The following is a 72,089-nucleotide window of genomic DNA, read 5'->3' as shown; positions in this document are numbered from 1 at the left end:
CTCCAGCTTACTAGAATGCATCACCGACACACATGCACTTTGTAATAGATAAGATTTCACTACATTCACTACTAGATTAAAAATTATCTGAAGTGCCATAAAGATGACTCACAGACCAGAAGTGTATGGTAATACCTGTTCTGAATGCAGCTGTCATGACTACAGTACTTAAACCGGTCAGCAGCTGGTAACTGAAAGGTGTTTGTAAAAAGCGGAATAAGGCTAAGTTGTATCCTCCTGTCATGACAATTTGAGCTTTTTCATTCAAAACCAGAACACACACACTATACAAGGTGCAGTCAAAGAAACTCTGACTAGTGTTATTGCTGCTTGTGCCCTTTGTGATCTCTCTGAGATCTGACTTCACCATGGAGGTCATGTCTTCTGCACAAGTGGGATTCAGAAAAGAACATTGCAGACCAGCTGGGCGAAAGCTCAGTGGAGTCAACTAACAATGAGTCACATGTCAGAGGACAGCATGTGTCCTCGGGAGAAAAAGGATACTCTCAGATGAAAATCAAGCATTCTGCTTTTTTTGGTCTATCAGAGAAGAACAATACTCACTTTTGTGCAGCACAGTACAGGTTAAAATCAGTTTGTGGAGGAGTGCGTGTGAACCTCCCCTTTAATGGAGCTGAATGTGTTTTATAAGTAGGTAGGAAAAATTTCTGGAAAATTCTGCTCTGATTTGATGTCTTTCTTCTCTTTCTTGGGGGAAAGAGGAAATGGGTAGGCAGGACTAACTGCTTTGAGTGAAGAATAAAGGGGGGTTGGGGTAGGCATTCTGGAGAAGCGAAACGTCGAGTGGAGAGGAGGGCTGGAGCATGGATGGGCTAGGACACCTAATGGCACAGGCACTAACTACTAGGGAAAAGAAGGGTGACCAAATCTAAATGTTTGATATTGTTTAAAGAAAGTGTATATTGTTTGCCTTTCTTTCTTTCTCTCTTTCTCTCTTTCTCTCTTTCTCTCTTTCTCTCTCTCTTTCTTTCACAGTAGCTGCATATATATTAAGCCAGACTTTCTAAAAGAATGATTCTTGTTTGATCACTCTGGCGTTGTTTGTGTCTCTGTCCATGGACACAAATGCGTCTGATATTTTTTGAAATTTTTGGTTAATTTCTGCTTAAGTTGAGAGAAGAGAAGAAGTCCCCAAAACAACACTTATGAATATATATGGGAGGTAATATTCAGGAGAGAGAGAAATCTTTGTAGTGTCCTGGAGAGCTCCTGGCTGACTTCACTCAGTGTTAGACTCCAGGAAAGCACTAGATGCAACTCAATGGAGCAATGCTTGAACCAATTCTTGTAATCAGCCTCATCCAGCTTATTCAGTTCTGCTGCTTTTCATATTATTTGTTTCCTAGTGGGATTGATTTCCCAACCTAATTTGTGTTATCAGGATTTGTTTTTCCTCCTATTACCTTCTCATTCTTTCCCTTCACACGGTAGGTCTCTTTTGTCTGAAGACAACTGATTCTAATTAATCATTTTGTGCTGCTTTTGAATTGTGCAGCTCTGATTAATTTGGGGGACTGAAATTCTGGCTGTAGAGTTGAGCTGGAGAGATAGCAAGCCGTGAACACAGCCTCTATTGTCTACAACAGCACAAAATGCTTAGCTTAGTGGTTTGAAAATGTAAGTATTTCTTTTGGCTGTAATATGCTATGCCTGCTTAAACCTTACAAAACAATGTTACTACTATGTGCAATGGGAGGTTACCCAAAAGTTAAGGTGATTACTTAGGCATTGTAGCACATTATAAGTCAGAGGCTATTCTATCAGTTACTTTTGTCTTGTTGAAGATTGGCATTATTATTGTTACTTATAAAAAGAAATTTAAGAATTGTATTTAGGGAGTGAGTATGATTTCATAGCTGTAATGCTGGGTCCTCTGACTTCCTGACTATGGGTATAAACTGGAGAGGGGCAGATTCAGACTGGACATTAGGAAGAATTTCTTCATAATGAGAGTGATGAGACATTGGAAGAGGTTGTCAAGGGAGGTTGTGGCTGCCCCATCCCTGGATGCGTTCAAGGCCAGGTTGGATGGGGCCTTGGGCAGCCTGATCTCGTGGGATGTCCCTGCCCATGACAGGGGGGTTGGAACTAGATGGTCTTTAAGGTCCCTTCCAACCCTAACTATTCTATGATTCTATGTTTCTATGTTTCTTTGATTCCTTGAAAGTTCCTGTTATTCTGGCCCAGAATTTTTTTTCCCCTTTATACAGACCTGCCAGGATAAGATGTTAATATAAGTTGTATGAGTCATCTAACTCACCTACTGCTAAAAGCAAAACAATCTCAAAATAATAGATCTGAGTACTAGTAGGAGTAAGAATGATCAACATGTATTTCACTCCTTGATTCAAGCATGATTGTCTAATTCTGCCTGTGTATCTAAGTGTGCATACACATATATACAACCACACGAATACACGTGGAGAAGTAACTAAAAATCTGTTTCTCTAAAGGGATATGGACCTGAATGTGGAAATGTACAGCTGCGTGACTGCTACCGTGGAAACTGTGAATGGATAAATCCTCTCTCCCAATGTTCCACTGCTCCAGCTGTACAGGTCAGGATAAATGGGAAGGTTTTCTGTGTTTAAATTCCACCTTTTCAGGCTCTGATTTCTGTGGGGATAGAACCTTCTTAAAGTTTTGCTTAGAAATGTCGGTTTGTGCAGTTTACTCTCATGCATGATTATAACTTCTAAGGATTAATGAAGTACAAATACTAATGAATAACGAACCATGAAAACCAAGCAAGATATCTTCAAAGATTCAAATAATCTCCCAAGTTCCCCTGAAGGAATCTTGTGCACCTATGGTAATATGGAACATCCCCTTTACTTTTCAGAACATATGTAGAGTTTAGATTCAGCTGCTGTTCTGAACATTAACTTTATATATTTTCAATTAAAACATAAAAGTCATCTATTGACATACTTTTCTCCTGATAAAATTTTGTTCACTCAGGTGAGCAACCGAGGTGAAGGCAAAGGCGCCAGGCTGACAAGAGAGCTAAATAGACTCTGGCATGGCTATGAGCCCGATATCAACATCAAAACTTATGGGATTTCACTATCTTGTCATTTTATGGTACTTTCCCGGCAGAAAGTCAGCAGGCTGGGAGTTTGTTTGGAGACCATGGGGCAGAACTTTTGAAAAGCAAAAGGCATAGCTGAAGTCTCATTGTCTTATACCATTTATGAAATTATACTTCAGTCTGCAAAGAAACCCAGATAGATCAACAGCAAGGGACCAGAAATACAAATCCTTATTTCTTCTTTAAAGTCATTAAGCACAAAATCATGGAATGGGAGACATTTTCTAAATATGATTTATTTGCTATAAATAACCTGCTGAACACTGTTAGTGTAAGCAGACTTGGCTACATTAGGAAATATCTGAAGTGATTTTGTTGTCTTTGAGTTTATTACTTTGGGGGCTTTTTATTTGAGGGCTTTACTGCTGGATCAAGAATAGGATGCTAAGGAATTTGCAGGGTGGCAATTGCAAAATGTTAACATAATATCATTGATCTCATAAATATATAAACAAATTAAGTACTATACAACAATGAAAGAGTAACAACAAAAAACAGTGGTGTACAGGGAATAACTGAATAACGCAGGTTAGAAGGAACCTCTGGAGGTCACCATATCCAACCCTTAACTCAAAATAAGATCAGTTTTGATCACATCAGAATTGAAACGTAAGTGAAACATGTTAGGAGTTGCAAAGCATGTCTGTAGGGATGAGACAGGAAAAGATGCGGTAGTGATGACGATGCCATTGCTGTGTGAGGCTGAGGAGAACCATTATACATTCTGAGGGCCTGAAAGGGTCAAAAGCAGAATGATGAAGCCAGAGGCCTTGAGAGCAGTGTTCTGTGGGGCCTGAAAGGGTCGATAACAGAAAACTGTGCTGAGATTAAAAGCCGCTCCTCCTGGAAGGGAGGATGCGGACACAGAGGTTCTTGGCAGTATAATGTGTTTCTCCCCATTCCAGGGCCCAAGCTAAATGTATACACTCCAGGAACACCTGCAGACTTAGTTAAGGATGTTATGTGAACCCTGGACAGACACGTAGACCCTTGTTTTGTAGAACTTGTAGAGCCTGCTTTCTCACGACAAGAATAATAATAAAGTATGTAAACAGTGCATACAAGTGTGATGTCATCTCAACCAGAAGAGTATAAAAACTCCGTTTGGAGAATAAAATGTTGCTACTTGCCACCAGAGCGGTAGTCCGTCTGTCGATTTAGGCATCCCTGTGAGCTGGTCTCCGTCATGAGGCATTGAGCTCCCTTTGTCCACGTGGTCTTCAAGACATCCTGCCTGACTGGCCTACAATATTCCAGGCAAATTGGACCCTTGTCAGATGTAAGAACCAAAACTGACTGGGTAATTTTCATTGAAACATTTTTGTTCTTTAAAATTCCATTTCCTAAGATGTTTCAGGACTAGGATAGAATGGAAGTCCACTTCAAGAGCACCAGGGTGTAGGAGGAACAAAGAACTTTATTAGTCCTTGCGTCGCTTAAGTGATTGAAAGGAGCAGATACAGCAGGTGTTCAAGAAACAACATCTGTTGAGTAATAATTTTCTGATCTCTTTTATGTCAAAGGAAATTTTACCATTGAATTCTCTTGGACTTTTCTTCTCCCTCCATTTTATTTTAATAACTACTGATATAATATTTAACAAGAGTGTAAATTAATTGATGAACTAGGCCAGAATGCATAAGGTGCAAAATATAGACTTATCTGTTCTGTATTGGTGTTATTTTATTGGCCAAGCAGCAGAGCTATTCTAAAACTGCATTTTTTCCATTTGTGAAGAGTTTATTAGGGATATCTAAAAATATACAAGGATTGCTCCTATTTGCTGCTTGAGTGGTGTTAGTTCAGCCCCAGTTTCACTGAATGTTTGATCAGGATTCATCTAAAGATAATTTTATTGGTGTCTTAAGTTTAATGTGCATTTAAGATGACAATTTCCAGGCTATGTCTAGGGTGGAATGAAGCAATATGACTTCTAGCATCAATCTATGCTATCCAACAGAGCAGACTGGGAACATGTTCAGGCTCTTCCTGGGTTCTCTGCAAAGCTGATAGTTCTGCATGGTGTCCCTGGGCTTCTTTTTTTCAGACAGAGAAAGAAACAGACATCTCAATTTAAAGCACTTGAGCTCTGAATTGGTCTTTGGAAATGTGTCCCTCTCTCCTTTTCTGGCACTATAGCAGTCATTTAGCACGGCTACGTTCCTAATTCAGGAACCTCACTTAGCTGTCTTAAGGAAAATGAACCTTTGAGATTATCCAGTGAATGACTCCAGAAGATAATGGTGATTTTTCTTTCCTTTACTGAGGTGACAAAAATGGTAAAGAAAATTCTCCTGAAGTGCATTTGTATATTCTCTACAATTAATGAAACTATGTCATGTTTTCATTCGGAAAGGTCAGAGAACTCAAATGTTGTTAAGGAGTCAGCATGCTGTTTGCTATAACACTGGACTGCAACAGCAAAAGCAGTATGTAGACTTTTCATAAACACTGTCAAATAACTTAAGAAAAACAACAAATAATAAAGATGAAGAATAAATCTGAAACAAACCAAAACCTAAACAAAAAGAAAAAATCCCACAGAGATTATTTTTAATACTGCCCTAAACTCTACTCAAACAAAATATAGCACCGAAGTTTTGCAAAAAGAAAACCTCAGAAAGATTGGCTCATGTGGAATAAACCATTTAATTATTGCAGATGAGGGCTTGGTCTTGCTGTTCCTCAATTTAATTTCCCAAGAAACCACGAACTTCTTTCCATGAAGAAAAGAAAACCAAACAGAAGAAAGATCTTCTATTGTGAGGCAGGGCCTAAGTACCTTTAAATAATGGATTCTCTTTGTGAGAACACGAGATCAGGCACTCAGAAGAGAAGGGAGAAGGGTGAAAGCAATAGGTAAGTTATTGATCAATTAGTTTTGTTTATGATAAACAGCAGAGCATGGAGTTTAAGGGCAGGAATACAAGCTCAGCAAGAGAGCTCAGAGAGACCAGATGATGCTCATAGGAGATGTATGGGCCAAGGAGAAAGAAGAGCTATATATGATCTCAATATAAGAAATGGTCAATTAAGATTTGATCCTTCTAAACCAGATCACAGAATCACGGAATCATAGAATCTTAGAATGGTTTAGGTTGGAAAGGACCTTTAAGATCATCTAGTTCCAGCTCTCCTATCGTGGGCAAGGGTACCTTCCACTAGATGAGCCCTCATCCAACAGTTCCAGGGAGGGGGCATCCACAACTTCCCTAGGCAACCTGTTCCAGTGCCTCACCACCCTCATCATGAAGAATTTCTTCCTAATGTCTCATCTAAATCTTCCCCTTCCAATTTGAAGCCATTCCCCTTCATGCTGTCACTACATGCCCTTCCCTCCCCAGCTTTCCTGTAGGCCTCCTTCAAGTACTGGAGGGCCACAACAAGATCTCAGACCCTTCTCTTCTCCAGGCTGAACAACCCCAGCTCTCAGCCTGTGCTCATAGCAGAGGTGCTCCAGCCCTCTCATGATCTTTGTATCCCTCCTCTGTACCTGTTCCAACAGTTCTATATGATTCTTATGTTCAATATTCCAGAACTGGACACAGGACTCCAGGTGGGGTCTCACGAGAGCAGAGCAGAGGGGGAGAATCACCTCCCTCGACCACGCTTCTTCTCATGCAGTCCAGGACACAGTTGGCCTTCAGGGCTGCAAGCAGACATTGCTGGCTCATGTCAAACTTCTCATCAATCAGCACCCCTAAGTCCTTCTCTGCAGAACTGCCCCAACCAAGGTGTACAACCTGGCACTTGGCCTTGTTGCACCTTTTGAGGTGCATGCAGGTCCACTTCTCCGGCTTGTCCAGGTCCCTCTGGATGACATCCTGTCCTTCCAGTGTGGTGACTGCACCAATCAGTTTGGTGTCATCTGCAAAATTGCTCAGCAGTCAGACCTGAGACGTCATGCAATTTTTGGGCCAATTCCAGTTTGTCTCATGCAGAAAGAAATTATTTTAAAACGTGTTCTTGCTTCATATTTAGATATTCAGAGTGATTTTACCATTCCCTGAGTTCTCCTGGGTTTCTGGTTTCTGTCTTACCTCTGACATATAAATGTTCCAAACAAGATAATCCAAACCTCAGCTTTGCCATTTGCAGTCAATCCTCAGGGAGAGTCCCTTTGGCTTTCGCAATTTAGCTTTGCTGAAGCACTACAAATTAACCAATGCTTTAGGCAGTAGCTCCTCAACTTTCATTGCAAAAGGAGGCATTTGAGTGTTCATTCTGGTCTGCTGCATCAATTGCCTGCAATTGATGTCTGCCTTTAACATTACCTGAAATAACAATAACTTAATGGATTCTAGTCTGTGATAGCAAATACTACATTAATTAAAGGGAAGTTTGCAATAAGAGTGATCTGTTTCACATTCAGTGCTGCTGATTTGTGTCAGTGTTGATGAAGGTAGTTGTCCCTTTTTTTCCTTGGGTCTCAGTCATGTATTTTCTCACTTGCTTTCCTAATATCAGCACACGTGTTTTGGTCAATCAGGCCAGGATGTTGGAAGTGTGACTGAAAATAAATCCATTTTTGTAAGTGTAGTTTTTAATTTGATGGCCTTTTGGGGAAGCTTTGGAAATGTATAGCTAAGAAGAATGTGAGGAAACATAGAATCATCCATTTTTCCAAGAGTTCATTCATAGGCTGTGTTAAACAGGTCATGAAATTCTATCCTAAAAGTGAAAAATCTATTATAAGGATTAGCTAGTGAGTTACCGAGAACTTTATATTTAAAGAAGTCAGATTCTTAAACCCTAATGAACTCCCACAGATTTTGATGAGAATTTAATCAAACACGCATCTTGAATCTCTTACTCAAATTTATTATACCATTTATCTTTCCTACAAGGCCTGTTCAGATAGATAGATTTTATTAAGGAAAATTAGCTTTAATATGTCAGTAAGACAGATTAAATAATGCAGTGATTAATTTATTTACAACTCATACAAATAAATCTAAACCAGGACATTTCTGACCTGTGGGGCACAGGGTGCACATTTAATGTTGGTGTAACAACACTGTTTCTCCTTGTAAACCTTCAACAACTGCTATAAAAATATCATATACTCAAAGGTAAACTGAAATTTTTCAGACTGTCCTCTGTAACAGCTGCAGTATAACAGAGCAGACAAACAAAAATAACCCAGCGTTCTGTATTAGTACTTTTGCTTTGGACTGGCATTTTCAAAGCCTTTAGCACAGAAATAACACACAACTAATAGTATTTCACTTCTTCTACTTTCATTCCTTAATGCTGGAATAACGTTGAGAAACCAAGACATAAATTAATCTATTCTTTCTTCGTCTTACCCATAAAAGAGACATTGAAAAGTGAAGCTGATAACACAGAATACAATTGGAAGAACTCTCTTTAGGCTTCATTATGGATTCAGGACACATATGTGACATAATGTGAAAATAATTGAAAATGAACAAATACTCCAAGTAGTTCACAGAAGTATGAATAAGAGGTGAGTGGAGAGCTATTCTTTGCTACTCTCCTCCAGGTTTGGCCTTGGGAAGAGACCTGCTGAGTACAATCAACAGGCGATATTCTTATATCGTGCTATAACAATTAGATATGGAATGTATGCATGATTTTAAGTTGAAAGCTGTTGGTAATGGACCACATTATTATGCAACGAAAGATTTTTTTCACTAGAAAAATACAAGGTATGCACAGTGGAAAGTGCTTTATTTAGAAGTGAATCATAGAACTTAATAGAATCATAAAATAGTTTGGGTTGGAAGGGACCTTAAAGATCATCTAGTTCCAAATCCCTTGCCATGGGCAGGGACATCCCACTAAATCAGGCTGCCCAATGCCCCATCCCACCTGGCCTTGAACACCTGCAGAATTGGGACAACCACAACTTCCCTTGGCAACCTGTGCCAGTGTCTCACCACTCTCATGGGGAAGAAATTCTTCCTTATATTAAGTCTAAATCTGCCCCTCTCCAGTTTACACCCATTGCCTCTTTTCCTATCACTACAAGCCTTTATGAATAGTCCCTCTTCAACTTTCCTTTAGCCCCTTCAGGTACTGGAAGGTCACTATAAGATCTCCTCAGAGCCTTCTCTTTTCCAGGCTGAACAAGCCCAACTCTCTCAGCCTGTCCTCGTAGGGAAGGTGCTCCAGCCCTCCCATCATCTTTGTAGCCCTCCTCTGGACCCTTTCCAACAGCTCCATATCCTTCTTACATTGAGGATTCCAGAACTGGACATAGTATTCCAGATGAGGTCTCACAGGAGAGAGAAAGAGGGGCAGAATCACTTCCCTCGCCCTGCTGGCCACGCTTCTTTTGATGCAGCCCAGGATAGGGTTTGGCCTTCTGGGCTGTGAGCGCACATTGCCGGCTCACCTCAAACTTCTCATTGACCAGCACCCCCGAGTCGTTCTCTGCAGGGCTGCTCCCAATCACATCATCTCACATTGTGTATTTGTTCTATAGTGGTTGGGGGGCAACAAAAGAATTCAAATACCCTTAGGATATCTGTTGCTCTTGAGACTGCTATAAATTCTTAAGGTAGTCAGGCCATGAAAAGGTATAATGGAACCATTGGATATATCAAATTAGATGCAAACTTTTAAGACCACCACATAAACTTTGAGAAGGCCTTATGTGGGTAGAACAGGTATCAAACAAAGACTAAAAAAGTTTGTTTGAATGACTCGGGTATTAGTAAACACACCTTAAGAGATTAACCAACAGAAACTGGTTTGTTTAGTCTGGTAAGAAGGAACTGAATTACTTCATATAAGTACATTTTGGAATGAGGAGAAAATATTTAACAGTAGCAGTAGAGTAGACATATTTATGTTAGAAGATAGTTCTGGCAGAAATTCATCTAGACAAACTCGTCATAGATTTATTTACATCAAAAATTAACTGACATCACAGGCATTGACATTGCTTCTTGAATAAGACAGATAAAATAAGAATATTGTGTTATTCCTTCATGAAGATTAATAAGTTTATGGGGGAAAAATGATGGGAGAGGGATGAAGCCAGAACGCAAAATTTAAGCCTATGAGAGGAAGTTAAACATTTTTGATCCACTAGTATGCCCCAAAATGGAGGCAGGAGGATATGAAAGTATTCATAATGGCCAACTCTTGTGATATCCTCATGCACGATAAATCCAAATTACTGTTTGCCTTCCAGAGCCCGAAATATCTTTTCTGTCTTCTGAATAACTTGACTGCCATTATCTTTTTCATTATTCCTTTAGAAGGAAGTAGTGGCAGAACTGACGAGAAGACACTGAGTGAAGAGTCTTACTGCTTCTGGTGCTAATGAGGAGTGTCTCATGACCCTGACCAGTGAGATTTGCTCACAGTAACCCAGTCACTCGGTGAAATTCCCCACAATCAGGGAAAAAACCTCTGTCTTGATTTTTTTTGCATTTATTCCAATGTGGCTCTTGGTTCACCTTAAAAATCCCCTGCTGTTGCAGGAGATTAAAATGTTGGAGGTAATTACATAAGTGGTAAGCCAAAAGCTCAATAATTTACCTCTTACAGCATTAACGGATGCTTAGTAAACAAGGCACAAGACGCTTCCATAGCTATGTTTAGGAATTTTCTGAGGAAGGATTTTTTTTCTGTAATAGCTCTAAGTGATTATATCCTTCATGCCTTTAAATTAGGAATGTCCTATGTTTCTCAGGCTATTTTCCAGTTTTGAAGTACAGGGCTTTTTTTGTATCATTTGATCATTTGTAAAAAGCTCTGGTGGTTTGAAGGTATGTGGAGTGAAAAGAACTTGGAGTAGATGTTTGAAAGGCCCATTGGGCTAAAGACTGCAAGCACGGGAGCTAATGTTGATGATCTACGAATCATATTAATCTTTTGCCTCTGCATCGTTTAAGTCAGTCAGTCTTCAGGCAACTCACTTCCCTTTGTTTAAAATGTGTTGTTTAGAAGTTGAACTAACTTCAAGGAGAACAGTTAAAGAAACACAGTGGCACAAATTATCCCCACATACATGTGGGTCAGGTGTAAAACTTGCACCTTAATGTTTTTCCCATCTGGCCTATGACATGCTGTATATGAGAGGTTTGATTATTAAACCATTAAGTCAGTAGCTGATGCTATGCATAATGAGAAGTGATGGAGTGTGACGGCAGCATATCTTGTACATTATCATAATAATTTCTAGACAAACTGGCTAGACAAATGTGTTGAGTTATAAAGCTGCCATCTGAGTGAAGAAAAGAGTTGTAAGAGTGTTTAAGGGTGATTGGGGCATTTGGAAATCACTGCTTTTGCATAGGTTGCACAATGTGCTCTTCAACAGCATGATAGATCTACTCCAGTATAAACAAGCTAGTGGCGCTCATAACTAGTAATTTTTCTTCTTTATTGCTGAACAGATATAAATGTGATTGAATACGTACTTAAAGATTAGTCTTTGCTTAAGATGTTGTACTGCAGTTTACACGTTAAAAATCTAGAGCATAACAAAAGAAAAAATTGATTATCTTAAAACCATGAACCTCAAAGTGCTGAGAAAAGAAATGTAATGCTATCCAACAATTCTCTATGAAAAAGTTTCATTGTTATTGTGTGTTGAATGCCTGTGACTGAAACAAGACTAGTGGAAGTGAAGCCTTGGCCACCTGTCATTCCGAACACAGACCAGGCGTGGAAGAACTAGCGAGCAGTGAGGATGGCATATTATCCAGCTCTGACCTTTGCTTATATCTATTTTTTAATTTCTCATGTAGTTTTAGATTTTGAAAGATGGCTGAAGTATACTGCTGTGTCAACATTAAAAACGAGCCAGTTTTGGGGCAGTGTTGCCCTGAGTTGTTTATTATAGCTCTGCAATGTGATACAATAAAGTCTTACCAAGAGTAAAGTAAACCAGTAAAGTTTTAACAAACATATTCTGATCTCATTTGTACCCAAGTGGGTCCACGGTGCCCATCAGTCCTTAGTTCATTTGAGTCAACTCTAGGAGGAACAACATATAGCTTTTACCTTGTTGAAGTCAGTGAATTTAGTTTGTGTTAACGCTCATGCCAATAAGATCAGAATTTGTTCTTAGTATTCCAGAAGTGAAAATCCCCAGACATCTCAAATATAATTTCTACACAAGTTTCAGGTACCTCAGAATGCTTCATCTCAATGAAACGTAGGATGAATTTCAAGAAATGCCAGTTTGTCACACATTATAAGTCTCTAAATAACCAGTTAAGGCCACAGCAGCGCTTGTCTCCTCAGTGGGAGTTTCTTTGGTAAAGTGAGGAGGTTATCATAAGTCTTGTTAACTGGTTTAAGAGCAGTACAAGGAACAGATAATACATCACAAAGCTCTAATTCTCTCTCTGATGTCTCTCTTTAGAAGGCTACTTGTGCTGCTGGACAGTACTGTAAGAGATCAGAGGAGTCTATTAATGGGTTCATATGAGTTGAAGATTTATCATGAAATATCTTCATTCAGAAGTACTATAAGAGGAAATATGTGCATGAATGAGACAGAAGACTGTAGACAGACTGGGCAGAAGTTCATAGGAAATTTTGTCTATGGCAGTGCTATAAGGTTAGTGTATAATACAGATCATATTTTAGATCACCTCATTCAACTAGATTTAAAGTCAAGCATCTCACTTAAACTAGTTATCTGGATTTCTTTAGCAGTAGTACCTCTGGTAACGAATTATCTTACCTAGAACAGGCATCTGAGATATAATAAATCATATGTGAGGGGTGTCTTTGTCCTCTGTGTACTGTCATTAAGGTTTCTCATCTTGCTTAGGTCACTACTAATTTTAAGATGGATGAGTCAAAGAAGGTGTATCCTGGTCGAGGTCTTTGTGTCTCTCGTTTCTTTGTGTTTAGTGTGAATCTGCTTTGTGTCCTTATCACGTGCGAGGTGATACCATCTAGAGGAGACAGTTACATGTTGCTGTCAATTACAACCATATAATATGTCTTCATGAAAATATATACCGTATGCCTGCACAGCATAGAGGAGAATATTACCATTAAAGACAGCAAAGTCAGACACAGAAAGGCTAAATGTTTCCTTTAGAGGAGTTATAAGCAATATAAAGAAACTGATGTCTTCCAAGCACTTCAGTCAGTTCCTCATCTTAATGTTCTCATTGCATCCCATCTTTCTACAACCTGGTTACGGCCCTGTTTGGCTGCTTTGGGGACTCATTTCTGCCTCAGTTTTTACTGAAATTTACAGGCACAAGTCCAGAAGTTGAGAGATATTGGATATTTCATACTAGGGCTGACAAACTAGAAATCGGAACACAAGTATTTCAGAAGACATATTTGAGAGACACAAAGGCTCCAGATTTGGACTGAAAATCAACTAATACTCTTAAGCATTCGTTTTGGGAAAAGAAGGCACAAGGTGTCATACTGGCCATACAAATTGCCTGTCTTCTTAAGCTGTGTTTCAGCCACATAATTCTATGAATCTGCAGGCAGGTCTGCACTGCTGTGTTGGATCTGTCCTGGAGTTCCTCTACCTGTGCTCTGAGATGACTGAAATTTAGCTCACTGCTGTCTGTAACCTATTTAACTGCATTATCATAACCATTCCATATAGAAAACTTAGTATCCGCCTGTGGCAGTAAGAATAAAATGATGGTTCCTGCAAAGGAAACCAAGGATACAGATCACTCTGACACAGGGGATTATTTCTCTGAATTTCCTCCTTCTACCTGTTTACATTTTCAGTGAATATTTTATGCCTTTCACTTTATGTCGTTGGGTTTTTTTCTGTTTTTCCTGGTAGTCTGAATTAAATACAGCCTGTACCAAAGATTTGTTGGGTTTCTGCCTGTTTTTTTTTCTTAACATATGTTGCCTGTGGCATCACCCGTTGCAGGCACAGTTGAAGGCTAATACATCATTATCAGCGTACTGAATGAAGAGGCTAACTTGTGGAATTGTCTAAGTGATATGCCTGCTTATTTGCATTGTAATAAGGACTGATGACAAAAAACCCTCCAGGTCACTTTGTCTGAGTCTTTGCAGACTGTTAATGTGGTTGTAATGAATTACAGCTTGCACATGGTACAAACGCACTTGGATGAAAAACATTCAATTACTTCAGCAACCTGTAGAAGCCAAACACCATTTGTGTCCTTGCAAAGGCTTTCAGTAGCTTCACTGAGCTTTGAATCAGATACATACAATCAAGTAACCCAGCACTGGATTTTTAGGATTATGTTCATTCAAATATTGGAATGAATATCAATAAAATTTCTCACGTTGGAAATATATGACACAGAAATGCAGCCCTGGGATAATCTGCTTTAATTATAAGTACATAGATATTCCACAGACACACCTGAAAAGGTTGTCTGGACTCTTTTCTTTGTCAACTAAAGGAGAGTCACTTTTCTCATCTTCTCTTGACAGCTAAAATAAGTCTAATGAATTAGACTTTAGAAGTATCTGTTTGTGTCTGTTGATTGTAAATTAGTCCAGAATACCAGCTCTGATTTAGACATATGCAAAAACATTTGGAGTGTGATGGGATGAATCCCACTTCAACAGCTTTTAAAAGCCATAATGATTCTGATAGCTAAACTTTTTGCCCTTCTACTCTATATTGCCCAGACCATTCACCCTCTGCAATGGATGTGATTAATTTCACCTAACTTTAGACAAGCTTTTTGTAGACATCTATCTGTAAGTGGATCAACCTAGGCTCCAATTATCATCTTTAGAAACAATTAGACACTTGCACTGCAGACCTTTTTAATGAATCAGATGAATTGCACCAAAGGAGTCTTTATTTACCTCTTATGTCTGTTGAGATTAGGCATCCTGGAGAACAGAAAGCTAAGAGACATGCTATTACAGTTTTCCACAACTTAAACAAGGTTCACAGAGAAGTTGGAGCTGTGAGCAAGGTGCATGATGAAAGGATCAAGTGGCAGTTGTCAAAAGTGGCAGGAAGTGGAATCCTAGTTATAAATAAGGAGAAAAATTCTTCACTTTCGACATCTATTCTAGTTTGCAAGGTTCACAGAAAATACTTCATCGCTGGTGGTTAGATATTGAAATAGATTGCCCAGATATGCTGAGAAACATGTGAAAGCCCTGCTTGGTCTAGGAAGTGAGACTACCAACCCAAACAATTCTGACTCTGAGGTGAAAAAAACACTATGAAATGGGAAGAAAGGGGGAAGATACTTCGATACCTGACACATCTCCCAGTGGAGCAAAACAGTTCTACCTTCTGGGTCTTGAAGAGAATTTCCACCTGTCACTGAGCTGAGGGCTCTGTCTTATCAACTGGGGTAAAAAGTTAAAAAGCCTCTGTCTGAAGTCAATGGATACAGTAATTACTTCTCCACATGGACTTTCTTTTCCTAGAGAAGACATCTAAAATAACTTAGATGAATGCGCTTTGGATGCACTCTCTCAATCTTTCTGAGATAAATAAAGTTGATCACGGAGTCTGAATTCTCCTTGGAAAAATGCAGAGGCTCCAAGAGTGGCAATTATGTTGTGCCTCAGTGAGTTACTTTGGTATCAATGTTTCTCTGTACTGCTGCGCTTTATCAGCCTATAGTTGATAGTATGAAAATGAGGTGCTCTAAAATGCATTTCTTTCCAGTTCACCTAGTACTTGTTAGATTTATTTCCTGTTACATTCTGTAGCTGACACAGTCTGCTGCTGGCTGCTGCCTTGGGCAGCCTGAGTATGGAGGGTTACACAAATGTGAGCTGGGGCATAAGATTGCCCTTTACTTTAAGGACTTCAAGAACCTCCAGCCACGGATGTTCAAAGCATCGTGAACTGCTGGCAAGGCAAGGAGACGGTTATGCGCAGCTGAAGGCTTTATTTTTACTACTTCCAGAGTCTGTCATTCATCAGTGGCCTAGCAGGTAGCAATCTCTCCTTTATCTTCTGTTCCTGGATGTTGCAGAGGAAGCAAACATGGGGATTAGATTTACATGAAGTAGAAAATCTGATTTGTTTACTACGAGATGTGAGAAACGGGGACTGCACTTTGAGCTCTTGATCTAAATGTGCTAGTGTGTGAAGGAGTCAACTATCAAATTTTTAGACTGCATTTTCAACCACCTCTTACTTAATATGTATGAACTTTTAAAATCAGATGGTTTCTTCTTAAGGGTCATATCTATAATCATCTGACAGAGTCTGATCTCTGTAAATCAGAAAGAATGAAAGTAGACCTGTTCTCGGGCAAATGCTGTTCAATGGGGCTATGTAGGAGAGTAAAAGCAGAAAGGATTGAGAGGCAGACTGATAAAACTCTGGGATTTCTTTTAAATTTCAAAATAGAATTTTACTCATGGAAGGTCAATGACATTTTGATGGTGAGTGATAGCCTGTTATCCTCCTAGAAACACTTCCTCATCCACCATTTACCCACCACAAGGGATAAGTCACAGCTTTTGCTTTCCTGACTGACCTGTCTGAAATCAGAGAGTCTGAGAGAGGACATGTTTCGCCCCTACTGCATGAAATCCTCTCAGGAAACAGTGAGCAACCTATTGTTTTTTACAGATGCTTCCCTCCTACATAAACCCCTCCATAATTATCCAGCAGCATCTTCAAAGAAGTAATGTGTGAGAAAAATAAGCAGGAAAGACAAAGTGATAATACCCATGTGTTTTGATGCAGAAGTACACGGTGAAAGTCATCCTTTATGATCTTGTCATATATATCATGTTCACTGCATCTTGCTGTTCCTACCATCACATTGCCCCTTCCCTACTGCCAGAATTCAGCTGAGGTTATAGGGAGAGGGGATGATCCTATTTTCATTTTTCTGGCACGCCAATGAGAGAACAAAGCAAGTTCTCTTGTTGCCTAGCCTGTCTTCCAGGTTCCTCACTGACATTAGGAATATACCAAAGGAAAGTGATGCTCAGAACACACTTTTCTTCCAAATCTTTTTGCAAGTACAATTTTTCAAAGTTATATGAAAGAAAAGAAAGTAATATCCAGGTATTTGTGCTTACTGCACAAAACTTGCTCTTCTGAAGCTGTATTTTATGTCATATAACTTTGTCAAAACGCTAATAAGAGGGTGGAATATGTACAGTTTCCCTCAGTGGAGAAGGGGGAGAAGACACATCAACTTGGTAAAGTAATGCTGCTTAAAATGAATATATTTTCTGTGCCTATTGCTTTTTACTTGTAGTTCTCTGAAGAGATCGTACCGGCATATCTAGGCCTATATAAACCATATTTATGAGCTGTATACATACTTAGGTTGATTTGACTAGCTTTTGATAGCTTCTAGTTCAGACAATGCAGAGGACATGGGACTCCCTGAGTTTTTAAGGGAATATTATCTCATTTTAACACATAACAATGTTCATGGGTTTTATTTTCCAAATTCAGCACATGTTTCTAAACTCCCTTGTCACTGAAAAACATTGAATATTTGTAGTCACAGGTCACTGAAATATCTTTCTATATCTTACTGAGTTTACACATTAGGTTATAGTTCTCCTCTCCAGTTCTCAGCTGAAGAGTTAGAAATAAAATCCATTCTGTACTCATTTATGGTAGGGGGCAGTGAGATCAACAATCTGTGGTAGCTTATTGGCAAAAATAAAGACACCTATTCACAAAATTATTGATTCCATTAACACCCGTTCCACTGCAAACTAACAATGGGTCAGCTCAGCCACATTTCTCCTTTATTTTATTGAAAACAAATTTAGAATAAATTACCAGGAGTAAGGACAGTTATCTCAAGACTTCCCAAGATCTTAAAAATCAAGATTTGTGCTCCCCAAAATCACAAGACTGCCTGAAAAAGACTGTGATATTTAGCATTTAGATGAAAGACATTTTGTGTGTGTGTGTGTGTGTGTGTGTGTGTGTCTGTGTGTCTGTGTGTCTGTGTGTCTGTGTCTGTGTGTCCACTCTTGTTTGAAAATTTTACATTCAATCAAATTAAGCCTTAAAACCACACATCAAATCTGGACTGGAATTTGCATGTGACTCTTCCTGCTCTTCAGGAAATTCAGTATTCCTCATTTTATCCACTGGCTCTTGGGAAGTGTTTTCTCCCAGATATATGTTCTTCTGTCTTTTCCTTTTGCTTGCACCCTCCCACTTTCAAAGACAAGGTAAAAAAATATTCTCATAAAGAAATGCAGTGTGTTGCCTTTTGCCATCATCTCTTGCCAGGTTTCATTATTGTTGTGCCTATTCTTTGCCTGGAGCAATATTATTTTAATGTTCTGTTAAAAAAAACTCCTGACATTGTCTAGGAAAATAAAGACTCTGAAAGACAACAAATTGCATACGTGCATGAGCATGTGGAGATTTCTTGGCAGATTCTTTGCCTATTGCTTTATCCCTTATCATATCAACATTATTTTCCATTCAAGTAAACAAAAGTCTTTGAGGTGACGTCTGCCTTGATATTATGAGCCATTGAAAAGCTGTCAAGAGCAGATAAAAGAGAAAAAAGGATGCATGCGATGTTTGAGTGAGCTGGGACAGTGATGTGCCACAACACTGGCTATCAACTGAAACTCACAGGAAGCATCACATGCACGTATGAGAAAGACATGGCTGTAATATTAGTGGGACACATTGCACTGCTATTGTCTGTATAAACAAATGCTTGTTTTATATGAGGAAAAAATGAATGGGCAACAATCAAATACCTAATGCATACGACTCATGGTTTCTGTCTGCTGTATGCAAAGATTACATTGACATGCAGAGAAAGCGTGGATGGAGACAAGATAAGCTGCTCCAGCCACTGGGCAGGGAAGCTGAGACAGATCAGACACAAGTAGCCTGGACAGCCTGCCTTGCTGCTTCTGGTCAAACTGATTTGAACTGCAATACAGATTGATAGAAATGATCATAAGGAGCAACCAGCCTACTGACCTTCACCTTTCCTGTGGCACTAGCAGTTGTAAATCTAGGTCTCCAGATGTTCGGATAGCTACTGGGGCCACGGTTACTTTACTACCCTCGATAGTCTGCTTTTCTTGGTAATTGCCTACATTCCTTATGCCTAGAGCCAGCCTGGACTTGAAGGTGATTTGGAAAGAATCATCTAAATCTCACAATAATGTCCTGTAGTAGAAAATAAGAATAAAATGTATCACTACCAACAAAGGTTCTGTAGGTTTCTTACCAGGGGGGAAGGTGAGGAGGGTGTGCTGTAAGAAGGACCTCCAGTTATGCTGGTGGTGCTGGCTTTTCCCTGGAAAAAAACGAAAGAGTGTGAGGACATCAGCCTTTGGATCCTGGTAGCTGACCATTGAACATGCTAACCAGTGTGGTTAAAAAGATTATGGTCCTCTCTGCCAAAGAGAACTATGCCTTGTTCCACAGTAACCAGTCTGTCATAGCAGCTTAAACAACTGATAAACATACATTTATGCTAACATGATTGTGCTGAAATATAAACACATCCTGTTCTGCAGTTCTACTTTAAGCACGGTAATGGTCAGTAAGAGATAATGTTAGTAAGGTCCTAAGCCCCTGCAGATATTTGCTTCAGAGTAGATGAGTCAAAACTCTCACTGTACACCTCTTATTGAGCAGTCATTACATGACTAGTTTTTACATCATGTTGTAGCCTGCCTGAAATTCATGTTTCTTTATGGAGGGTCTAATATATGCTGTTCTTATTACTCCAGTTTTCTTTTGTAGCATTGCAATAAACAATTTGATCCAGAAGTATTAACACATAAACATATCCATGCTGGATTTATTGCAGTCCCTTGTGCTATGTAGTCTCCTTAGTAAATAATTTTTGAGAAACAGTAGTGGAATGAAAGCTTTCTAACTACACTGCAAAAATCTTTCATTCTGACTGGAAAAGGTTAGATGTTGTATATCATAATCTGCAGTGTGTATAGAGGTGCACCTTAAAATATGTGAAAGGATAGGAATGAAGCTTCACAGCACTGATAATTCTGGGTGGGAGTGAAAGTTTGGCTACTCCATTTTTAACATCTGTCCCAGACTACTGGGAAAATATGTACCATGAACTAGCAGTAAAGCAACTGATTTCCAGGAAACAGCCAGAAGCTGTCAGACTGAACATACTGAACAACACAAAAGTGCTATTTTTTTCATTCTTTGTCTGGAGCTCAGATTAAAGAACTTTCAACACCCATGTCTGATTGATCTTGTCTCCCTCCCCATTTGACCTTAGTTTTGGTCTCCGAAAAGCATGCATCTGTGGATTTAACCCCTTCATACCAGACCTTCACAGATGTTTCAGCCTCTGTGGCCTAAAGGGCAGATGTTGGACCTGAAGTTGAAATTCACAGTCAGTGCTTTAATTCCTGTGAACAGAGAATTCAGCGCAGAACTCTGAGATATGTAAAAAGCCAGGCAGCAGACAATGGCAAAAGGGTGAGATAGGGAGAAATAATAGACTCATGATAGTCTCTTAAAACTTATCTGGTGGAGGAGCTGCTGTTTCTTGCCAATTTCATATATATGTCACAATTGGAAAGCCTGCTGAGATTTTGAGCCAGTGATGACATTAGAGGAAACCACAAACAGATAGAATTTGTCCCTTTATAATTTATCTTGAATAGAGATTACTGTGTTTTCACTACCTCATAAGAAATTTTAGGCAACTCTCCTTACCAGTGACTTCTGCTCCTCTCAGAAGAGGAGATTTGAAACCATCCAGCCACACCGTAGAAGACATCTTCTCGTGTTAAGCAGTGGGGCAGAGGTGTGACATACCCCTCCATTTTTTCTATAGCAGCTGAGCAATTGTTCAGATTACTGCAGTTGTTCACAGAAATGAACGACTTCCAGGGCAAAAAGGAGCGCAAGGAAGAGGGACCATGACTCTGCAGTCCCATGTGTTTTGTGACTGTATGAAAAATAAAAAACCAAAAAATGTGACATCAGATTTCATTTCTGATTATGTCCTAGCACCACCACTCCTTCTTTCCCTGGGAGGTAAATGGGCAGATGAGAGACTAATCCTGTCGTCTCCCAGGCACTAAGCAGCTTGGAAGTGTCACAGCTTTGAGGATCATTGTATACGTAGCAGCAGAAATGTAGACACGGGACACATTTCCGTGTAGTCACAGAGGTCCCTTTGGGTTTGGCACTGGTGATTTTGAGCTTCTAAAGTCTGTACTTTCACAGCCAAAGTGATAGGTAGGCATTGAAACCTCCTCCAAGGCATTTGTATCTGTGTACGACAGTTACTTGTCAGCAGCCCTTTCTTGATCTATTTACAGGAGATGAAAGGATCTTTGTGGCAGGGAAGGTCCAGATAATGCATGTGTCTTGCCTCTTCACACAGAGAAGTATGTAAATTCAGTTGGTAGGAAAAAAATAGTATAATTCTTTAATTAGTTCAATTTCAATTACTTATATATAGAAATTTGGTTTTCTCCTAAGAAGATAAATCCAATTAAAAAATCATGTCTACTCTCTTTTTTTTCCAAGAGACATCCATAAATGGACCTTTGCTGCTATCAGATGTGTGGAGCAACTTTACTGTATATTTTCACACCTAGCTGATTACTTAACCATCTGCTCTTTCCGACAACACAGGAAACAAGGTGGGAGGGGAGGAGGGGAAGAAAAATAAATTGAAACATTGCTGTGATTGTTTTCTAATCTATCTCTTAATTTTTCATTTCAACCATAAAACCCAGTGCAATTTTTATTACAGTGGCATGTGTGCTGAAACAAGGCCTATGTATAAAATAAACCTTCTACAGCTCTTTTCTTTTTTTTTCCTTCTCAAAATAATAGAATTATATCACAACATTCTTCGTATCCTCCCTGGGTGACTAAGAAATGGAGGTGAAGGGAGGAGATTTTTGTAGGTAGAACATTATGTGCATTGGATAAAAATCAGTTACTTAGTAGCTTATATTAAAAATATTCACACTTAGTTTAACTCTCATCATTGTCTGGGAGGATTGTGGGTGTGCTAATCCTTTGGGTTGATAAAAATCACTCATCTAGATGAGCAGGATGGAAATTAACTTCAAATTTTCTGTTGCCTTTCTTCTAATGTGTACTCTTGGCTTATTTATTTTTCAGACATAATTTAAAAATAGACGCCCAAATAGATTTAATTAAAACATATATGACACTTTTTAAAGTATAGATTTTGCAGTTACTAAAACACCAAAACCAATAACTTTGCAATATTTTTCCTCTGACATTTTAATTTAAACATAAAACCAGACCTCCTTCATTTTGATAGCTATGCCAAGATGGTATTTTACCATCCCCTACTGTTTTATTTATCCATTACAATTACTGACTCAGGTGACACAGAATTTTGGAATAAAAGCGTCAAGACAAGAACTCTAGCTAATGCACAAAGGACTGTAAAACAGAATCCCACTAACCACATTCAATACTCAGGTCATACAGTGTCCTTTGAAAAAAGCCTTGGCGTACATATATGGCCACTGCAAGCTTCATGGATAGCCATTGTTGACAGTCTAAAACAAAACCAGAAGTGTCTCTCTTTCTTGGCTAGCTGAGGTAAGAGGTAACAAATTTGTACACAAATGGGAATTGCAGAAGAAAATATAGAAATAACATGTTAGAGGCATTTTAGGGACCCTTCTCTGACAGGAACAAAACCTGTCCTACTTTAAAAGAGAGACAAAAATCTAGGGATTGCTAACATTAGGACATCCCTTAATTAATCCTTTTGTGGACTACAGTGGTCCTTACCTAGCTGATCAGATGCCTGATTCTTTCAGCATTGGCACAATAAATCACCGTTGGTCAAAGAAAGGGAGCAGTAAGTTGAGGTGATGCCCATGGTGTCACTCTCTGACTTGAATCACAGAATCACAGAATCACAGAATCACACAAGGTTGGAAAGGACCCATTGGATCATCGAGTCCAACCGTTCCTAACACTCCCTAAACCATGTCCCTAAGTACTTCATCCACCCGTTCCTTAAACACCTCCAGGGAAGGCGACTCGACCACCTCCCTGGGCAGCCTGTTCCAGTACCCAATGACTCTTACTGTGAAGAATTTTTTTCTGATATCCAACCTGAACCTCCCCTGACGGAGCTTCAGGCCATTCCCTCTAGTCCTGTCCCCTGTCACTTGGGAGAAGAGGCCAGCTCCCTCCTCTCCACAACCTCCTTTCAGGTAGTTGTAGAGAGTAATAAGGTCTCCCCTCAGCCTCCTCTTCTCAAGGCTAAACAACCCCAGCTCTCTCAGCCGCTCCTCATAAGACTTGTTCTCCAGCCCCCTCACCAGCTTTGTTGCTCTTCTCTGGACACGCTCCAGAGCCTCAACATCCTTCTTGTGGTGAGGGGCCCAGAACTGAACACAGTATTCGAGGTGCGGTCTCACCAGTGCCGAGTACAGAGGGAGAATAACCTCCCTGGACCTGCTGGTGACCCCATTTCTGATACAAGCCAAGATGCCATTGGCCTTCTTGGCCACCTGGGCACACTGCTGGCTCATGTTCAGTCGGCTGTCAACCAGCACCCCCAGGTCCTTCTCTTCTGTGCAGCTCTCCAGCCATTCTTCCCCCAGTCTGTAGCGCTGCATAGGGTTGTTGTGCCCCAAGTGCAGGACCCGGCATTTGGTCTTGTTAAACCTCATCCCATTGGTCTCGGCCCAGCAGTCCAGCCTGTTCAGATCCCTTTGCAGAGCCTCCCTACCCTCCAGCAGGTCGACACTTCCTCCCAGCTTAGTGTCATCTGCAAACTTGCTGAGGGTGCACTCAATGCCTTCATCCAGGTCATTGATAAAGACATTGAACAGAGCTGGACCCAGTACTGAGCCCTGAGGAACTCCACTTGTGACTGGCCTCCAGCTGGAGTTAACTCCATTGACCACCACTCTCTGGGCCCGGCCATCCAACCAGTTTTCAACCCAGGAGAGTGTGCGCCTGTCCAGGCCAGAGGCTGACAGTTTCTGAAGCAGAATGCTGTGAGAAACTGTGTCAAAGGCTTTACTGAAGTCCAAGAAGACTACATCCACAGCCTTTCCCCCATCCAGTAGTTGAGTGATTTTGTCATAGAAGGTGATCAGGTTAGTTTGGCAAGATCTGCCTTTTGTAAACCCATGTTGACTGGGCCTGATCACCCGGTTCTCTTGCGTGTGCTTCATGATAGCACTCAAGATTACCTGTTCCATGACTTTCCCTGGCACTGAGGTGAGACTGACAGGCCTGTAGTTCCCCGGATCCTCTCTGCAACCCTTCTTGTATATGGGCACAACATCAGCCAGCCTCCAGTCTAGTGGAACTTCCCCAGTCAGCCAGGACCTCTGGAAGATGATGGATAGGGGTTTGGAAAGGACATCCGCCAGTTCCTTCAATACTCTTGGGTGGATCCCATCCGGCCCCATAGACTTGTGGACGTCTAGCTGGGCAAGCAAGTCTCTAACCGCCTCCTCTTGGATCACGGGAGCCTCAATCTGCCCCTCTAACTCTTGGATTTGTAAACAGAAGGAACAACTTTCTTTGCTATTAAAGACTGAGGCGAAGAAGGCATTAAGTACCTCAGCCTTGTCCTTATCCCCTGTCACTGTTGTTCCTTCTGCATCCACTAGAGACTGGATATTCTCCCTCGTCCTCCTTTTCCTGTTAATGTACTTGTAGAAAGACTTTTTGTTGTCTTTCACAGACTTAGCGAGTTTTAATTCTAGTTGGGCCTTGGCCCTCCTGATTTTTTCCCTGCACGATCTCACTTCGTCCCTGTAGTCCACCCAAGATGCCTGTCCTTTCCTCCAGAGCACATAGAGCTTCTTTTTCTTATTGACGCATCTTGAGATCACCCTGCTCCACCAAGCTGGCTTTTCCCCCCGCCGGCTCCTTTTCCGGAACACAGGGATGGCCTGCTCTTGAGCTGATAGGATTTCATTTTTCAAGAGCGCCCAACCCTCATGGGCTCCCTTGCCCTGAAGGACTGTTTCCCACGGGACTTTGCTAATCAAGCTTCTGAACAGGCCAAAGTCTGCCCTCTGGAAGTTTAATGTGACTGCTTTGCTAACCCCCTTCTTAATCCCACCTAGAACTGAAAACCCTATCATCTCATGATCACTTAATCCCAGGCGTCCTCCAACCGTCAAATCCCCAACAAAACCTTCCCTATTCACAAACAGCAGGTCTAGGAAGGCACCCTCCCTTGTTGGTTCGCTAACCAGTTGTGCAAGGAAGTTGTCTTCGATGCACTTGAGAGACTGAGCATGCCGTAACAGAAGTGCCCTATGAGCTGTGGCTCTAAGATGCTCAAACTCAAAAATAACAAAGGTTAATGTAACAGGAAGTGCTTAATTAGTACTTTTTGTTCATCATTGTCTTCTGTCCATGTAAATAGATGAGAGTGCCTGAGACCTTTCTCTTTACCTGACAGGTACTGAACAAACGAAGGGAGGAAATTGAGGGAGACTTTGCTTGTGACTACAGGGACAAGATTGATGGGAATCGCAATAGGGAGCTGGGAAATACAAGATCTCCCTGGGAACAAATAACAATAATGGAGAGTTACTTGCAAGCAGAAAGTCATTGCATTAAGTGAAAACAATCACAAAGTCAAAGATACGTCTTGAAGGACACAGCTGGGTGGGACAGAGTTGTGCACGAACCCTGTTAGCTTCTTATTTTTCCCTTTTAGGCTGCTTAAAATGTGAAATATTCTAGTAAAACCTGTGAGTGGGGGCTGGTTTCTTTGAAGGCTCACTGCAGGAGAAGGTCTAGACAGAAACACGTTGAAGTTTTGGTAAACATGGGGTCTTTCTACAGACCTTTGGTGAAATGTGCAAAAAAGGCTGTCAGTGCATCTGAGTGGTCAAAAATCTACTGAGGGAGTGAAGCAGCTGTAACAGCAACACTGTGGGACAAAGTCTTTGTGTCGAGGAGTGTTTGATGGTGCTCTCTGTTCACTAGTCTGCAGAAAGGAGGAGGGTCATGTTGGAAATTAATATACTTTTCTGCATCTCGAAGTATTGATCTAAGTTTTCTACATCTTTTGAACTGAAAACTCAATCTTAATTGCAGCTTTTTGCCTTAGAAAAATGTGGGTAGTGAGCTTAGCTATCGCCCATGTCTGAAAGTCCTTGAGCTTGCTTTGCATTTCTTCACATATCATGTCTTCTTTAAAAATAACGCTTCCAAGAGCATTGGGTAGGTTACAGTTCCAGAAGAACCCTGCCACAAGTCTGTGGTTTCAAGTTACAAGTTAGATTTGCAGTCCATCATTTTTCAGATCGATACACTACAGAGAGCTGACACAGATCCTGCACAAAGACAGATTGTGCTTTCAAGGGAATTTCATGCTATATAAAAGTGGAATTAACCAAGATGGAAATGCTAAAAATACATGAAAGACAAAGTTTAAGTCACTAATGGAAAACCCTGTGTGTCATTCTGCTTATTAAAAGACAACAAACTGCCACAAAATAAATGCTCCTTGCTAATGAGCTAATATTTAATCAGCACAGGGTGCTGTTCTGGGGGAAGAAAAAATACTTCTGTTGATCACTTTTTGCTGGTGTTCCTTTAAAAGCGTAGATGCAAAAATCAAACACTCTATATTCAAATTACTGGATTTTCTTCTATGCAATAAAGTAGGAATGTGCAGCAGTGCTTGTCATCATCTTGTTTATGACCCCAAGCGCTCAATCTCAAAGCATAGGAGAGAAAATGGAGGTCACACTGATTCTTACACATGTTGTCATGCAGATACATGTTGTCATGCAGATATGTGCTCTTCTTACAGAAGCAGGCTTTCAAATGGGGTGTTTAGTTCTAAACATAAAGGTTACTTTTTTTAATAATGATTTCCACTTCTATTTTTTTTTTTTTACACTCCACAAATGAGACTGCTGCTGCTTGTCTGGCTGCATTAGCATTCACTCAGTATGGTAAGGATCCATCTGCTGAATCCCATGAGATATTAGCGATCTGGGGCGAGGCAGATTTTCCTCATTTGTACCTTATGGACCAGACTCCACCGGTAGCCTTCTGCAGGAGCTTGGCAGTGGAAGAGGGAGAACAAAACACAAATTGATGAGAAGAAAGAGGAAGATTTTTCCAGATCCAAAGATCTGGAAAAACAATAATAAAAAATGGGGTAGTGGGAGGCTAAATTTTGTAAATGACCTTCCTTTTTTACACCAAGTTTTTCCCACCTTCTAGGGTTTAAAATTAATATACAATTCCAATGAACATCTCAATACCTAGTTAAAATTTTCCTGACACCTTCCCTCTCCAATAGATTTTTTTCCATCAGGCCAAAAAGTTAATGTAGCTTTCCTGCCTCTCAATGGCTTTTGCATCTCCCATAGCATTTCATCAAGGATATAAGGGCTTTGACTTGTTATTTAACATTTTAATAACATGCTAGAGACTAAATTATTTCCCCACTGATTCCCAAAGAATTGCTGCAATTTACTGTATAGAGTCCGAGATATAGTGGTCTACAGAAAGACATGAGAGTGTTGGTCCACACCTAGCTGAACATGAGCCAGCAATGTGCCCAGGTGGACAAGAAGGTCAACTGCATCCTGATTTGTGTCAGTAATGTTATGGCCAGCAGGACAAGGGAAGTGTTCGTGCCCTTGTACCTGGCACTGGTGAGGCTGCATCTTAAGTACTGTGTTCAGTTTTGCGCCTCACAGTGCAAAGACATTGAGCTGCTGAAGCATGTCCAGAGAAGGACAAGGAAGCTGGTGAAAGATCTGGAGAACAAGGAGCAACTGACAGAACCACAGTTGTTTAGTCTAGAGAACAGAAGGCTGAGGGGAGACCTTATCACTCTCTACAACTACCTGAAAAGAGGTTGTAGTGAGGTGGGTGTTGAACTTTTCACAAGTAACAAGTCATAGGATGAGAGGAAACAGCCTCAGATTGCGCCAGGGGAGGTTTGAATTTACCGGTGTTAAAAGAGGCTGGTGGAGTCACCATCCTTGGAGGTGTTAAAAAAATGTGTCAATGTGATGTTTTGGGATATGGTTTAGTAGGCATGGTAGTGTTGGGCTCATGATTTGACTTCATATTCTTAGAGGCATTTTCCAACCTTAACGATTCTACTCTTCCATGATTCTATGATTCTTGCCTCAGTATAGCTGTCTCTGACAGTACAGGACATTTGCTTCTTGATGCTTTTGTATCTCCTCCTTAGTCCTGAATAGACTTCTCTCCTCTGATTACCACTTTTTTTTTTTGAGTTTATATTTCTTCAAACTAGAACCTGGTTTATTTTGGGATTGGTGTTTTTCTACTTGTTTGTGAACTACTGGAGGACGTGGCGTTTTCGGCTCTAGCAAGCTTCCTTTGAAAACCAATTATTTGATCCAGAACACAGTTGTTAAACTTTATGATTTTCCATTGTATCCAGTCATGGAGAGAGATTACCTGTTGTCTTGTCTGAAAATGCTGAATTCAACGTGTTCAGAAAAGAATCTGGTGATACTGTAGTTTTCATAATAGTGTTTCTTACTCGCATTTAGATTTCTTTGGTTTTGCCTAGACAAATTTCTGTAGGGTATACCATTCAGAGATAAAAAGAGATTATAGGGGCAAAAGGCACAGCACAACATATTTTTCATTGGTGGAATCTCCGTTCACATCCCTTCCCTTTTTCTAGGCTAATATCTGCACTTTTTAGTAAGCCTGACAGTCACTAGGTCTGGCCATGTTGAGGTGATGACAAGTAACTAGTGAAGATCAAAGGTGTAAAGGATACTGTTCCTTTCAGTCTTGGTTTCAGTGTTTTCCGCTAGAGATTGAAGATCCTTTAAGGAGTAACTGGGCCAAGTGGAACCTCCTGTACAGGGAAGATCAGCCTTGGTTTTGGGGAGATATTGAGATTGTTATGAGAGAGTAGGCATGAGGACTGAAAGCAGTCGTAGCGGTTTGAGGTGCCCTAGGAGAGCTTGTGTGGCCTCCAACTACTGTTCTAGAGGGCCATGGATCTCCTGGAGGTTTATTATATCTGCTCTAACTGAATGTCTTGCATACTTCCATGCCTATGAAACAGATGGATGCTCCTGCTTGCATAACTGAAGCCTGTCTATCTGTATCTCCTTTCATGATCTGAAATGTTCCCTAGGCCCCAATTAGATTGCATTAACTAGATCTCTATCAACCATAACGGAGCTTAGATACTTAGCTCATATACTGATAGCTACAAATAGACCCTTAAATTGTATGTCTAATCTTATGCCAAATTCAACCCCAAGTGATCACTGGGAGTGAAAGCAAGAAGCCAGCTATGGCCAGGGGAGAGCTGTGGAAAACCAACATCTTTTCCTGTTTGATCTAACTGTTGCACTTTAAAAAAAAAGAAATTGCTGAGTTAATTATCCTAGTTTTTATTCTACCAGAGTTTGGCTTTTTTAAAATTTAAAAACCTTTTCATCTTTTTTGAGGAGGTCCCTGTAGAAGACTATCTAGACCGCCGACCTCAATAGCTTAGAAGAGTCCTTTCAAAAGACATGACATTCAAAGTACTGTATATGTGCAATAGACCAGTAATTCTTGTGTTCTCAGCTTCCCAGGAGTCTGATTTCCACAGGTACGTAGGGGTGGATACTCTTTCAAAGGCTGAGATTAAGGTACTTAATGCACACAGACCATGTCTTTAGAATAGTAGGGGTTTTTTTGGCCCTTCTTCCTGATGCAGTCTTTGGCTTTTGGATCTTCTCTGTCTTATCCCACTAGCCAGCTAGTTAGTTACAGCTGCTTAGACTGATTCCAGTTCCTTGTACCTGTGTTAACCACTGCAGGAGTGTGGCTGAGTAAGAGTACAGATTTTCTGGAAACAAGCCTTCATACTGGTCTCTTGATGTTATCTAGATAAAAATATTCTTCTAGCTTTTAGACTTTCATAAAGACATGGTTGTTACAACTTTTTTTTTTTTTCACCCTCTCTTCTGAGCGAGATTTGTTGTGTACTCTTGACTGGTATTTTTCTAGTTTATTATCTAAGTCCACTTCTTTTTTAAATCATAAGAGGTTGCATAGTCACAAGCTCTCTACCCCTTTGACAGATGATGATAATCTTCAGTAGTCATGGTGATTCATAAGCTGTGTTGCCCCTTAAGTGAATAAGTCAATTCAGCAAGATTCCTTGCTAAGCAGAGTACCACTCTGTGCAAATAGCAAGGTTAGAATGGGACTCCTCAAATGTAATTACTACAGAGATAAAAAAAAAAAAAAAGGGTGTCAGGTAAGATTAAACACCACCTGGATCAAAACCAGTTAATCTTCCTAAATGGAATGCAGCCACTTTAGCTCCTGAAAAGGCATAGTTGAATTTCCCTTACTCAGATGCTGTTATTGTCCATGCCTCATTACCCTATGCGATGATGACAAGCAAAGAAAGCAGATACAGGTTGTTATAGTAAACAAATCACCTAGAGACTCACTTAAGAGTAAGGATGTACTGAAAATCACCCTATACAAGTAAGGAAGAGTCAACACAAGCAGATAGGAATCCTCCCAGGCTGCAGTGACCCATAACGGTACTCATAGCCGTAGGCATGTTCAAGTCAGACTTCAAAGGATTAATCTCAGCACTTAAGTTGGTGTCAGAGATCAATAACTCTTGGACATTTATTTGAGATCTCTTTACTGAAAAGCTCTGTGGCTCAGCCTGTGTTGTTCTGATTTCTGCTCTATTGTCCCTGTAAGCTTCAATTTAGAAGCACAGATAGATAATATGCTCTAGAGAGGCTATGTGCCTTGAGAGCTCAGGATATGCACTGATTCTGAGCACAAGCATCCTATTGTTTCTTTCCTTTAAAATGTGCTTGTTGCATTAGATCCATGAAGAACTGATCTACATCACTGGTAAAATATAACAGAAAAATGTGTGGGAAAATGTTACATGTGTATGCAATATTTTGCAGCCAAATAAATTGCCTGACAGCTGAAGAGGTAACAAGCATGCTTTAGGACCAATAGTAATTGCTACAGTGGAAGGAAAAATAAACTTCTTCAGACAGTGCTGCTGCTGCACCTTTTGTGTTACAGAAATTCTTTATTCAGGCACAGTGGTAAGTAAAACAGATTACTTTTTATAATTACAATAATCATTCAAAGGGACTGCACTACCTGATTGCTAACAGGCTAGACGCCGTACTTTTGGATTTTACACACACACATGCTAATTAATGTCTGTACTGTTTGTATAACATTCTTGCCATGTTTAGATGTATTCTGACTTACAAATGACTTTTTGAACTAGATGTTATGGAGTTTCTAAGTTGAAGATGGGGCAGATATCTTTTAAGGCCCTTTTTCTTCTTAATTTGATAGTTGTTTTGTTATACAGACTTATCTAATGTTACTCATTTGAAGACAAATCTCCTGGAGTAACTAATGGTTTTCTGTGATTTATTACACTTAGTTTTTATGTTTGCATATTTTTGTGCTGTGCCCTCTATGCTGAAGAAAGAAGGCAAGTAATAGTTGCTGAATATGGAATGTACCCTAAAGTCATCTAGAAAAAAATGATTAGATACTATCCAAATGTATTTGGCGTAACAGAGGAAGTTGCTGACAGAGACTGTAGCAATCTTATTCGACACTTATATAGGATTTGTACTTTGCAGAAGCTGCATGATAAGCTCTTGACTCTGCAAAGTGCTGTATATGAACATCTTCCTGGGCTCAAGGGATACTCTGTTATCACTGATGATTTTCAGCTACTTTAATTAAGCTATCTGCAAAGGAATGCTAAAAAACCCTCATATTGATGAACAGAATGGCTACTTCCAACATGCTTATCAAAGGGTGTGTGCATAGTTCTTTTAAATGTCAGTGCAAAGTACATCTCACCTCTGTGAACCTAGATCATTTAGTCATTTATCCAAAAGCAAAGACAAAATCCAGACTGGGTAAAACAAGAACTGACTTTCCATTGACTACAATGGAGCATGCTTTTCATCTCAGGTGACCGTCCAGGTACAAGCTTTAGATAAGTAATTGTTGAGTATTATTGCAATACCCACTGGATGACCAGTTGGTTGCTCTGGTAACTAGTTACTTAATGTTTGAATGTGATATGAATAGGAATACTGCACATTAGTTCTCACGCAGTAGCATGATAGGTAAGAAATGTCACCCACTTTGGATGTGAGACTTCTACAAAGTGCAATGCTTTTAGATTTTTGTGTGTCTGTGTGACAAAGGGCTCAAAATCTCACTTTTTTATAATATAATCCTGTTCTGCAGTATGAATAGAAATCTGATTCCATGCAGGGAACACTTTGAAGTGTTCTGAACATTCAGAACATACATATCAGAGGTATGATGTGTACAAGGCCATGAGAAATTAAAAATAATAACAATAATAATAAAAAAAGATAATGCGGTCTACTTCTCTGAAGTGATTGAAGCTGTTCTTTTAGAAGTCATACAAACTGTTCTCCAAGGAAAACTGGCTTTCCAGGAAAACAATGAGTCTAAAAGTTTCATTTAAAACTAAACAGCAAATAATAAAATAGAGAAATAGTGCAACTGACAACCTGAATTTAGTTTGGTGCAGAACTGGGTACAAAAGCAAGGAAGAGAAAGGGCAACTATACTCATAAAAAAACGTACTTACCTCATGAGACGAGTACATACGATGGTAAGTGGTTTCACTATGACATCTACAGAATTTTTTGTTTTCCTCAGTAAATCTGTCCTTTCAAATTGAATCATCAAACCCTGAACTAACTTCTCCAACTTCTCTGAGTTAGTGGCGAGGGCCACAAATAACCTGCTCTGACCACATGCGTGGAGAATTGGAGTTATCAGCATCACAAAACCTGTAGTCAGTTAAAATTAAGACATTAGGAAAAAGTATGCAAAGGTAAAAGAGAACTGGCTAGACAAAAATACCCTAAACACATCCTTTGAGTAAATGGTTTAAAAATAATATTGCCACTTACTGAGGAGTTAGCACAGTTAGTGGGTATCCACTCTGCACAGTCCATGCATTCAATAGTGCTGAAATGTAGTAAAAGATGACAGATAACTGAAGATATAAGTATTTCACAGTTCATTTCTTTTGAGACAACTGCTCATTGTTGACTCAGATGATTGTTGTGTCTAAGGTAGCTTTTCCTGACTCAGGTATTGCAAACAACCCGAAGTCAAATGATGGGCAATTGATCTTGAAAATACACACATTATCAAGTGTGCTTTGTCAGGTATGCTGAGTTTTTTGGTGCCATAATTTGACTTACACTGTTCTCCCAATCAGTTAATTTTAAATTGCATTGGGTTAGCTACACAAGATATGGTCATGAAATAAGGGCAGTATAACCTTTTCTGCAATGATAGATTTCAAGTAATTTCAGTGATCAAAACAACTCGTGACTCTGTTATTATTTTTCCAGTTGAGTTGCATTGGTAGATTCGATGTGTCCAGCTTTTCTTTGTCTGCTTCAAGGGAAAAGAAATAGCTGAAAGGTAAATATGCTTAAGTTCACTCTTCTCATGTGTTTTGTGAGGGTGAAAAGTAATCAGAAATTTAGACATATCAGCTTATTCCTTCAGTTGCAAGGTTGAAGGAAGTTATTCTTCTCCTCTGCTCTGCCCTAGAGAGGCTTCATCATTCTCCCTGCTCAAAAAAGACAAGGTGATCCCTATATCCACAGTCCAGTGGAGGCCCACAAAGACAATTGGGAAACTGCGTCATCTCTCTTATGAGGAAAGACTGAGTGAGCTCAGTCTTTTTAATCTGGAGAAGAGAGGGCTGAGAGAGGATCCTACCAATGCTTATAAACATCTGAAGAGTGGGAGTCAAGAAGATAGATTCTTCTCAGTGGTGCACAGCAACAGGACATGGGGTAAAGGGCACAGACTGAAGCACAGGAAGTTTCAACTTGATATGAGGAAAAACTTTACTTTGAGGGTGACAGAGCACTGGAACATGCTGCTCAGGGAGGTTGTGAAGTCTCCTTTTCTGGACATATTCAAAACCCACTGGGCATGTTCCTGTGGAACCTGCTGAAGGTGACTGCTTTAGCAGGGAGGTTGGATTGGATGATCTGCAGAGGTAATTTCTAACTGAACATTCTGTAATTCTGTGATTCTGTAAATTTTCAGTTTTACAAACCTACTTCTTCCTACTGTATTTTATGCCTGAAAATGTTTTCTTAGTTGCAGTGTTTTCTGCTGACTTTTTGTATGCAGCAAGTTTTTCCTATGAGTTCTGTCGTGCCAGTGTAGTGTGAAGGAAAGACAGCACAAGGGTAATTCATTCTATTTCATAAGAGCTGCTTTATTTCCTCTTTTAGCTAGCGTTAACCTAGTAAATCACCATCATGTTTCCAGCTATCAGGAAGCAAAAGCAAAAGTTTTAGCCAATTACAGTTCTACATTTGCTTTCCCTCCCTCAAATACAGGGAAAACAAAAGGAGGAAAACATAGAAAATGCAATGAGAAGAGTGGGCTGCTAACTTCCAAGCTGTATTCGGAAAAAGGAAGCAGGAGAGACAGCAAAATAAGAAGATAGAGGCAGTAAGCTGAGCATAATCAAAAAAAAAAACAACCCACCGAGCCCCGTGCAGAATCTGCCTCTCTGAGCAACACAACATTCTGTTATTCAGTCAGCTTGTGACAGATTCACATTTGTATGAAAAAACATTACATTGCTTTAAAAAGAGGCTACATATAAATAATTTCTAGATCCGGTAGGTATTTCTTGACAAACTTCAATAGTACTGCTCTTACTATCTACATTCATCCCTGAGAAGATGGATTGTGCTGCTGTTTGAATTCACAGTTTGACACATGAATGTTTTTTTTCTGAAATATACGCAGAGTTTGCTTGTTGCAGCAATTCTCTTCGCTTTACTCATTTCACATGGCAACTTGTATATCCATTAAACGGTAAGATGTTCCATAGGAAAATGTTGTAATTGCACATAGTGAAAGGGTACATAATTTACCTTTATTACAACTCTTGGTGCAGCTGTGGTCGCAAAAATTATCCCAGTGTGTACACCCATGCCTGTGCATTTAGGAGAAACTGGTTCTTTGTCTTTATAATCCTTCTCTGGATGAGAAATAGGAACACCGATAGAGCAGAGAAAGCATTGTGCTGTATTATACCCCCACAAGACATCCTGGCCCCATGATAGTTCATAGAGAAGTAAATCAGACTTAGAGAACAGTTTGGAAAGGGAAACCTAGTTGAGTGTTTATGGTAAATATAAGAACTGATGTGTGGGCGTTGCAGTCACAAATCGTGTTATATGTTAATGCGGTTTATCTGCATAATTCCCAAACACCATTATCAGAGTTAACCCCTGTATACCTGTTGTATTTAAAATTAAAATGAAGGTATGCTATTTGCATTTTCAAAGCACTGGATTTGTGTTACACATAAACATTCAATATTTTGATTTGTTTTCACTGACTGAATACAATACTGTACCAAACCACTTCTTTCATATAAACAATGATTGGCATTGTTCTTGAACTAGATACATTATGAATTCAAATTAACTACCTTAATCATAATTTCATTTAAAAACATGAGTTTTAATGCAAGTATTCCTCAGTCAGGGAGTGAACAATGCCTTAGTAGTCACAATGTGTTTTATTAAACCAATCTTTAGCAACAGCTTACAACACTTGCTTCACTCTGGAGTGAATTCTTAGTGAGTAGATCTTGAGACAACTGAGGTAACTAAGCAAATGAACATCTTCCATTCTAGACCTCTCTTCAGGATCATGATGTTAATTACTGTGTCTATTCTGACTTCATATGATGTCATGACTTGAGGTGTTGATGGGCATGTTTCAAGGAGTGTTAGGAATGGTTGGACTCAATGACCCAGTGGGTCCCTTCCAACCTAGTGAATCTATGATTCTATACTCCGTTTGAGGAGAAATGATATTTTTCCTGGACCTCTTGTTGCAGAACTGCTTGCACCCATACTGCTTATGGTTACAAACATAGAATAGAGTCATAGAATAGTTAGGGTTGGAAGGGACCTTAAAGATCATCCAGTTCCAACCCCCCTGCCATGGGCAGGGACATCCCACCAGACCAGGCTGCCCAGGGCCCCATCCAACCTGGCCTTGAACACCTCCAGGGATGGGGCAGCCACAACTTCCCTGGGCAACCTCTTCCAGCGTCTCACTACATGAATACAATTAATTGTTTAATGAATTAGATTTACCCTTTCTAGATAACTCTTGGAGCAGTTCTTGACTTGATTGCTTCCTCACAGGCCTTTCTTTACACAATGCATTATGTATATCCAGCCAAATGTGTGTGTGATCTGGTTTTGTTAAGGAAAAACCTAGCTGATCTGCTACAGAGAAGAATCCTGACTGATAAATTGATCATCTAACCAATTTCTTGTTCACCAAACAGTCCACCCATCACATCTCTTTAATTTAGAGAGAAGGATGTTGTGGGGGACCATGTCAGAGACTCTACAGAAGTCCAGATAAATCACATCCATTTGTTTTCCCATGTCCACTGCTGTGGTTACCCTATCATAGAAAGCCACTAGATTGTCATATTACAATCATCTACTACAGCTGCTACTTTACTTTGGTTGAAAGTGAAAACATTTTTTCTAAAACGGTTTATTGAGCAGATTGTGCAAAGTGCTGCATGCACAGTAGCCTATTATATTGGTTTCACCAGGAAATCTAGAGGGTTTGTTGGTCTTATCTTGAGAAGGGTAGCTGCAGAGTGCATAATGTTTTCAGCAATATTCAATTGTCTTCTCCAGCTGTGGTGTTACTAACAGAATTAAATGATGAAAGCCTTTGAAAGTTACATATATAAAATAAAATAGAAAGCCATTTAATTGGCAAATAAACATATTCCTTGCCCCCAAGGATTTCTGAGGATTGTGCAAGTAATGAGGTGGGAAAGAGTAACATCAAACACAATTCCAAAAATAGTACAATACAAAAGTGCAAGATAGTAAGCGGTCAAGCTCAAAGAAGAAGAAATGTAACATTCAACCTTGACTCAGCTGGCTGGGAGATGTAACAGTTTAAATCTTTACCTCTGGCTACTGTATGGCATAAAGTCTGAAGTTTTGGAAGTGAGACTGCTCCCATTTACCCAATAAATTTAAAAATAGTTGAAAACATATACCTTTTCATAGGCAATAATAACCTCCTAAGGCCACTAGTACAAAATCTTAACATTCTACTCAGTAAGAAGATTCTAATACAGAATAGATCTCCTTAGAAAAAGTAACAGATATTTTACAGAGAATGTAAGTTATAATGCTGTAAGCTCTCTACTTCAGAGCATAACCAAACTGTGGACACAGAAATTTAAGAACAAGCTCCTCACTATGAGCTTATAATTTTTTAACTATCCACCATGGGATCATTATGGTAATTAATGAATGCTTGGAAAGTTAATTTATGTGTTTTCTTGCATTATCATGGTAATTTGAAGCACAGAAAACTGCAAGAATCAGCGGCTAATATTTTGAAGATCTATGCATTAGATATTTGCCTTTCAAGGCTGGAATTAAAATGAAAGCTGTATTAGACTATAATAATATGAGATGTGTGAAGATCTTCAAACAGTAATACAATGCCAAAATCATATAAACACATAGAGTTTATAACTTTTGTGCATCTTGAGAGATATCAGACATCACTTTCCTTTCAGAGAAGTTGGGCTAACCTTCTTCACTTTCATCAGATTACATCCTCTGGCTTATCCTGTTGATTGTTCCTCTGGTGAAAGAGAAAATGAATTGAAATTTCTCTCTTTCAGTCAATTCCATGCAATAATAGAAACTGAGAGGAGGATGAATATGTCTTTACTTTCCCAAAGAAGAAGAAATGACAAACTGAGGAAGAGCACAGAAGAAATGGAAAGTAACTACTGGATGGCCCAGGGCTTCCAGAAGCCACGACTTTGGTCGGGTTAAACTGCAAATGCATTTCAGGGCGTAAAACACAGTATGAGCCTTTCAAGGGGAGTTTAAAAGTAAAGTGCTGTGTATTGGGGTTTTTTTCCTAGTACAAACAGAGAAGAGATCAAATAAAATGGAGAGATCCTTCACAAGGTAGAGCTACCATTCTCCAAATTGTTCTGCAGTACCACCTCCTAAAAAATAGAAGGTCCCAGTGAGCAGGTACTATATTAACAGTTTCTAAAGTATTTCATAGAAACCACGCGAGTCTGGTGAGCTTCAGATGAAACAGAGACCAAAGGAGTTCAGCCCACAGGCTGTGGATGAATGCAGCTCAATTGTGGGTGCTGTCTCTCACAAGTATAGTCTGTCTTCAGAGTTCAGAGAAACAGAAATTTCAGGTCCAGAGCTCAGGGACCTCAGTGCAGGCAGTTGTGCTAACAGCCTCAGCCTTGACTTTTCAGAGGTGCAGGGATTTTTGTCAAGAACTTTGCAAAATATACGGGTCACCTGAGTGGGATTGAGCTTCCAGCCTCAAGGAGGTAGTGTGGACACCCACAGGGCTACCATGGAAGTTGTCCAACCAAGCTCAGCTTCCGAGATGTGAGACACCTACTTGGAGCTCTATTAGTCTTGCAGGCTGACCCAGGTGCCATGACTGAGCTGGAAATTTCTGAGTTTGACTTCCCATGCTTGAATTAAGTTCTTTACAATTCTTTACCAAACTTATTGAAGTTTTTCCTCCTTTTTTTTTCCTGTAAATATTTTAAATGACCTTTTCCTTCTTGTTTTGTTTCTCTCTTCCCCCCCTCCCAGAAATAGAATTTTCTTATTTAGAATTCCTTGTATGCACTACACTACACTTGAATGCATCTACATTTGACATATTTAATTACATCACTTCCGAGTTTACCTTTGCTGTCCTTAGTTTTGTTTTGTGGACTTTTTGCTGGTTTGTTATTTTTTTTTTCTTTCTTTCTTAGTAATATGAATATCTGAGACAAAGGCAGCCATCACAGTCTGTTGGTTTCTTGTCACTTTTATTTTCCTGCATGTCAATAAAGGTAAGTGTTTTTATGGGACAAAAGAGCACTATGCAGTTTTCAACCCATTTGCTTATGTATTACAGACATTCTGAAGTATCTGGGGGAATCTACCCTCTGCAGCAACAAATGGAGGCCAGATAATTTATTGTAATTTGTCTAAAATAGAGCTGGGTATTTAGGTCTAGGCAACTGAATCCTGAACCAGATCATTTTGCTGCAAGATCAGAGATTCCTCTGACATGAGCAGATGCCATAATCTCAGTTCAACACCCTACATGAAAAGGTGGCTCAGTCATCACACCTGAGCCCTCTGGTGTTTTATTGGTGAATGCTGGTATATTTCAATGTCTATATTTGTGTGCCTAAAAAAAGCTAGTTTTGGCTTTTGTGACTTTCAGTTCACAGCAGTGATTAAAACAGCATACTGTAAATTCTTTGGATCCTCTTCTCCTACAGGCAATAAGAGATTTGCCACTAAATTCAGCAGAACCATTTTTGGGTGCCACATTTAATTAACACATAATTCAGAGTGTCTAATAGGATTGATGTGTATCTGAATTAAAACTGTAAATGAAATGGTTCTTATGGATAGAAGCAGAGAATGGACTTTAAATCTCATTTCAGGACTTGAGCGCAAATGGCAGAAAATACCATGGGCTTCGCAGACCGGGAAGAACTTGGCATGAGATAAAAGGCTTAAGAGAGGATTCATCCAAATTTCACTCTTGCTCAAAGGATGAAAGCGTCTGAGATTTGTATATTTAGTGCCTGACTTGTCTATTATGTATGTTGTGAGCCCATATATAAGGATTTGGGTGCCTCTAGAGATTGGTTTCTAGAGGACATAAGAACAACCAACACTACAAAATTGTTGAGTTAGCAGTCTCCAGAAGGTTTCTGGCTAGTTCACCAGGCTTCTGAGCAGTCAGAAGGGAAAAAGAGTCTGAATATATCTTATTTAGAATATTTTGGGAACGAGGGTGGTGATTTTCCAGATTCATATAATCTCATTTGTAGTTTGCCCTCTGTGATGCAATGTGAGGCAGAGTTTCAAGCCAGATTCTCTGGGACCAATCTTCCTACCAATAGTGACATGTTTTAAAAAAACACTGAAAAAATGACAAGTCAATGAACATTGCTGCCTTCCCTGTCTGTCTGCTCAAGTTGGATGTACCCTTTCTCTGCAACAGGGCTAGGAGGAAAAAAAAGCAAAGCAAAACAAAACAAACACCCTAAACCAGAAATTCTACATTTTAATTACTAATATTCTATGGTTAAATTAGGTAAACAAGATCAACAGAAACATTTGCTATTTGTGACCCCCTAAGAAATTCTGTTTTTCATGGTAGCACTGTAACTTACTCTCTGGACCAAAGCAGGTGATTGTTGTACCCTTTCACTAAGTATTCATTCCGTTTTCCCTTGTGTCCTAATGCCAAGGTGTGGCAGTATGCCACAGTCACATTTTTGGTAAGTCAAACATGGACATAATAAGCTGCCCTTCTCCTGTTCCTTATGTTTTGGAGAGAAATGCCTCCATTCAACCTGTCCATTGCCCTGCAGAGGTGTTGTGTACAGTGTCACAACCAGTCAGGAGCTTTCTTTGGAGCTGGGTATAGCTGGGAGCCACATTGCCTCTTGCAGACATAAAACCCTGTTGCTGGAAGAAAGGAGCTCTGCCACAGTGTGGGAGAAACAGAAGAAACAACCTGTCATAAGACCATGGTCTCAGTGGGCAGGACTCCTCAGGTGGAACCCAGAGGAGTAAAAATCTGCGACTGGCTTAGTTCTGGTATTCCTACAAAGCTCAAACTTTCCACTTCCCCCTCCTCCTCCCTTCACTCTGGTCTCTGTTCATGTCTTTTTTATTGACGTTGGTATGGGACCACCACTTTCTCTTTAGCAAGTGTTATTTGTCATCTGGAAAACTGCAACGTTTCCAGTCCTGGGGAATGAAAATTTCAATACATTCACAGAACAAGCAGTAAGGTCTCCTTCGTGTGCGTCATAGGGCAGTGTTGTGTTGAGAGTTTGAATTTCTGGTATTGTCTCCCTGTTTTCTTGATTACTCAGCAGGGGATAGCTGTGCGGTCAGTAAATGATAAGCAGAGAGGTATTAATATCTGATAGTTAGACTGAACAAGAGCAAGAACCATTATGTGTATTAAGAAGAAGTTAGTAACTACCAGCAATCTTGCTGGCACTCAGCTTTGATTCATGCTGCCACATATAGATTTGTGTTCATAAAATTGTTCAGTGAAAATGAACTGTCTTTATTCTCCATGCTGAAATGCTATATTAATGAGTGTTCCTCCCATCTTTCTTCCCCTCTTCTTTCTTCCCTCCCCCTTCTTTCTCCTTTCTCTTCTCTCCTTTTCTCACTTAGTCTTTCACTCCCTCCTCTCACTTTCTCACTTTCTCCCTCCCTCTCTCTCTCCCTCTCTCTTTGTCATTTTTGTTTTTTTCTTCTCTGTTAAAACTAAAGAAATTAAAGCCTTTCCCAAATTTTACCTCAAATGTCTTGTTCCTTGTAGAAAATATCCTAGGACCATAGATTTTAGTCAACATGCCATCAGTGCTAGTACTGGACAAGACACTAATTTTCCAGGTACAATATGCAATCTGCCATTTTGAGGTGGGGTGGTTGTAACAGGTTGCATCCATCTATCCTTACTTAGCAATTTTATCTAACAATAGGTGTGAAAGAGCAGAAAGGATTAGTTAAAGAGGCAAACTAAAGTCCAGCAGTAATAACATCTGAAGTAATTTTATCTGTTGTATGTGAGGCACAAATCCCTGAGAAGATTTTTCTATTCTTCATCACAAAAAGCAAATAAGCATCATAGAAGTAAAACGGGTCAGTGGAGAAGAACCAGGGCTTACTGGTGGTGGTCAGTGGTATGTCCAATCAAGTAGAGAGAAAAAATTAAATGAAGACAATCTTTAAACAGGCCTCCAGTGTCTCATATATGGAGTTAATACAGGTGGGAAGCCTATGCAACAAGTAACATTAATTTGACACATCCCAACTCATTCTGAAGGAATTCCTCATAGCTACCAGTGGCATGGACTGCTGTTGCTATCTTCTTTGATAAAATACATTTAAATATTCAAAAACATTTCAGGGAAAAAGCATAACATTAACTTTCCAAAGTACTGAGCACATATACTTAAATCGCTAATGGGTTTACACGTCTGTGTACGGCTGGACATGATATTAATATAGTCAGAACTTGATTACTGCATTCATTTTCCATTAACATCACTCAAAATATGAAGATGCTAAAGATAAGTCTCCTTAGGATGATGTTAAAGAGTTATGAAAGTTTTTCAGTCAGAAAATCCAGGTTCTTGCACCTGGGAACTTGTTTAGCCAAGAAGCTCTGCATACCATTCATGCTCCATTTTCAATAACCACTGAAAAGAAAGGAAGTTAAATATATTGTAGGGATGTTAATGTTATACCACTGCTTTGAAGAGAAAAATCAATAGTTTTTTTTCTCAGTCTCTGTCTTATACTGGCCTCAGGACTTGAATAGCAAGGATTTAAAGGAGTGAAATAAAATTAATACCAAGTAGTATAGAAAACAGATGTTGTTAAACTGACTTTCATTTGTCAACAGAGCAGTGTTGATGAAGTAGATTTCTGGTTTTTGGCTTAGCACTGCAAAATATTTTACTTGAGAAAACAGGATGACAAAACTTTAATATGGTACATTTCAAGCACATTAAACATAGGACGAGGGACAGTGCTTTCAATAAATATATAAATGGCAAATAAACACTGAACAGTTATTTTTCTGTGGGGCTGCATAAACGTGAGCTGTTGGATCTGTATTATTTATCGTATTTGTCAATGTTTAGAACTAAATGCAGTCTCGTAGATGATAAATTTGTCTTTGACATCAAGGTCAGGAAACCAGGAAGAAGTAGGATGATGGGTGACAGATACAGAGTAATCTAGATCGCTTGGTAAGGAGAATTCAGCTAAATAAGGATTAATCTACCCTGCTGTGGCCTTCTGGGATTTAGACATGCAAACCTCAGCCCCAGGCTCACTCTCTGCTCAGTGGAGGGTAGAGCATATCTCTAAAGAGTGGTGTGTCTCATCCTCAGAGGAAAATGATGACAGCTATTCCCATTGATCAGGAAAGGAACACAGGTGATTGCTTGAAAGTACAGCAGTTGCCAGTATTAAACTGGTTAAAGCTCTGAGAGGTACTAAAGGAGAGGACTACATGCAGTTAGAGTTCAATCCACTTGCTAAGGAGAAGGTTGAGGAATGATTTTGTCATATGCATGAAGAGAATTGATGGCTGATGGTTAAATACATATGTTTTCAAATTTGAAGCAAGGCACTCATTATTAACAGCAAAACTCCTTTATTTCCTTTATACTTGTTCTAGATCTTGCATAAAGTTTCTGTTTATCTTAAACAAGATTGATCTTCATTAAAACTATGATTGTGCATAAAGGAATAAATTCATTAAAACTCATGATCTGTGATTTGTAAGTCCAGCCAGATATTCACAACTTATATTGTTTGCTCTGCTAGCAACTAACTGTACACATTCAGTTTTCTCTTTCAGCATTAACAGTGTGATGAGAGGCATACAAGGATGGGGAAGGGAGCGGTACCAAGCATGATCACTGCAGCAAGACACACTTGTATCTTTTGTTAGGATTTTACTTCACGTCATGAAAAAAAAGCTGTAGTTTTTGACCACCTAGGTAAAACTGGGTTTTAAAAACCAATTATTTATGTATGTGGATATTTACTGCTTGTGTTTCTTGAATGCCAAAGATCCTTGCCTATGAACTAAAATTTTCTATTCTAACTAACTATGTAACCAGAAGCCATGCTGTTAGCCAGTAATTAATATAGCAATCCTACATTTCATTTGGTCAGAATAATTAATGAATTATGTAAAATTAATCCAATACCAGTCCCTGGGAAACTCCAGCCCTACCACTCTGTCACCCCTTTCTTTCATTCTGTTGACCCTTCCCTTTTAGTGAGGATGCAAATCTCACTCTTAAATTTACTTTATGAAGTCATTGTTTCCCATGGGGTACAAATACTGTCAAAATGATCCAAAATAGCTATTTGTGCACATCATATAAAGTTTCGAGTCCCAGCAAATGCATCCCCAGAACAGACTAGACAGCAATACAAGCAGGCAGGGAAGCCTGCGGCTCTCCCCTGCCTCTCACCAGTTTTCAGTGGGTTCAATCTTGGTTTTGCTGCAGTGCTATGATAGCTACTAGAGCCAAATACGAGCACTTTTTCTCATTTTCAAGAAAACTTGGAGTTGTAGCATGGGATTGATTTTCTCAGGGAGAATCTACTTGAGCAAACTCTAGCTCCTTGCCTGTGAGCTAGAGTACTGTTCCGGCAGAGATGAATTTCCTTTGATAAGCAAGTGATTTGCTTCAAAGGCAGAAGTAAATTACTTCAGCACCTACTAATAACCTCTTTTTGTAAGAACTTACAAATTAAAATATTTTATTTATTATATTCAGCTGTTTGTGAGCCAGAAGTAAAATAACGCCAAAAAAATGAGTATTTTCTACTCTTCAGTTTAGGTGTGGAATAATTTTTACGTGCTGCTGTCTACTTTACATTGGTGAATGCAAAGGGTATTAAAAAAAAGAAATCACTGCATGTAAAAGAATATAGAACATCCATTTCGAAGTCTCTTTATAAGGCTGCATTAGGAAAAAATGTTGCTAGGATAAATTATGCCTGTAAATGAACCAGATGACATTTTCAGAATTGCTTTGGGTCAGATTTTTCAGATGTTTTAATTATTCCTCTGTTGGGTTCTGCCCAAATTATACCACAGTTGGGCAGAGCTCCAGAAGACACTGGTTGTAATCTTATCTCTGCCAATGTCTGGCCTGACCCCTTTGTATGTATTGCTCAACCTCTCTGAGATGTCTCTGAGCTTTTCTGTCTGTAAAATGGAATCACAATGCTGATCTTCATAATATATTAAAAATGTGCTGATAAAATCCCTATTTCTAAGCTAGAATTGATCCGTGAGGTTAGCATTTGTCTTTCCCAACATCCTTGCTACCTCTGTAGCAACTCTCATTGGTTGGGTTTCATCTGGCCACATAAAGAATCTGCATCTGAAGTAGTCACTCAAAGTCTATTTAAAATCAGTGGTGAGAAATAACCAAACCTAAATCACATTTGATCTGATTTGGATTAGATGTCTACCTTCAGATAAGCTTAACAGAGATTCCTATAATATAGATGTCTAAACCTAAAAGATGCTAACACCACCCAAAGTGACTTAGTAGACTTAGAGCCTATGGGTCCCAGAGATTTAAATTCTTTTATCTGTTTTATATTGAAGAATTTTATCTGGATAATTTTGCTTCAATCTATACAGTCAGAAAGCAATAATAAAAAACTAGGACCTTGAAGTATCCTCTTGTCATGTCACTTAAACAATTCAAAAGTTGATTTTCTCCCTTTGGCTAAGAAAAAGCTAAGGAACAAAGCTTTCATGAATTCACATTTGCAAATTATAATTGCTTCAAGAATAGGAACAGTAAACATGCATTTCTGAGATAAATATTAAAAAAAAAAAGGAAAAAAGAGCCAGCTAAAGAAAAAAACACTACCCACTCCCAGAACCCAGTAAAAAGACTCAGACCTCATAGTAGCAAATAGAAAGGTTCTACAGGCTGATTATTTTAGACTCCAGCTTAATGCCCAACTAAAGTAGTCCAAAAAGTGACATTAAAAATACATAATGAATCATAATGCAATGAAATGCATGTATATTATATAATCTGCAACAAGATTTACTAGCTGTAATTGCCATGCACTTTTTATGCCTCCAAGAACTACATGAAGCGTAAGGATTTATTAACTGTGCTGAATTTAAACTATCTATCAGAACTAGGGCTGTACTAAACATGGCAGCGTGTCCTCACAGGGACACATCTAACAGATTCCTTCTGCTTGGCGTCAAATCAGAGCCTTCCTTTGTGTTCCAATTTTCTCATAAACCCAAAACTCAAGGGAAAAACTCAAGGTCACAGACAGGGTCACATCTTGGTCCAACTAAAAGCCTACATTTTACCCATCGAATTCAGAACTAAAGTGTAAGAATTGCATATTGAGCATGTGGAAAGGGTATATGGAAAGGGCCAGGGGAATCGCCTCGTTTCACTCGACTAATTTGAAAGTTGTGTGTTTAATTTAACCAAATTATTTAAGCTCTTTTGTACTCAAAGGAGAGAGAGGTATTTCTAAAAAGGCAACTCATCCCATGGTAATGGGACTTCTGCACCTATGTTTCTAAGATAAAGAGGACAAACCATGCTTTGGAGACGACTGTCAATTGATTAAAATGGAAGCCTACACAATTAGTTTAGGCTTATCAGCTTTAAAAGGCTCTAGTTAGGTGACACAAAGGAAATCCTAAGTCTGAAATCTAATGTAGTGTGCACTCCAAAATAGTACTTAGAGCAGGTGTTTAACTTTTAACTTATAGGACAAGAGAAACTTCAGCTTTTACCTGAATTGCACAGAAAACTGGTGTGACATAAACAAAGAGCTAAGATTTACTTTTGTAAGTACTGTTATCACACTTAGCACAACAAATATTTGTAATGAGGTTTTGTTTTTCCTGTGTAAAAAATTCATCAAATTTCTACTGATATAATCCATGAGGAAGAGACTTTTAAGATAAAATATTTTCATATATTAGTACTCTCAATATCATATGAAAAGGAGAAATTTTAATTTGCTGTTGACTTGAGAATAAATTCTTGTGTTTAGATCTGGGCTCAGTATAGGTTTTTGCCTAATTGTGGATAGAAATGTAAAAGTCGTTTAAAGCCAGTAAGAACTTGCACCAGTTATAGCACCGAAGACTTAAAGCTACAGCTTATCAAAAACAAAGTTGTAGACAAAGCAGCATAGAATGTTTTATCCACTTCAAGTTAATGGGGTCAATGTTTACAAATACACACAAGACTCCCATGTTAACTTTGCCTGCAGGGTTGAATTTTTCAGCACAGAGAGTAAAGGAAATATATTCAAATTGGCAACTTAGTAGAAATTGTTTGTAGAGTGGTCAGGGACATATCAACCTACATGTAGGGTAGGTTTGCAGTGAAATCAGATAGCATTTACTTGTGATTCCCGAGGCAACATGAAGCATTGAGGATTTTGGTTTTATGCTACCTACTAAAACTCCTGAAAATACATGTTCTTTTAATATGACAGAAACAGTAGAAAGAAAGAAGAAATAAAGTCAATACTGAAACTTTTTATGCAGAAACTCAGATGATAATAACTTCTATTGACTTGACATTGAACCATTTCAGTATCAGTTATATGCCATTTTGACAGAAATGTCATGTCTGTCTCAGTTAAAGATATCATTCTGAATCTTATTATTGTACAATTGTAAAAAGGGCATGTGAAAAATATCTGATGCAAATAAACTGATAAAAATACATATCATAGAACTGCAGGAAAAAAATCTTTCTTCTCCTTCATTTAATTTCCTGTGAATTTAATGAGTTAGTTTTCCATGACATAAGCTTGAAAATTTTTGTTCATTTGCTTTTTGATTATTTTCTTCCTTTTTCTCTCTTATTTTTTCCCCTCCTGTCTACTGGCACAATATCCATACCCCTTGAAAACAAGTTTTTTTCTTATTTTTGTTGACAAACAATTGCATGAAATGAACATTTTCTTCTGAATATACATTGAGAAAAGGAGATTGATAGAATAGTTTTAATTATCTTGAATAAATAATGACTTCTTTTTGTTTTATTTTATTTTGATTCTACATGTGAAAAAAAAATTGGCAAAAACATCCCTATCTTAGTGTAGATCTTTTCCCACATGGTCATATTACAGACAGGAAAGCATGTGGCGATGTTTTTAATACTATAATCAGAAACCAGAACTGTTTAGTCATAGGCATTTTGAATTACTACACTTCCTCCTTCATATCTTTGGATTCAATTCAAAGCTTGTTGAAGTCAATGGATGTTTCATCATAAAGTCTGGAGCTTTTATTCATCAACTTAATTCAGAATCTTGCTTATAATCATTCATGGCATAGCAATACTTTTGGGTAAAAGTGAAATAATTGTTGCTTAACAAAATGGCATTTGATTAAAGAGTTTTTCTTTAAATAACTTTAATTATCCAGTTAATAGATATTCAAAATCAAAACAAATGGAATTGAAGAAAAGCTCAGAAAATGAATAATACCTTGAATGCATACTTTAATCACTTTAATAACAAAAGCTCACAGCATTTACATAAGTTTAGCAAGAAAATTTCTTGGTTATTGTTCCTACTTCAATTAATAAAGTTTTTGCTATTATGTGTATTTCCAGATCACTGTGACATTACGTCTCAAAAATAAAAAAATATGTGAAGTGGAAAAATAAAGACAATAAAGGAAAAAAGATATAATTGGTTTTAAGGATTTAGTTATGGTTTCTGTGTAACTATTGTATACAGGTCAAGAATTTAGAACCAAGATACGCATCAGGCCTTCAAAAAATAAGAAACTGTTTTGCTGAAGTCGATAAAACACTGCACACATTTTGTGTAGATTCTTCTTCACTGAATCATCCTGAAGCAAGATTCTGTCCATCTCTGGATATACCAACTGTGTAAGCCCACATAAACATTACTTTTGTACCTGATGATGTCTTAGGCATTTTTTGGTGCATCCTTGAATCCCCCTGATTTCAGTGGGAATTGAAAATTCTCAGCACCTTGTAGAACAGGATTCCTGCCCTGGAAGGCCAAGCAGAGAAGAAACTGAGATGTTCACAGCACATTCTCTTCACAGACCATATACCAGTGATGAGGATTCTTCACAGTATACATTCTAGACGTTTAGCTTCCAATTCACACAGCGGTGCAGCTGGTCAGCATAGGGGATATAGTTTCAATTTCCTCTTAACACAGGAGCTCTCAAAACAATGCTCTCTATGGATTTCACAGAATCGTGGAATATGGTAGGTTGAAAGAGACCCATAAGGATCATCAAGTCCAAATCTCTGCTCTTCGCAGCATTAACTAAAAGTAAATCACATGTCTAAGAGCATTGTCCAGACACTTCTTGAACTCGGACAGGCTTGGTGTTGTGACAACTCCCTTGGATAGCCTGTTCCCATGACAGATCACCTCTCAGTCAAGAATCCTCTCCTAATGTCTAATCTGAACTCTCCTCAACACAGCTTCATTTCATTTCCTTGTACCATCGCTGGACACCAGAGGGAGATTAACACCTTCCCGTCCGCTGCCCCTCTTCAGGAAGGTGTAGTCATCTATGAGATCACCCCTCAACCTTTTCTCCTCTAAGCTGAACAAACCAAGTATCCTCAGACTCTCCTCATAAGTCTTGCCCTTGAGGCCTTTGACCACTTTGGTCACCCTTCTCTGGACACACTCTAATAGTTTGATGTCCTTCTTACTTTGAGGCACCCCAAACTGCACACAGCACCCAAATCAGGACCACACCAGTGTACAGTGCAGTGTGCACTGGGACAATCGCCTCCCTCAGCTGATTAGCTATGCTGTGCTTGATGCACCCCAGGACCTTTTGGCTGCCAGAACACATTGTTGACTCATATTCAACTTGCCGTCTACCCAAACCCCTGACTCTTTCTGCGGAACTACTCTCCAGCCTCTCAGCCCATAATTTGCGTATCTAATCAGGATTATCTCATACCAGTGGGGAATTCAGCAATTGTTCTTGTTAAATTTGATATGTTTGGTGATTGGTCAGCTCTCTAGCCTATCCAGATCTTTCTGCAAGACCTCTCTACCAATGAGGGAGTCCACAGTTCCACCTAGTTTAGTATCATTGGCAAACTTACTTAAATTCAAATCCCGTGTTCATATCATTTATACAAACATTAAAGAGCACTGGCCCTTCTTTTATTTCTTTTTTTTCTAATAACTTCATTTATTAGAACTCCTTAAGTCCATCCTGCCTTGATTATCCAGTGTATTATGGCTTTTTCTAGACATTTTGTCGAGAAAGATACTGTGAGACACAGTACCAAAAGCTTTGCTAAAATTAAAAACCCCGTACATCTACTGGTTTCCCCTGATAGACTAGATGGATGATCTTGTCATGAAAGGAAATTAAGTTGGTTAAATATGTCTTTCCCACCATGAATCTGTGCTGACTGTAATCAATGACTGCATTGTTTCTCAAGCGCTTTTTAGTAAATCCCAGAATAACCTTCTCCATATTTTTACCAGGCACAGAAGTGAGACTGACAGGCCCGGAATTACCAGAGTGCTCCTTCTTATCCTTCCTGAGAAATGGGACAACATTTGCCAGCTTCCAATGCACTGGGAATTCTCTAGTCTCCCAAGACCATTGAAAAATAAAGAAGAGGTCCTGCGACAACATCCCGTTGTGTCTCTAATCTCCCTAGGCTGAGAATACTTGACCAGCTTTTTATCGATCCAGAAGCTCTCCCTTTGGGTGCACTCTAGGTATTCACTGAACTACCTGTCCCAGGCCGCTTACCTGACTGCATGAGGGAGAAGGTCTGCTAATCCAGTTGGCGTCAGGCAAGGAAGGAGAACTTGGAACAGGATGTCTTTCAGTGTAAATACACATTGTTCTTATACTTCGTAGAGTAAATGTCTGCAAGGTGAGATACTCAATAAGAATATTTCAAACAGTAAAATTATGCCTAGCTGAGGAGGGCACACTTTCATTAGAGCTCTAATGAAATCATTTTGATGTTTCTTTTATTTTCTCTTTCCCCACCCCCTCATATTCTGCTACAGCCCTTCCTAAAAAATTAATGACCCAGACAGTCTCCTCCTGAGCTACAGTAAATGAAAGGGAACAAATAAACAGAAAATCTCTGCATCTCCCTTAGAGCCAGTGGATCCTCCAGATAACTCCCAGTGGCTATCATTAGCCCTAATGGAATGCAGCTGAGCGCCAGCATAGCTACGTTGGTCTTCACTGAGCAGGTACTTGTGCGTGAAAGAGGATGCATTTGCAAATATTCCTTCTGTGTTACAAGTGCTTAGCTTTGGTGCCATAGGGATAAGCTAAACCCAAACTTCACAACTGAAGGTGAACTTGTCACTGCTTGAGGAATTTCTCATTTCCCCTTAGAAACACATGTATTACCTGTGTGACTCTGACGGACAGAGTTATTTAATCTGGAATCTAATATGAGCTATTTATCTAGGATGAGTTTATACATAAGGAAGATACAAAGATAGCTCTAGGATAAAATATACACCATCCTTACATAGCATCGGTAGGAAAATTCATTATCTAAAATCTTACCTCTCTCTCCCATGGTAAGGAAATGAGGGTTGGCTAAACTAAAAATACATGCTTGTCCAGGGATGAGTATAAAAGAAAAGAAAGGTGATGTTCTCAAATATTCACTTTTAGTTAATGCATCCCACGCTATTTGTTTAACATCTGTAAGAGTGAATTTATGCAAAAATCAATCCATTTGAGATCACTGTGCACCAACAATGCATTACATTCCAATGGGTATGATGTCACCTTGTTTCTGAATTATTTTGGGTCTTTGCATGCATTGTACTCGCCTGTTATTCTTTACTGGTGTTTTGAGTTACAATCCCCATACAAATAATAATAGAAGTACTACAATGTCGAAAAGTCAAAATGGTGCAGATCTGAAGACTTCTTGCTATTGTTACCGTAAGAAAATAAGCATAGTCACATTGCATCACACCAACAGTCCATCCTCTCTTTCAAATAATGACCAAGAGAAGGTAGATCCCAGAAGAGCATAAGAACTGGGGAAACAACATTGTCACGGGTTACATTCCCCAAGGACAAATAGTGTTAGCCTAGCTACTTTAACATCTGGGTTTTATTTCCGAATGGATTTCAAACCTTGTTGGAGGTCAAGATTTAACTTTGAGCTGGATCTCCATTAAAAGCCAATTCTGTCTGACCAAGATGTAAATAGGTATGTGCTTGCTTTTTGTGAGTGATAGAAAATGTCTGTATATGAAGGTCACCTTATGGCTCCCTGTGTGACAGAAGGAAGCCTATGACAGGGAAACGGGAAAGTATTAACTGGGTAAACCTGATGGGTTGGTTATCTGAATTTGATCAGGTACAGCATGCTGGAGGATCAAACAGACCTAAACTTTGTGCAATATTTTATCTCCAGCACATAGTGCTTTAAAGCTCAGAAAGTCATTAAACTCCAAGCTAACACATGGAATGCCTAGTGGGATTAACCTTCAAAAACTAATTACCAAAGAGATCAACAAAAGGCAGCCTGCATCAGTACTGTTTTGACAGCATACCAGAGGAGCGAATGGTGTCAGAAAATGTTGATTAAAAAAATCCAATTCACTAGATATCCTTTTCCTACATAGGCAGAGGTTTCTGAATATTTACCAAAGACAAATCAATGAAAGATAGGATTCTAGTTATACCTAGGGGACAGGGTACAACTGTTATGATGATTATTATCCTTCTGTCATCTTTCCATTAGTTTCTAGAAAAGATTTTGAATGAGTTATTGCACTAGCATCTAGGAAGGACAGGCTACTGTCTTAAAGAAAAGGGGTGGCATTACCTCACCTTTTTTTTTAGAATGCTACAGCTGAGCAAATTACCCTGAAGTTCCTTTCATGTTTGGTTTGTTTGGTTTTTTTGTTTTCCTTTTTTTCTCTTGAATATAAAGGAAGCCTGTGATGACTGCCTTGAATATACTGGATGAGTTTTAAATGTAGTGAGACAGATTCTATCTATATGACAAAGATGAAACAAAAATGAACACTGAGCTTATGAAGGGGTCAATACTTCATCAGCTATGAACCTCAAGCCACTTTAGATTGTTACATGTGAAATCTGTTAATTAGTCCTCAGATTTCATGGTCCCTGGATGAATCTGATTTCAAGCAATGTGGCAAAGTGCCAGGCAGTAGATTATGTTACGTACACATGTAAATACACACATGTATATGGATATGTAGGTTGTGTGTATGTACATGTACTCATGTATAAGACAGTATATTATAATAAATATTTAATGTTGGTATATTATACACTATCATATATTTATATATGTATATTTATATATATACGCTTTTTGTGTATATATCTGTGTATGTTCTATATTGCAGCAAACCTGCTCCAGTTTCTACCGACACAACATTTAGACTGATTTTAGTTTGGCCAGTAAAATAAAATCCTATTTCTGTAAAGAAAGAAAGAAAGCTGTTTTTCCCAAATTTCTACAATTGCTATATGGCTAACAGTCCTTCTTAAATACCAAAGGTACTAAAATGTATCCTGAACAAAGACTGGAAAGCAGAAATCCCAGATTTCCCACCAGCAAAAGTAAAGAATCCTACCAGCTTGAGACCCTGCACAGTCCCACAGGCTGAACATGTTTCCAAAAGCCACCTCCTAGTTGATGCTATTATCAGAATTCTGGGAACACGTTTGTTATATAAATATTAAACTAATCTGATGATAACACTGGTACAGACCAGGCCTTGACTTTAAGAGATCATCAGGGAGAGCTCAAAAGAAATTAGTGCATTTAATTACCTTTCTGAAGTTCTCAAATAAAATAAATGTCTATTGAATTTCCCCCCTCAGTTTAAGGCTCTTCACAAATGCTATTACATTTTAATTAAAGTGAACTTGTTTTTCCATTTAGTGGTTATTCTAGCTTGCTTTTTATTTTTTTTTCTTTTCATTATTCTTACAATTGAATAAAGATGCTAATTGGGGATTAGTTTGTAATAACAGCTGACAGGCCCTGAGGATCCATTCTGCAAACTAACAGCCTATGGATGCAGAACAATCCATAAGCCAGCACAGGGGAAACAGTCTGTTACCAGAAGTTATCGTATTCATTTACAACTATAGACTGCACAAATGAGCTTTGTTCTGGTGAGATTTTATTCTTACTTAGATCCTGTGCACTACTGTGTTTCAGATGTAGCTTGTTTTCTTCGCCCCATGGAGAATAGGGACAGTTTGCCATTTACATGGTATATTAACCGGGCAGACATGGATAGCTCATATTCTGAGCTTTGTAGAGATGAACCAGGTCCGGTACAGGAACACGGATTCTGACTGAACATTGACAGCTTTGAAAATGTTAATAAAGACATGGTCATATGCTAAAAAATTTGCACAATAACTGGATAAGAGCAAAGGAATTTGTCTCTTTGAGGCTTTTCACTTAGGCATTTATTATATAAGCAAGATGATATCTCAGTCTAAAATATATCATTTGCAAAAAATCATTCAATAATTCAATACTGAGTAAAGACTCTGAAAATTAATCTTATGTCAGAATGTGAAGTTACTAAAACTTAAACTACTGAAGATCATGCAATTCAGAATGGAGATGACCAAATAACTCTCTTCTGACCCCCAAACAGAAAAAACTTCTGAGTGTTAATTCACAAGTTTAGTTGATACTGTACTAAAGGGGTGTAAATTGATCTCGAAGTCTGCATAAAAAATGTCTACTGATGCCCTAGGAAATGCCCTCCTTCCTAGCTGGAGGTAAGAGTATGATTTTAGAAAATATTTGACTTAGATTATATTTATGCTACATACTTTCCTGAAGTGATGGATTTGTACTTTATCTCCAGGAAATCAAACAAAATATATGAATTTCAGTTACATGTAAGAAATAAAAATCTTCAAACAGAAAGATATTTATAGCCTGAACTAACTGATATTCTAATGCAGTGTAAGCTTATCTACAAATCTAGAATATAAACGCTCTGTTTGCAATCTGCCTGTTTATGGGGGGCATCTTTGCTCTTATGAAAATTTGTAGCCTAAATGTTACAGAGGTCTTTGAAGTTAAAATGAGCGTAGATGTTTTCCTTAGGCTTTAATTGAATCAGTGGCAACCAAACTCTTTCTACAGTGTGACTCATATTTTTTAAGAGATTTCTTCAGGTAGTGTAGAACTGGTCCCTAAACTTGTTCTTTCTTCCAAAATCTACCCCTAGAAGGTTCAAAGATTTCACAAATTACAAGGAATTATCTGGATAAGACATAAACATTCTGTCTCTATATTAGATAACATATTGTGATAATAGATAGAGAGGGAGAAAGTGAGAAATACAGACAAAGAAATCTTTGAGTCTTTAATCTCTTACTTATACTGTGCTTTTGAACAAGATTTCTTTCAGTGAAAATGGAACTGTAATAACTTGTGTTTTATTAAGTTAGTAAGGTGAAATTTGTTATGCTGACTTGTAAGGAAGATTCAGTGTCAACAGTACAATTTAATAAGCTAATGGAATTCTTTATCTCGGGAAATTTGAAAACAGTATATTTGGAAGATTTTTTTTTGGAAATTAATAAGATTTGCAGAAACCTTGGTTGATGACCTAATCAGAAAATACCAAGGAAAGGTAACAAACTAGCTTAAATACCTTTATATACAAGCCAGGCAGCCCTTTATTCTCAAATTGTCCCATTGATTTCAGCTCCACTGGAACAACATTTGCAACACAGTACAGAACCTGTCTGACACAGCTTAAGGAAGGTAAATATGCTGAAGAAATTTTTAAACTGATTCTGTGGAAAGGGGTTCAATTGGCATAATTTGGCTGTGTATTATAGCTCCTTACTGTGGAAGGGATTTTCCAAGATGATTTAAAAGAACCTTTTCTCTGGCTTTGGACAATGGCATTTCAGCAGGCAATAACTATGTGAGACAAAACAAGGTAGAATGTGCTTTCAGTAAATAAGATCCTCACGGGGTTTGGAAACTCATGTGAGTGGCTAGGTTTGAACATTAACCTGCTGGAAAGACCTGCTGGAACGGACCTCCTAAGTATACCAGCACAGCACCTGCCTTCTGGTACCAGCTGCACCAAAAACATTAATAACATGTACGTTTCTAATTTGGATTTACAAATCTCTAAGGATGGAGATAAGACAACTTCTCAGACAGTCTATTCCAATGCTTAACTGTCTGTTCTTGACCCAGCTGAGCAAAGCTTGCTGAGACCAGAAACATATGACTGTATAACTCAGAAGTGCATGACTGCCTGTGTATTTCTGAGACTCTTACACTTCCACTTGCAGTGAGGACCCAGACTAGAGAAAATGTTCACACTATCTGTTGTTGGTCCTGAGCTCAGCTTCGATGACTGCTGTGGTATGGGTGGTGGAAAGGCTGGTGAGTCATCCAGACCGCCTACAATCCAGCGGAGCTGTGATATCTATTTCTGCACACAGTCAACGGATGGAAGAGCTCAAAAAAGCTAACTTTGGTACTCATTAGTGGAAGTCTCATTATGGCCCTCAGTCAATTAAGCAAGTCAGTCTTATGAATAAGAATGACTTAGGACCATTACCTTATGAGAGTCAGAGTCAGCATTTTAACCCCAGAGGCACAACAATTCTATATAGATTTCAAAACTGGTTTGTTTGAAGTAAGTAATCAGAAAAGAAAGAAGTGATTTAGTAAGGGCATTAAAATAGAATGGGTTTGCTGTCAACTATAGTTTAACTCTCCAGAGCACATGTGCCCACATTGTACCTAAGATAAGCTGTGCATAATAGAAGAGAGTTCACTTCCAGATGATTATAGTTATAGACTCCCCAAAGGGAAAAGCAAGAAACAAGCAAAGAGAACAGGCTTTTCATCATCATTTATAAAGACTTCAGAGGCATGTTTAAAACGGTGAAATGCTGCTTATGTCCATTGTATAACACTTTGAGATACAGAGCTTTGTCGAATGTACCATTTAGCTGTTAGGGATTATTACTGGTTATAGTTAGGTAGTGACTTGCCTCATTTCAATAGCCTTCATATTTTCCCATTACCATACTAACTGTAATATTATTTTTTTTTTATTTCTGACTTCTCCTAATTAATGTGGCAAAAAGCCATGAAAGCAAACATATTTAAAATCAAAGACCACTTTACAAATAAATTTGAAAAGTACAACATTCGTTCCTCTATTTAAACAGTAAATTTAAAATGAATATTTATGCAGACTAAATTAATTAATAAATTCATGGAAGAAAAGCTAAGTAAGTGGACTTGTTAAAGAAGAATGAGAACTAAATACAGCAATCCCTGATCCTGGAGAGTAAATCTTGACTTCTATGATTAGCTGTTTTGTTGTACTTGGAGAAATTATTTGTGGTTTTAAACCCAGAAACTGCTGCTTGATCCTGGAACTCAGACTGAATATACTTCTGCAGCTCTATGAAACATGTAGAAATGTATATATGGGTAGCTGTAGAGCCAGACAGGATTAAAAATTAAAGTTATACATGCTATTCTGTGTTTAAAAGAAAATCTGTTGTTATTAGGATATGATATTACTTGTCTATGGCATGAACACATTTAATTTCAACATGGAAAATCTATTCTTTTGCATTGTCTATTGCTTTCTCATTCTATTTTTTTTTTTCTGATATACCAGCTGTACCAAAGACAGTTGCTGAATGCACTCTTCGAATTGGGTACTGTTCTTTGAGAAACCATTACCTGTTACAAGGAGTTGAGAAACATGTATCACTTTCTGGTTTAAGTCACTGACTTTATGGTAATCTGTGCATGATTGTACTGTGTAAACCTATCTGCATTTTGCACAGTATTGTCAGCTAACTTAGGGTCAAGGAATATGAAGGAATCATGCAAGATTTTATCTCTAGCCCCTTCTCCTAATGTCACGAGGAATTCATACTGAGGAGTGGATGCTGCTGGTGTTACAATGGCTCCAAAGCTCTTGAGCTTCAAGTATTTTTCCATTTAGACTTTATCCTAAACTAATCCTTTACAAACCCTCAACAGTCAATGGAAAGAAAAAGCACCTTTAAGTGACGATTAATTTTACCTCTATCACTCTTAGATTAGGGTGATGAGAAGTTTTTCTCTGCTGAGAAAAATTTTAATGGTTAAAATTAGATGAGATTATACTTATTGTAAGTAGATACACCTCACTATCTTCATAAAATAATCTAAATCTAAATATAATATAAAAATATAATACTCACACTAGACAAAAATTTTTGATGGCTTTTTAAAATAACACCTTACAATCTTCCCTTTTGGAGTTCAGACAATTGGAGAAAACACGCTGCAAATAAGTAACAGATTAAAGAGGTCAATCATCTTCTCTATGTAAACCATAAAGAGTCTCCATGCAGTAGATGAATTATTCCTCCCACTTCCCTGAAATTCAATAGCCACTTAAGATGTAGGAGAACTACGTATTTAAAATAAGCCTCATTTCAAGTAATTTTGTTTTCCAGGAAGGGCAATTTTGTTGGAGGTTTATTTACTAGTATTCACACAGTTGAAGTCTCTGTTCACTTGACAGGAAAAGAGAAGTTACAAATTTGCTGTCACTTTAATTCTCTTCCAGTGCCTCAGTAGACATCAAGGAGTTCATTAACGTTGTCCCTCTATATGAAAAGATACCTGACAGATAACCAATGCAGCCCTTCAGGTGCATTTCCAATTACATATACAGAGTTGGAAACAATTACTTACTATAATAAACCAAATACCAGGGATTTAACATATGTAATTGTCAAATCTTCTCTTTTTAGACACGGATAGTCTACAGTCATCTTAAAAAAAAGTTTCCTGTTATATCAAGGGGCTAAGTCAGTTTCAAATAGCTTTTTGGACAGTAGTTGTGCTTAGTTTCTCTTCTACTGACTCCAACTAGCTTCAAACCTTAACTTAAATTTAAGTATTTTGGGCATTCAAAATAAAACAAAATTAACATGAACCTTCATGCCACAAAAAACAAGTTCCCTCCTGTCTCCTCAAATTAGCAATTTAGTTAAACCAGTAGCCTAGGCTTACTTAAGCACTGTTAGGGGAAAAGAAAAATACCCTTTTCCTTCAGTGATATCTCATAACAATGTAGAAAAATGAGCACTTCTCATTTTTTCACTTGAACTGTTATTCTCTATTAGAATACATGCCCTGTGTGCTCATAGGCGTGTATACTAGTGCAACTAGCTCACCTCTAAAAGATGTTAGACCTAACATTAACATTATCTTCATTGTCTTAACTGTCTGTAAGAAAAAGAGAATGGCCCAATTTCAAGCAGGAATTAGACCAGGTGACCTCCAGATGTTTCTTCCATCTTGAGTTTTTATGTGATACCATGACTTAACATGTTAAAAATTAGAACACTGAGTTTAACCAATATTGTAAGAGAGATTTAACGCCACTCCTAGAAAATCAGAACTTCCTTGAACTGTGCTCATATCTCTATTTCTGAAGAAGAAAAGGAAGGAAAAACACAGTGTGCCACCCAGCAATTTGAGTTGAATTCTTTGCTGTGCTTTCCACATCTTGTGTGACATTAAACACCTTTCTCTAAGTTTCGTATTCCTACAAATGAAATAGTAAATATTACCACTATGTTTCAGTGTTGATGTAAGGGAAAAACCATAAAAGCTTCTCAGATACCATAGTTGTGGAAACCATGTATTTATGCCACAGATAAAAGAAAAAATATATTGGTGTATCTCTGTGTATAAACACATACCTTTACTTCTAGTGCAGTAAACTTTTTTTTGTGCGTGAAAGCTGGAAAGGGATTGCTTCCCCACAGGGCAGATAAAGGCAACCACAGCACTTTGTAATAGAATGTTCCATGCTGGAGAACGCAACACTACTTTCTGCGAATTATGCCGACCTGGAAAACAACCAGTTTATGGAATTGGAAAGAGAAGCCTCTGACTGGTTTCACTTTGTGCCCGAATTGCTATGAGACTTAACCTGGCATACTGAAATGAACAGTTCTCAAAGAGTACAATATTGTTTCTTATATAGATCTGCCTCCCAAAATTTTGAAGAGAAATACTAAAGTCTGAGGCAGAACAGATTCTGCACGCAGAAAAATGGCTGACTCAGGCTGTGAGAAATCAGATCGGCTCAAAAAATTGGGTTTGAATAGTTTCTTATCACCTCTGGCTTCAAGGCACAAGTTACCTAAAAGATTTATTGGCGTGATAAATACAGATCTTTAAAAGAGAGCCAGTAATTTGAAACTTGCAGACTCAACTAGAAAAACACATGAAGCAGATAATTACCATAAAACAACAGACCAGATAAAGTTCCACATATATTCAAGAATATTTGAATGACAGATGTAAAATAGCCTTTAAAAAATCATGTGGGTCTATTTCCACCTAGGATCGGGCTGCCTGCATCAGGGGCTCCATATATAGGCATGAAACTTTCTGTTCCAAATTCATTTTTCATTTTAAAAAGTGCTGAGACCACAACTCTCATTACCATTGGTAGGAGGTGTTGGTGCTATTCATCTCTCAAAATGAGGCCACTTATTTTAGGCATTTAAATATATTGGACCAGGCTTCCTTGTGCCACTCTATAGATGCAAAGCAGGCATATACCTGTCCTAGCTGGTCAGTTATGGTGAGATACTGTCTCGAAGGAAAAGCAGGACTTGTGAAATTAACCTGCTGTAATCTTTTTTTTTCACTGTGCTATAAAACGCTTTCTAGGTATGGTGGATTTATCACTCAAATGTCCTGACTTGAGGGAATGATTCAAAGATCTTAAAACTTTGACTGAGATAAGTAGCCTGTCATAACAGATTTAGCAAGTGATCATGCAAACCAGAGGAAAAATACTTAGTCTGGCTGCAGAGAAACAATGTCCTGTTTTACAGGAATGCTGTGTTGCCTGCTTTTGGTGGAATTCAGAAGATTCAGTGTCATTGGGCTCTATAAAGCAAGGCTTTTAAGCATAACTGGGCTGCCAACTCACTGCTTTACTAAGATTGTAATGATATTTGTAGCTTTCTAGAAGCATCTGAGTTCGCCTGAGTACTGGGAAATTTTTTTTTTGCAGGAAAAAGTCCTAAATGCAAACTGCTAGCCAGCACCGTTGCAGAAGAAAACTTCAAACAGTGGTCTAAGGTAGATATAAATGATGCAAAAGATATTTGCATATATATAGACATATACACATATACATGCATATGTATACACATACATACACATATACTAATCATATGAGGAGAAAAATGAATCCGGATGGAAGCATGAATCGGAAGTTTGTTTAAACAGGATATTTTCACTGAATCCAGACTTAAAGAGCATATCCACCTTAGGGGCTTGAACTTCTTCTTCATTAGAAAGAAAAAAAGCAGGGTATTTTTTTTTCAGTTTTGGGTATTTTTGGGGGGGGGATGGGGATGAGAAGATTTGGATGGGGGAAGGCTGTAATATTTCTGCCTTGTAATGAACGTAAGGGGGTTTTTAGAGAAGGTACATGTGGGGGTGCTCTGGGTAAAATGTTTCATGGCATTTTATTTTTAAAGCAAGACCATAGCTTAGTAGGAAAGACCACATCTGATTTGAACACTGTATGAGTATCCACAGTAGGATGTCTATTTCACTTGGAATAGATAAAAATGGGTGTAGGGGCATTCTGTGTTTAAGAAGATGCAATATTATTTTGCCTGAAAATAATTAAATCTGGCCATGATGCTTACAATCATCTTCTCCTATTAAACAGTTATAATTATTGAGGGACTTTGCCATATGTCCTTGTTATGTCGGAAATATGACAGTTTTCACATAAAAATATTACGTATAAGATCACTTAAAAGATTTAAAGGCTTCTTATCAGAAGTGCCTGTGATGTTTTATTATATTCCAAAACCACAGTTCAGTGTTATCAACAATAATACACACTAACAGAATTCCAAACATCCATTTCAGTTATTAATATGTTGTGTATTGCTTCTACAGAAACTTCTCAACATAATTCGCATTGAGAGATCATCAAAAATATTGTTTAAATAATGTTTTTACAATATGGAACTGTCAAGTAATAATGAATGAATAAAAGGATTCTTGCTATAAGTTATGCTGTCTGAGGAAAACAAAAATCAAAAGGCAGGCTGCTGCTTTCACTAACACACGTACAATGTTTGGTCTGCAAAATGTTATAATGTAGGTTTATCATGGCAATTCAGCTGCTTTTTCTGAGAGAAAAAACAGGCAGGAATAAAAGAAGGATCACTTCAAACTACCTTTTTTTCTTGTTAAGCTACTTTATTCTCAAGGAAGCTGAAAAGCACTCCCCTCTTCCTATAGTGACCAGACAGACAGAGCAAGGCTATACATAAAGATAGCTCCTAAATTAAGACAGAAATACATAGAGTTACTAGACATAGTAAAAGACTCCCTAAAATTCCTAGGCATAATTGGAGTCAAAATAGCAGGGAGCAGTTGCTTTCTCAAATACAGCGTTTGAGGAACAGGTTGTTTTCAAAGATATTCTTCCTTTCTCTGATGCTAACAAATGCCTCTGGTCCATCAGCTCATGGGATGGTTCCACCAGTGGCAGCTGAATTATCCATGGGTCACAGACCATTTCATTTTTATCTGACCCTCTCCTCAATTTCAGTGTCAGGGACACTCTGAACTGACATTTTAAACCTTAATATGTTCTCCTTTTTGTTGTCAAGAGTTTGCATAGTTTGTTCAGAGGTTTCTGTTTTGTTTTGGTTTTTTTTTTTCATGTTGAAAGTCAATGCAAGTTGACGAACACCTCCTTCCCTGGAGGTGTTTAAGGAACAGGTTGACGAAGTGCTTAGGGACATGGTTTAAGGGAGTGTTAGGAATGGTTGGACTTCATGATCCAGTGGGTCCTTTCCAACCTGGTGATTCTATGATTCTATGAAGTGAAAGAAGCAGCTTGTTTTAAAGGAAAACACTAAATGTAAAATTTAAAACCAGTGCTGCAAATCAACAATGGTAGAGACTGCACTTCAGGAGAAGTCTGGGAAATTAAGGAAGGAATGATTTTCCAGCAGTGCTGTAAATATCATCTTAGGTGGCTGTCGTCAACATGTACCACGTAAAAGGATGGTTTTCCAGCAGTCATTCTTGACTATATTGCCAAAACCAAACAAGTATTGATCTGGTAACTTACATGAGAAGAAATTAATGTCTTTCATCATGCCCATGATACCAGTAGCGGGAGCTAAAAATATCTATACTTAGAAACTGCTTCACTGAGAAGATTAAGTGTAGTTAATTTTTCTGTGATAACCAAAGTGTCTGCAAAAGCTGAAATATCTACAGGATATTTGGCCATTGCTCTTGCATCATCAATATGTCTTCAGATTTGAAGACTGGGATAGGAAAGAAAATGAAAACAGGGCTTTGATCTAGTCTGTGTAAGACTGTAACACCAAAACATCAGGAAAAGTTCAGTCTCCAGGAAATCAGCAGAAATTCATGGGAAAAATAGTAGGAAAAATGTGAAAAATGGAAAAAATGGAAGTAGTCCTGTGGCTAGGGCATGTAGAGCCTAGTCAGGTGATATTCTATACCCATAGAGAGAGGGATATTCCAGCTGTTAAGCTACTTTTTCTTAATAAGAAATTGATTCTATTGTGTCTTCTTATGAGATATCACTAAATAATTTATGTCTGTAAAACTGCATGGCCTACAGCAAACTCTTTTGAAATTGTAAGACGCCTTACTGAATACGTATTTTTTAATTTGTTTTGGAATTGATTATAATTTGATTATATTCCATATTCTTGCAATGTTTCGTTGTGCAAATGTACAGTATGGATTTTTTAATTGCATTGCATTTGTGTTGCATTTTATAACATTTTTAATCGTTTCACTATTCAGGATATTGGAGACTATTTTTAGCTTTCTAAATTATGATATTAGAAGGTAATGTAATATTGAAATGTGTCAAGATAGCCCATAAATTAGTGAAGAAGCCAGATGGGCAACTGGAACAAATTCTTAAGGGTTTCTCATTAGTATGCAGTTCTGTAGATTATCTACTCTCAGTCAATGGAAAAGACCAAGAAAATTTTCACTTGTAAGAATTGCAGCAAAGGTGATTTCCATATCCTGGAAACTAGGTCTTCTTCTTTAACTTTTGTGTTATCTAGAGTGACTGGTTCGATTTTGTAGGTGTCTCAACTATGAATGTAAGTGAATGAGACATCATGCAACACACTTTCTTTGTTTTTTTTTAATTTGGAAAGAAAATGTCTCTTTGGTTTTGGGTTATATGAAAAGAGTTCAAATATGCAGATAGAATTATAGAATTACAAGAAGATTTGACAATGTCTCAAAATAGAAAAGAAGGCCTTCTTGCCAACTTTGTCACCCAACATTTTTCATGTTTGGTAAACTGATGAGATACTTTTTCACCTTGTGGGTGGGAGACTGGTTTTGTGTGTTGGAGGGTGACAACTCATGCTGCATTTATATTCTTCTGCAACTTTTTGATCAGAGTATCACCTAAAGGTCTTTTGAAGGAAGTATTTTATTGCTTTCATATATCTGTTCACCAATCTGCTGGTTTTGAGATAACAGCAAAGAGTACTCACATCTCTAGTGTTTAAACTTTTGTCCTCTAAGTGTGGCTTATTTTCAGCTATTACTTGTATGATTACTATGAGTAAGCATAGTTTACTTTCTTGTTTTTGTGTTCAGCTACAGTATTATTTAGACTATCATAGGGAAGCAGGAATGATTAAGGATGACTATATGTTTTCCTCTCAATAAATGTAGACAATTAGAGGACTGCTTTGTTGCAGGAAATAAGAAATAGAAGGATGAGGTTTTTTATTATTATCAGCATGAACTCATTCACTTTTTTGGCCTTTATTTTTGGCACATAATAAGCCTGAACACATCATTATTAAGCTAAATTCACTGAGGTTTTTGTAGAAGAGCTGACTCCTAAGTTTTTGTATGTTTGTTTGTTTGTTTTCCCATTTGAATTGCCTTAGGGACTATTTTCCCAATTATTTAGGCCCAGAGGAAGTTAATTTCCTTGGATCACCCATTGCTTTTAATTACAAAGGCCCAATATGGACAAATTCACCAGTTTTGTAGAAGAGGTGGTTATATTCTGTCTTAATATAATGTGCATTAATAGTTGTAACTGCTGTCTGTGGAGTTTCATTCTGAGCATTCTGTCTGAAAATTCCCATTCACACTTCATATGAGCCTGGACGGGGTGTTTTGTTTCATTCTCTTGGACTGAAGGAATTAAAAGGGGGTTAAGAATAGAACTCTCCCTTTCTCTGCAGATCATTTTGACAGCCTTGTGGACATTCATTCAGATTCCAGCTCTCTCCTGAACTTGTATTCAGTTAGAAAATTGCATGTTAATATCTTCAAAATTAATACTGGTGATTCATAAGAATGAAGATGTTGTAATATGTTTGTTAATCCTGTTTCTGCCAACAACATAATATCAGCTTGAGGTCACAAAACTGGACAAAGGATGGAACATTGTCCAGACAGGATCAGAGCAGCCTCTTCCTCTCTAATGAGTTCACTGAAAGCCCTTTCGGTGCATATGATTCATAAATCAGTATTGTCTCATTTTTCAGCCTTGTAGGACACTCCTTGTATGCAACTCTAATGTATTCTTGATGCTTACATTGGGATGAGGTGATTGTTTTATAGGGATGGATGATTCTCTACTATAATCAGTACCCTTACTGGAAAGTCTTTGAAGTAGTTGGCTTGGATAAATGTCTTTATTTTGTAGATATGTAAAGTGAGGCAAGAGGCCTCTGTGCCTGCATCAGAGGCTGTGATTTAACCTCACGTGTTGACTGCTGAAAACAATTTCAAGAATGAATACTATTCACTGCAACAAACCATTTCACCATGACAAAATGGAGAAAGAAGACAAACAACCAACAGATTATCCACAGCAACTTGATTAGCTACAAACAATTTATTTGTAAACCTTCACTTTTAATTGCTTTTGTGTCCCTAGCTCCTCCTCCTTCTTCCTCCATCAGCCCCTAGTTAAAGAAATATAAATGAGATTTTAGACTCTTTCATATTTCTCTGTTTAAAGACAGTCAATAATACACACTACTCCTTCCTTACCAGGTCTTGAATGCAAATCTTTTTGCAGTAAGACTAACTCAGAGTTACTATTGAGAGATATGGACTTTGTGATTGCCAGGAGGTGATTACTACAGTGAGTAAAAAGCTTGTTTATTTGTTTTGATTGTTTGGTTCTCATAGATGGAATAATGATAATCATCATCTGTTGATCTGGGGGCTTACTGATTGTTATCTGAAATAATTCAGCCAAAGTACAATCAACAGCCTGGTTTAATTACCACTACAATTCAACAGACTCAGAGATGGGTATTTTTAATCAAATATCCATTTGCCAAAACTTTGTCTCTCCCAATTTTCCAACAAAAATGACCATTCATACTCATGGATGACACCTTACAATTATACTCAGTCAAGACTTATGCCTTAAATAATCTATGCATACCATAGAATCAAAGAATCATTGAATCATAGAATGATTTGGATTGGAAATGACCTTAAAGATTGTCTAATTCCAAACCCCCTGACATGGGCAGGGACATCTCCCACTAGACCAGGCTGTCCAAGCCCACGTTCAACCTGACCTTGAACAACTCCAGGGATGGGGCAGCCACAACTTCACTGGGTCACATGTTCCAGTGCCTCATCATGCTCATTGTGAAGAAATTCCTCCTTATGTATAGTCTAAATCTGCCCCTCTCCAGTTTATACCCATTGCCCCTACTCCCACCACTACATGTCTTTGTAAACAGTACCTTCCCAGCTTTTTTGTACACCCCCTTCAGGTACTGGAATGTCTCTGTATGGTCTTCTTGGAGCCTTCTTTTTTCCAAGATGAACAACCCTAACTCAGCCTGTCCTCATAGCAGAGGTTCTCCAGCCCTCTGATCATCTCTGTGGCCTCCTCTGGACCTGCTCCAACAATTCCATCTCCTTCTTATGTTGAGGATTCCGGACCCCCAAATTCTTCTCTTCAGGGCTGCCCTCAATCACATCAACCCCCATCCTGTATTGAAACTGCAGATTGCCCCGACCCAAGCGTAGGACCTTGTACTTGGCCTTGTTGAATGTCGTGATGCTCACACTGGCCCACTTCTCTGGCTTGTCCAGGTCCCTCTGACTGACATCCTGTCCTTCTGGTGTGGCAAGAAGAGCATGAAGTAATTTGAAATTAAATGATCAACCATTTCAAAAAAGAATTATTTTTTTTCTGAAAAAAAGATTTGCAAACAAAAGTTCAGTATGTGGAAGAGAGTTTCTGGCTGAGTACAGGAAAGTAGTGATAATGTGATAAAATATGTTAATGGAGAGCCTTGCAAAGATGCAGTTGAAGAGCTATCATTACAAAGCTTCTGAACACAAATATGGTGCAAGTCTGAACACAAGATATTCACTGATGCTTGTGAAAAGTCTGCCTGGATAAGTCTGACAGTATGATGAGTTAGTGGATGTCAGGTGGGCAGACCAGAAGATGCGTTATAATCACAGTCAAAGCTGTTATGGCCTCTGTCCAGTGTTCCAAGGAAAGGAAGGACTCGAAAGAGTGAGAGATTCCTCTTTGATGATGTCACTCCTCCTGCTCTCTTTTGTTATACCAACTGATGTGCTCAGCAAAACAGCTCATTAGTGATGACAGCAGAGCCAACACCACCTTAGGGGTCATCTTGTAACCATAAATCCATGCTAACCTTTTGGATCTGTGCTCTAAATGCTGAGAGTTTTGCAGAGCAGCTCTCATCCTTTCATGATATGTCTTGTTGAAATCAGCAGTACATACAGGGCCATGGCTTTCAACATGTTTTGTAGGCAAACGAAACAGAGCAGCACAGTTTAGACCACTGCAGGTCTAAATTGACATATCTCCTGATTCCTATTACCAAATAATGCACTGTTATCAGTGGTGATTTTAACAATCTCCTAAACTGCAATCTGTACTGAGAAGTAAAGACTTTTTAATCCTTCATAACTTCCATGGCATAATGCCTCTCTTACAATAGTAGGCTCTGGACCTGTCCATCAACTTAATGCCTGGAATAATAATGCTTGATGAAGTACCTTCTCATCTCAAGAGCAGGCACTTAGCTACATAAATCTCTCATGTAGAGAAAAGAAATAGATATATACCCAAATGGGCTTTCTTTGTGAAAGGTCAACTTTTGAACGTATTTCCTTATCCCCCTGGAGCCTCTGCAACAGATAACATTTCAGAACTTGTCTTCTGCTTTCTACTCTATTTAATTAAAGTGTGCTGCTGACTTTGATGAAAATATGTTTCCCTCATGATTAAAAAGCTCTTTTGATTAAATCATTTTGCCTAGACAAGTTGCCTGTAATAATAATAAATTAGAATGTTTTTGAAACTACTTTCTCATGTGTTAATAAATTGTATTTAATTCTACATGTTAATTGACTGGTGCCCAGAACACCTCACCCACCAGTTCAGTGCATTACTATTACTGGTCAGCCTGGAACTCCTCTAAGGTGGATTACAATATTGATCTTACCCTGTGGAGAAAGAAAGTGGGAAAATGCCAGTTCGAATCAATGCTGAGAGACTGTAGGTCTCTCAGCTAATCTTGTAATCTGAAATGCAGGAAAGTGCAGTACAAAGAGAGCTGAACTAGTTTGATGGAAGTCATCTCAACTTTAGAAGCTCAATAGTAGCATAAATAGAGCGTTAATCCTGAAAGAATAAATCTTGCTGTATGATTTCTAACCGTCTCAGGTCCCAGGTATAATTTTCCAATTTGCGTTGATCTGAGATGACAATGAGCAGAACAATCTTAGGTCTCTTTTATTCAGCTGTGACTGATGTGTTCAGAGATATAAAGAACATCTTTGGTCTGCTTTATGATATATAAGGAGCTTGCAGAAAAACTGGAAATAAAACATGTCTTTCTTTAGTTTTATTAGCCTTCCGTTTCTTATTTATTACTTATTAGGAAGAAAGAACATTTACTGAATAAAAATACAAGCATGTTCAGTGTGTGCTAGACTAGAGACACTGGTGATCTGGCAACAAGAGTGTGTATCCTGATGGACCCTCGGAACGGAAACACTCCCTTTCTTACCAAAAGTAGGATCACAAAATGCTTTCATAGTAAACAGACTCTTCCATCTTCTGTAGTACCAGAGAGGAGGCCGTAATACTTGCCAGAAAAAAATATTACTCGGGTGACTAAGTATTAAAATTTTTGCCTCAAAACATGTTTTTTGTTTTTGCGCTAAACTTCACATTCTAAAAGTTAATATACATGATCATTCTTATTTCTGAAAATAACGACAAAATCATTGCTTGGTTAGTTGGTTGGTTTTTTCTCTGGTAAGTAAAAAGATTGTGGTAAGGAGATCATTTGCTATATTAAACCCAGACTCTCAGGCTTAGAGATCTCAGCTCATCTGGAAATTAATGCCTTCCCTAAGCTTGTTTGATCTCAGCGTTTTTGAAGCAAAGGCCACAATATACATGAGTGACAGGCTTTTATCCCCATAAGGCTTAGCAGAAGTCACCAAGCTGTGACCTGTGCTAGATAACAGCTAGGTCCTTTGGAGGTAAGAGATAATGAAATACTGGACCGTTGCACCAGCTGACTTCCCTGTTCATCAACTCCAGTTAAAGGTCAGATGACAAACCTCAGGTGACAGAAGACATCATTTTCCCTGATCTCTTCATATGTCGCAAGAAACAAGGTAAATATTTTGGTGCCAGCAGTTATCTAACTGCCGGCGGTTATAATTCTTTTTTTTGGTCATATTTTCAAGCATTAAGTATTTGCAGAATCTATACTTACTACGTATGTCTTTTAATATCCAATTGCAACAGAATGATATAACAAAATAGTTCCTGAGCAAACACATATTTAAAAAATCTGGTTTAGGCACTGACAGCATAGAAAACAGCAGATGAGATTCCAGCAAAATACTCAGATCACAAATAAAATTGATGAGCATTAGAAAGACTCTTTTAGCCAAGAAAAGTATGCCAAAGAAGTTTTAAATTACGGGCATTTCACAGGAAAAAAGATTGTTTAGAAACCTCGGTCTCTCTGAACTGGTCTTGAAAATTCAATATTAAACATGACACTGAGTTACTTAGGTGTATCTCATGCCAAAACTACTGAAAACCGAGAAATCTCAGCACTTTTGCAGCTCTGCTCTGTAGGGAGTAGCAGGAGATCTGTGACTCCAGAGTAAATGAGATGCTCTTTGGGACTAAGGGCAGTCAAGTTTTCATCCCGGATCTGCTGCTAATCCACTTTGAGCATGTTACACCCACCTTTTTTGGTTATTTAAATGCCAGGTTCCCCAGTGGCTTGTTGAGATTGGAACAGCACAAGGGATCGGAATGCTCTTGCCAGGATGCTGAAGTTCCTATGTGAACCTGACACAATTACCTACCTTCAACCTGTCAGAGAGGGCCTCAGGACTTAACAGAAATGCAGACTCAGCAATTTGTGCAGGGTCCGTATGCTGCTGCTTACATGTGATACTCATTTTACGGGTACTGTATCTTTGTACTACTAGAAGCTGGCTAGCTGCATGTGCATCTGACAGTTTCCCTTACTTCACTTAAATCAATACAAGATATCATGTGCAGGGAGGCATATTTTTTTTCCTTAAATTGAGGAAATATCTTTCCTTTACATTGAGAGGAATATCTTGGTGGCTGAATATAATGAAATAGAGCAATAATCCTAAAACTGCACATTTTGGTTTTTTTTTTCTTTTTTAAATCTAGTTAATTTTTAATATGCAATTAACAAAATATTGGTCTTATGAGATATTTCTATGTATTGTTGTATGTCACACAGATCTAATGTCACATTAGCATGAGTTAAGATGTACCCTACCAAAGAGGTAAGCCTATTCTTTTCTTTCAGACTTCTCATGAATATATATTTATTACATTTACTTCTTTTTTTTCTCCTACACAAAAACACACCTTAACTGTTAATTTAAGTAATCATATTTGCATGGAAGTGGTCCAACTTCAGTACATAGACACCTTTTCTCTAGTCTTTTCCATCTGCTGCTCGTCACAGCAACGAAACAAAGTATCCTCTTGGCCTGTGGGCACTGATTAGGATATTGATTTAAGACAAAGAAAATTCCAGATTTCAATCTCCTGTATGAAAAACATGGAGTTTGAACAAAGGCATTACAGCCTGCAAAATGTTCTGATACAGCAATGATATCACCTGCATAAATACTTGGGTTAGAGGAATCTTGTGGTTTCCTCTTGCATACTTGGAAACAGCTAAGACTCACTTAAGACACAGAAAAACTTCCCTTTCAGGTGAGTATGTAATTTCCATGAGAATTGTGCTAGCTCGGAAATTGAATATTCCTTTTTGAAATATCATGCACTGCAGAGACAAACTATATCTCACATATTTGTTACAATACATAGTACCCTCAACCGTTAAAGAAAAAACTATTTAAAATAACTCACTTATGCTTTTGTTTTCTCATTCCTTTCACTAAGGAATTTAGTCAAGAGATTTTCATGATGAAAGCTCTTTGCAAAACTTAACTTAATTCAATGATAGTACGAGATAGGAAACTATTTTTGTTTCTATAATTTGCCAAGAAAGAGAAGAAGAATATGCTTCCAATTATGTCAATAATTAAGGACTTCTAGTATTCTTTCTCAGGAAATTGTTGATAAGAATGTAGGATCAGGGTAGAAATAAAACTAAACTGCAGTGTCCCCTTCTTTCCACCTCTGCTTCCTTGATGAGTAAGATGTCCCATTTTACTGACATTCAAAGACGCCTGTTAGATTGTCCAAAATATGAGAAAACAATGACTACAAAAGAAAATTTCTAAATTATCTAGTGTGCCTTACTGGAACACAACAATTCTAAGTACCTTGGCAACCTATAAATAGGAAGGTATGTAGAAGTGTTATAACATTAGCCTATCAAATATTTCAGCGTTAAAGTTCTTGTAAGAGACTGATCAATAGTTGAGTCCACCCTCTGTGGAACTATTTATAATTTTCTGCATAGCTTATTTATCCACAGAATCATTTGCAAATACTGTACATTTTATAAGCTTGCAATATAAAAGGTTAGAATGAGGAGAAAAAGAGAAAAAGCCGTGCTTCTGCAGGGACAACACCCAGGGGTCTTCAGAACAGTGCTGGTGTCAGGCAGTTAGCAAATAAATCCAGAGGGGCTAATTGCAATTGTTCAATTTTTCCACTTAAGTAAACCTGCTTTCCTACAAAACTT

At 38.4% G+C, this 72,089-nt stretch overlaps 1 long non-coding RNA gene across 3 annotated transcripts; it reads left to right on the top strand.

Annotated features, from left to right (window-relative positions):
- The first annotated feature begins 29,476 nt into the window (after positions 1-29,476).
- On the top strand, positions 29,477-68,702 carry LOC128850933 (uncharacterized). 3 transcript variants are annotated; one of them, XR_008448177.1, is made up of 9 exons: positions 29,477-29,595; positions 30,932-31,078; positions 33,410-33,482; positions 34,421-34,708; positions 38,908-38,988; positions 50,240-50,640; positions 50,875-50,971; positions 65,899-65,989; positions 66,723-68,702. It is a non-coding gene; the product is annotated as an uncharacterized LOC128850933 (long non-coding RNA). The 3 variants fall into 3 exon arrangements; XR_008448176.1 differs by having other exon boundaries at positions 65,899-68,702; XR_008448178.1 differs by lacking the exons at positions 50,240-50,640; positions 50,875-50,971; positions 65,899-65,989; positions 66,723-68,702 and adding an exon at positions 39,595-41,292.
- The last annotated feature ends 3,387 nt before the right edge of the window (positions 68,703-72,089 follow it).

Source organism: Cuculus canorus, chromosome 1, assembly GCF_017976375.1.
Source record: "Cuculus canorus isolate bCucCan1 chromosome 1, bCucCan1.pri, whole genome shotgun sequence".
In the NCBI taxonomy this organism is placed as follows: Eukaryota; Metazoa; Chordata; class Aves; order Cuculiformes; family Cuculidae; genus Cuculus; species Cuculus canorus.
This window is presented reverse-complemented; position numbering and strand designations above follow the sequence as displayed.